The 67,867-nt window shown below is 34.8% G+C and overlaps 1 protein-coding gene across 2 annotated transcripts; it reads right to left on the bottom strand.

Annotated features, from left to right (window-relative positions):
• Positions 1-23,112: 23,112 nt before the first annotated feature.
• Positions 23,113-67,567, bottom strand: NFX1_1 (Transcriptional repressor NF-X1; the record flags this gene model as incomplete). Of its 2 annotated transcripts, XM_035734349.2 has the most annotated exons (14): positions 23,113-25,937; positions 32,379-32,759; positions 34,190-34,752; positions 37,169-37,297; positions 40,372-40,750; positions 42,575-42,928; positions 47,159-47,511; positions 54,401-54,704; positions 56,128-56,210; positions 57,680-57,908; positions 59,487-59,974; positions 63,174-63,397; positions 64,866-65,256; positions 67,075-67,567. In XM_035734349.2, 14 exons carry the CDS (start codon positions 67,565-67,567, stop codon positions 25,575-25,577), a joined length of 4,734 nt encoding a protein of 1,577 aa, XP_035587854.1. In that variant the 3' UTR covers positions 23,113-25,574. The 2 variants fall into 2 exon arrangements, with proteins under 2 accessions (XP_035587854.1, XP_051066877.1); XM_051216301.1 differs by lacking the exons at positions 40,372-40,750; positions 42,575-42,928; positions 47,159-47,511; ... (5 more) ...; positions 64,866-65,256; positions 67,075-67,567 and adding an exon at positions 37,778-37,993.
• Between the last annotated feature and the right edge of the window lie 300 nt (positions 67,568-67,867).

Below are 67,867 nucleotides of genomic sequence, written 5' to 3'. Positions count from 1 at the left end.
TATGCACTGGGTTGAGATGATGTAGTAATGTAGTGGAATACTTTATATTCTCATTAATCAGTTTACGAAATCTTCCTCCTTTACCACATTCGAAATTTGTATACTTAATATAGTCAGGCAGTAGATCCTTGAGAGTTGTATCAGAAAGCGAAATGGATTTTTCCGGTAAAGGCAGAGTTCTTAATAAGCTATATGCTTCTTTTCCGATGAATGTGAGGAACTGTGCTACAATATTAACATCCTCATCATCTTCCTTAGTCATAGTCCAAATTTCGAACCTTTCGAAGTAATCCTCAATAGCATCAAAATCTGAATGTATGTTCAACCGTTCCATCACAGGCTCAATCGCGGCGCCAATATGATTATTAGGAGTATTTGAATTATAGTATGAACTAAGAATCTCAGAAATAACGCAATTCAATCAAGAAGTGGTAGATAAGCACGAACGAATGTGCTGTATTTATAATTCGAAATCAAGGATTTAACAAGTACAGAGGAATCATTAGTCCATTCAACCACCATAAATATTTAAGTAAAAATCAAATAACAGTGATAAATATATATGGCAATATATAATATTGATTTGTGACCAGTAATTAACCATTGTAAAATGTTGAACGTATAATCGACACAGATTGCTTATCATAATTTATTCGTTATCGATGCATTCATTTGTTCCGTCTCATCGTTAACAAAGTCATTGGATTGTTAAAACAGACTAAGGCAAGCGTAGCACTCAGAAAGTTATTACAGAAACACTCATCATTTATACGTGTCTACATATACATAGATGTATATATTCTCTAAGAGATTGTGAGTAACATAAAATAATTAAAATTTAATCTTGCCGACAGACACTCCAAAAAGGATCAGTCTCACTCACATGGTACATGTATTAAGCTACGGACACAGGTTTTAGTCATGAAGTAATCTTAACTTTCTTCAGTGAATAATCACAAAAACATGGAAACCATCTTAAATCTGAATAACAATTGAATGTAGAGTTACTTTTTTCAATTGAGTGGATAATATGCTTTTTCCACGTTGACGTGCACCCGTCCTTTATATGGCTTTAAAGTAGCTCTTAGCACCCTTCAGTGTAGGCTATCTTTATCTTGTCATTAAGTGCATCATTCTTACTTAGTCAAGTATTTTATGACACTGTTAAATTCATCTTAGTAACTCACCTGAGATCTATATGGGTTTAAAGACTACCTTGGCTACTAGGAAACATGTTTTTATTTATCGTGTACAAGTGTTATATAGTTCTACAATAAATAATATTTATTTTAGCGTAAGCTTACATTTAGGGTGTCAGGATAATAACAACAGTCTATCATGAAGTAGTCGAATGTAAAAATGACAAGCACATAATGGAAAAAAACAAAATATACTTTAAGTAATAATCAACAATCCACAGGAAAAGAATAAATAATGATAACTTGCAAGAAAAATCAGTTAGGAAAAAGAACAGCATACTTCCAATTTACTTTACTATCTGTGTAATCATTAGTTATATCATGTACCCTTTTGTTTGTGCTAACATTGAGTCTCTGTCATCCATAAAGTAGTTGTAACCGGCAAATTACATATGTTCAATCACATATAACAATGACTCACCAGTTACTCGTTGAGTAGGCTCATTTTTATTGTTCCCATTCACGTCACTGAACACGTATTTACGTTAATAAATGTGTGCTACCGAAATACTGGAGTGTTTGATTTATTTTATTTCATCATTTTATAACGCGACCGAGCCAGAGAATAGATGATGAATGAAATCAGGAACTAAATCTCACCATCTCTCTTCAGTATAAATCAGATCAATAACCGATATTAAAGCTTTCCATTTACCTGTTATTTTGTGATCTAACAGAAAAGCTAATTATTATTATTAGAAGTATTCAAATTATTGTACTAATTAGGGATTCCCTACACAGTACAATTTAAGCCAGATAGATTTAAATGAGCACAAACGGACGTATCGTATTTGGAATTTTAAAACAAGCAGTCATTGAGTACAAATGCATCATTAGTTTGTACAAATACCACGACCTGTACAGCTTGAATAGAAGTCCGAATTTATATAATCGATTGTACTCCTTAGGTTCATCGTGTCTGTCCAACTGTGTGCTGGATGCAGGCTCTCTATGGTCGAGAATGTATTTATACGTAGTAGAATTAACAATGGAAAGCTGAACAAACTCACCCGGTTCCTGGAATTGAATTTGATTAACTTGTCGGTTGCATGTAATTAGATCACTGACAGCTGGAACTAGAACCATCGATTTACCAATATTGACCTCTCCCACGAAATAATATTGGATCTTCGAATCCCTAAAGATGCCGCAAGTATTCATAGTTTGATAACGCCTTTGCCCTTAACACCTTTAGAATCGGAGTATGCGAACCCAGTGAAATCAGAGGTCAGAAATAAGGGAGTTCGAAGATATATTCGGAAGGATATTGGTATGTCGAGGAACGATTGGCTTAGACTGGTTAACAGTTAAAAAGGATGAGTAGCACGGCGTACCCACTCGTGATCTGGTGCGGATGCGTGACTGAGCACTTTCAATCAGGTATGTTCTGTATATGTTGAAGATTTAAAGAATTATTTGTTTTGGGGATTTATTTAACTCTAAATCTCCAAACTGAAAATAATATAATTTTATTTAAAACATATTTCACAAATTGACTGGAGAGTTCATTAGAAGAGACTTCATGGAGAGGGTAAATAACACTTGATATGGGATCATCCGAAATGTACGTTTGAGTTCACATAGAATTTGTGATTCATAGTGACTAAGTATTCTACCAAAAACAAATATATTATGCAGACAAAAATCATTTGATATGACATTATAAGGATTTGATACTTCTGAAGTACTTTCTTCAACTCCGCCTGGAGTCCCTCTGGGGGCTACTCCCGGTCCCAAGCCCGGATAAAGGAGGAGGGTTGGGCATGGGGTTAGCGTCCCCATCCCGTAGAAAACTAACTCGCTAAAAAAACGCTAACCAGAAAAAATTATTCAAACCTTTTAAACTCTGCCCTGGGAGTCAGAAGGTCTTCATTTAGAAGAATTATGACGCCTCATGATGAAAGCCGAATTCCTTCGGAATTTACGAGGCCGATGCCCCTTCTGACAACCAGAGCGACCATTTATTTAGGTACATGGAATGTTCGTACAATGTGGGACACCGGGAGAGCCTTCCAAATTGCTGCAGAAATGAGGAGATACAACCTAGAGGTACTTGGGATCAGTGAAACACATTGGACACAAGTTGGACAACAACGACTAACTACAGGAGAGCTCCTGTTATACTCCGGCCATGAAGAAGAAAATGCACCACATACACAAGGAGTTGCATTGATGCTGTCCAAACAAGCACAAAATGCGCTTATAGGATGGGAATCTCATGGACCAAGGATCGTCAAAGCCTCGTTCAAAACAAAGAAAGAGGGTATTTCAATGAACATCATCCAATGCTATGCGCCTTCCAACGACTACAATGAAGACGCTAAAGATCAATTCTACAATAGGCTGCAGTCAATCGTCGAGAAGTGCCCAAAAAAGGACCTGACCATTCTGATGGGAGATTTCAACGCCAAGGTTGGAACGGACAACACTGGATATGAAGACATCATGGGACGACACGGACTGGGAGAAAGAAACGAAAATGGTGAGAGATTTGCAAATCTATGTGCCTTCAATAAGCTGGTCATAGGCGGCACCATATTCCCACATACACGCATACATAAAACCACATGGACTTCACCGGATCACTCTACACAAAATCAAATCGACCATATTTGCATCAACAAAACGTTCAGGAGGACTATAGAGGACGTGAGATCCGAAAGAGGAGCTGATATAGCATCAGATCATCACTTGCTGGTCGCCAAGATGAAGTTGAAACTCAAGAAACACTGGACAACGGGGCGGACAATATCACAAAAGTTCAATACGGTCTTTCTTAAGGATACTAACAAACTCAACAAATTCAAGATAGTCCTCAGCATTAAGTTCCAGGCCTTTCATGATCTACTCAATGGAGAAGGAACTACTGTGGAGAGCAACTGGAAGGGGATCAAAGAGGCAATCACTTCAACATGTCATGAGGCCCTGGGCCACAAGAAGCACCATCACAAGGAATGGATCACTGTTGATACACTGGATAAGATTCAAGAAAGGAGGAACAAGAAAGCAGCAATCATTACCAGTCGAACAAGAGCAGAAAAAGCCAAGGCACAAGCTGAATACACAGAAGTAAACAAACAGGTGAAGAGGAGCATCAGAACCGACAAACGTAAATATGTGGAAGATTTAGCAACGACGGCGGAAAAGGCTGCAAGAGAAGGAAACATGAGACAATTGTATGACACGACAAAGAAACTCTCTGGAAATCGCCACAAACCAGAACGACCAGTGAAAAGCAAAGAAGGTAAGGTAATCACCAACATTGAAGAGCAACAAAACAGGTGGGTAGAACATTTCAAAGAACTCTTGAATCGACCAGCCCCACTGAACCCACCCAACATCGAAGCAGCACCCACGGACCTCCCAATCAATGTTAGCCCACCAACAATTGAAGAAATCAGCATGACCATCAGACAAATCAAGGGTGGCAAAGCAGCAGGACCGGACAACATCCCAGCAGAGGCACTAAAAGCAGACGTAGCGGCAACTGCAAGGATACTCCACATTCTCTTCAATAAGATTTGGGATGAGGAACAAGTACCAACAGACTGGAAAGAAGGACTTCTGATCAAAATACCGAAGAAAGGCGATCTCAGCAAGTGTGATAACTACAGGGGCATCACTCTTCTCTCAATACCGGGAAAAGTCTTCAACAGGGTATTGTTAAACAGGATGAAGGACTGCGTAGACGCCCAACTTCGTGACCAACAGGCAGGATTCCGTAAGGATAGATCGTGTACAGACCAAATCGCAACTCTACGGATCATTGTGGAACAATCAATTGAATGGAATTCATCACTCTACATCAACTTCATTGACTACGAAAAGGCATTTGATAGTGTGAACAGAACAACACTATGGAAACTTCTTCGATATTACGGCGTGCCTCAGAAGATAGTCAGTATCATACAGAACTCATATGATGGATTACACTGCAAAATCGTACATGGAGGACAGTTGACAAAGTCGTTCGAAGTGAAGACCGGTGTTAGGCAAGGTTGCCTACTCTCACCCTTCCTCTTTCTCCTGGTGATCGACTGGATCATGAAGACGTCAACGTCTGAAGGAAAGCGCGGGATACAATGGACATCTAAGATGCAGTTGGATGATCTAGACTTCGCAGACGATCTGGCCCTTCTATCCCAAACGCAACAACAGATGCAGGAGAAGACGAACAGTGTGGCAGCAGCCTCAGCAGCAGTAGGTCTCGATATACACAAAGGGAAAAGCAGGATTCTCCGATACAACACAGAATGCACCAATCCAATCACAATTGACGGAGAAGATTTGGAAGATGTAAAAACCTTTACGTATTTGGGCAGCATCATTGACGAACAGGGTGGATCTGATGCAGATGTGAAGGCGCAGATCGGCAAAGCAAGAGCAGCATATTTACAACTGAGGAACATCTGGAACTCAAAGCAACTGTCAACCAACACCAAGGTCAGGATTTTTAATACAAATGTCAAGACAGTTCTACCGTATGGGGCAGAAACCTGGAGAACTACAAAAGCCATCATCCAGAAAATACAGGTGTTTATTAACAATTGTCTACGCGAACTACTTCAGATCCATTGGCCGGACACTATTAGCAACAACGTACTGTGGGAGAGAACAAACCAGATCCCAGCGGAGGAAGAAATCAGGAAGAAGCGCCGGAAGTGGATAGGACACACATTGAGGAAAGCACCCAACTGCGTTACAAGACAAGCCCTCACGTGGAATCCTCAAGGCCAAAGGAAAAGAGGAAGACCAAAGAACACATTACGCCGAGAAATGGAAATAGACATGAGAAAAATGAACAAGAATTGGATGGAACTAGAAAAGAAGGCCCAGGACAGAGTGGGTTGGAGAATGCTGGTCGGCGGCCTATGCTCCATTAGGAGTAACAGGCGTAACTAAGTAAGAAGTACTTTCTTCAGATTTATTAAGAATCTCATTGGAGAACAATGGATCATTAGAAAAGTTGGCATCTATCAAAATTGCATCAGATTTCCGGTTGTGATTTGATACATTCGACATACTTTTCTCATTTTTATAAGAATCTTCATCAAAAATATGTGAATCATCAGGAAAATTCATATTTAGTAAAATAACACGAGAAATCTGATAAGAAGTCGATTCATTAGAAACTTTTATCTTATAATTATTCTGAATTTCATTTGATACACTTGCATTTATTGTGCTGCGCCAATTATTTTCTAAATACGAGTCTCTCCCACTTCCTCAGTGAATATTACGTGAAACAAGCTTGTTTTGACTGGAGTTCAGTTTGAAAGTGATGCGAGTCTATCAAAGCTTCATTTTAATTCTGGACTGCTATGTGAATCCATACTGCTTTTCGAGTTCCTGGATAAAGATAAATAATCATTAGAAACATTCAACTTAGTATTATCAGGATTATAAAGTTTAGCATTAGTTAAAACGAAATGAATAGTAGTATTACAAATTGCTTGTATATGTCCAATTTAGCATTACAAAATACGCATGAATTACATGAGTGAAATTTGCCACAAGACAAACATTTACCAGAATTCGAGACCTGCTTCTCATCTTCTCAATCATTTGTTGTCCGCATAACCTTGAGTACTCAATGGCTTGGTATGTCGTAGTAATATATGTTGATTTTGAGCAGAATAATAACAAGTCATTTTTCCATATATCTATATATATGCTACAAATCTTTCATAATGTTTTCATTCTACTAATTATTCTGTTCGATTAACACTTGTATGTACATGGGTGAGAATATTATGTTTCAGGTTATAAAAAGTAAAACCTTAGTCACAAGTACATATAAAACATAAGAATTTGATATCTAATTAATTACAATTAAGTTTAGTCAAGACACTTTCTCTTCGTTTCCTAACACATTGAGACTTTGATATAATCAAAGATTTCAGGTAGTACAAACAAATGTTTTCATCATATGTATATAACATTTCATTGTGATCAATAGTATACAACGTTTGTTTTAAATAAGAACTTTCGTCTAAATTTGAACGAATAGTTTCACAATATTTGGGCGCCGAGTTAATTTGAGACATTAAAAAAAGAAGAATATATTTGTAAAATCTCAGCGAATGAATTTTAAGTAAATCCAACGTTTCGCTTGGCAATCTGGTCCAAGCTTTTTCAAGGAAAAAATATAATCAAACAACAAAATTATCGAATATAAATAGGTACCATGGTTCTTCGGTTTACTGCATACTGAATAAGTCATTCAATCAACGTGAGGGATTTTTTTTATAAATAGGTATTTGCATTAATGTGTAAGAGACATGTTTATATGAAAATAATATGAAAAATAATAAAGGTCAACCAAGAACTTGCTAAGCATAATGTTAAAGACGTCTTTTAATTTGTTGATACAATTAAAAATATGAATAGAAAGGGAAAAACCATTCTATCACTGGACATAACATCTTTATTCACTAACATACCTCTGACTGAAACTATAGATTACATATGTGAACAACTGATAGAAAAGAAAATAGAGATTCCTATCCCAATAAATAAAATGAAAGAACTTCTCTTGAAATGCACAATGAATATTTCCGACAAGTAGATGGGGTAGCAATGGGATCACCTCTAGGCCCGATCCTTGCTAATATTTTTCTGACCAAACTAGAAAATGGACCGCTTAAAGACATCCTAAATAAGCTTGATTATAACTGTCGATACATAGATGACACATTAATCATATGTGACGAAAATATCGACAAACAGGAGATGTTAGACACTTTCAATAATGTCCACCCAGCCATTAAATTCACCAGCGAGGAGGAGAAGGACAATAGCATAGCTTTTCTAGATGTCCGACTCTCTAGAAGGATAGATGGTTCCATAAAGCGAAATATGTTTAGAAAGTGTACGTGGACGGGTCAGTATACCCATTTCCAAAGCTTCACACCTCTGCAATATAAAATAAATTTGGTTGCGTCTCAACCACAGAATCAAGTTATTATGTTCTGAAGATAGTGTGGAGGAAGAAATAGTTATACTAAAGAACACATTACGTAATAATGGCTATCCTGATAATTTCGTCAAAAAATACCTCGTACAAAGTATTAAAAAGAGAAGACATTGCGACACAGTCAGTAAAAAGACCTTATATCTGAAACTTGACTTTAAAGGCGACATAGCGGGTGGTATTCTAACACGCCGACTCAAAAGATCTGTCGAGAGGACGTTTCATGCCGCCAAGTTACACATAACTTTCTCGACTAAACCAATACTCACACAACTAATCAAGGATAAGTTACCGAAGATGGGCTCCTCCATGTGTGTATACCAATTCAACTGCTCCTGTGCAGCTAGTTACATAGGCCGTACTCAGAGGGCTTTATCCTTGCGTGTTCGTGAACATGTATCAGCATAGTCGGGAAACTTACTTACTTACGCCTGTTACTCCTCGTGAAGGAGCATAGGCCGCTCACCAGCATTCCCCATCCAACCCTGTCCTGGGCAATCCTTTCTAGCTCCGTCCAGTTGTAATTCATCCTTTCCATATCTGCTTCTATTTCCCAACGTAATGTGTTCTTTGGCCTTCCTCTTTTCCACTTCCCTTCAGGATTCCAAGTTAGCGCTTGCCTCGTGATGCAGTTTGACGATTTACGTAATGTATGTCCTATCCATTTCCATCGTCTTTTACTAATTTTTTCTTCAACTGGAAGTTGGTTTGTTCTCTCCCACAGAAGGCTATTGCTGATGGTATCCGGTCAATGGATGTTGAGTATCTTGTGTAGACAACTATTTATAAATACTTGTACCTTCTTGATGATGGTTGTAGTATTTCTCCAAGTTTCAGCTCCATACAGCAGAACTGCCTTGACGTTGGTATTGAAGATTCTCACTTTGATATTGGTTGAAAGTTGTTTTGAGTTCCATATGTTCTTCAATTGTAGGAATGCGATCCTTGATTTGCCAACCCTCGCCTTTACGTCTGCCTCTGAACCTCCTTGTTCATCGATGATGCTTCCTAGGCATGTGAAGGACTCTACATCTTCCAGAGTTTCGCCATCAAGAGTGATTGGATTGCTGTTTTCCGCTTTGAATTTGAGGACCTTGGTTTTCCCTTTGTGTATGCTGAGGCCTACTGATGCAGAGACTGCTGCTACACTGGCTGTCTTCATCTGCATCTGTTCGTGTGTACGTGATAGGAGGGCTAGGTCATCTGCGAAGTCCAAGTCGTCTAATTGATTCTGAGCTGTCCATTGTATGCTGTGTTTTCCTTCAGATGTCGAGGTCTTCATAATCCAGTCGACCACCAGAAGAAAGAGGAAGGGAGAGAGTAAACAGCCTTGTCTGACTCCGGTCCATACTTGCAATGCATCTGTCAGCTGTCCTCCATGCACTACTTTACACTGTAGGCCGTCGTATGAGTTCCGGATAATATTGACAATCTTCTCAGGAACTCCGTAGTGTCGAAGAAGTTTCCATAATGTCCTCCTATCTACACTGTCGAATGCCTTTTCATAATCAATGAAGTTGATGTATAGTGATGAGTTCCACTCAACTGATTGTTCGACGATGATCCGTAGTGTTGCAATTTGGTCTGCGCACGACCGATCCTTACGGAATCCAGCTTGTTGATCTCGAAGTTCGGCGTCTACTGCATCCTTCATCCGGTTCAGCAACACTCTATTGAAGACTTTCCCTGGTATTGACAGTAGTGTAATGCCTCTGTAGTTTTCACATTTGCTCAGATCTCCTTTCTTTGGAATCTTGACGGGGTGTCCTTCTTTCCAGTCCATCGGCACTTGTTCCTCCTCCCAAATCTTTTTGAATAGAAGGTAAAGCATGCTTGTAGTCACTTCGACGTCTGATTTCAGTGCTTCAGCTGGTATGTTGTAGGGTCCTGCTGCTTTCCCGTTCTTGATTTGTCTGACGGCCATTCTAATTTCTTCCGTCGTTGGTGGGTTGACATCTATAGGAAGATCTATGTGTGCTGCTTCGTTGTCCGGTGGATTCATTGGAGCCGGCCTATTCAGGAGTTTGTCGAAGTACTCTACCCATCTGTTACGCTGTTGTTGAATTTCAGTGATTGGCCTGCCTTCTTTGTCCTTGACCAGTCTCTCTGGTTTACTGTATTTCCCTGCTAGTTTCTTCGTTGTATCGTAAAGTTTTTCATATTTTCTTCCCTTGTAGCTTTTTCCGCCGTCGTCGTTAGTTCTCCCACGTATTTCTTCTTGTCGGCTCTAATGCTCCTCTTCACTTGTTTGTTTGCTTCTATGTATTCAGCTTGTGCTTGGACTTTCTCTGCTCGTGTTCGGCTGTTGTTTATTGCTGCCTTCTTGTTCTTCCTTTCTTTGATCTTGTCCAGTGTTTCTGTAGAGATCCATTCCTTATGATGGTATTTCTTTAGACCCAGAACCTCTTGACACGTTGAAGTTAACGCTTCCTTGATGCCTTTCCAGTTGTCCTCCATATTAGTTTCTTCTTCTTTCAGTAGATCTTGTAAGGCTTGGAACCTGTTGTTGAGAGCTATCTTGAATTCATTGAGTTTGTCAGTATCTCGAAGGAAGCTTGTATTGAACCTTTGTAGTGCTGTTTGTCCAGTTGTCCAGTTCTTCTTTAGCTTCAGTTTTAAATTGGCTACAACTAGGTGGTGATCTGAAGCTACGTCAGCACCTCTCCTGGTTCTCACATCTTCCATTGTCCTTCGGAATTTTTTGTTGATGCAAATATGATCTATTTGGTTCTCTGTAGTGTGGTCCGGTGAGATCCATGTAGCCTTGTGTATACGCTTGTGTGGAAATATTGTGCCGCCTATGACTAATTTGTTGAATGCACACAAATTTGCTAATCTTTCTCAATTTTCGTTTCTTTCCCCCAGTCCATGTCGTCCCATAATATCTTCATATCCAGTGTTGTCTATTCCGACTTTGGCATTTAGATCTCCCATCAGAATAGTTAGGTCCTTTCTTGGGCACTTCTCTATGATTGACTGCAGCCGCTCGTAGAACTGATCTTTAATGTCGTCGTTGCTATCATTGGTGGGTGCATAACATTGAATAATATTCATTGTGATCCCCTCCTTCTTTGTTTTGAATGATGCTTTGATGACTCTGGATCCGTGAGATTCCCATCCTACAAGTGCATTTCTTGCTACTTTGGACGGCATTAGAGCGACTCCTTGAGTGTGTGGAGCATTGTCCTCTTCGTGACTGGAGTATAGCAGCATCTCTCCCGTAGCTAGCCTTTTCTGTCCAGCTTGGGTCCAACGGGTTTCGCTGATTCCCAGTACTGCTAAGTTGTATCTTCTCATTTCCATTGCTATTTGACTGGTCTTCCCGGTTTCCCACATTGTTCGAACGTTCCATGTACCTATAAAAGTTTTTGCTCTGGTTGTTAGAAGGGGCATCGGCCTCGTGGCTTCCGAAGGGACTCGGCTTTCACCACGAAGCGTCATAATTCTTCTAAATGAAGACCTTCTTACTCCCAGGGCAGAGTTAAAATGGTTTGGATTATTTTTTCTGGTAAGCGTTTTTTTAGCGAGTTGGTTTTCTACGGGATGGGGACGCTAACCCCATGCCCAACCCTCCTCCTTTACCCGGGATTGGGACCGGCAGTAACCCTATAAGAGCTACAGGAGGAGTTATAGTCGGGAAAAGGAGTTACTAAATCGATTAACAGCACCGTTCTTTCTCACTTGGTAGATAGTGAACATCATATCAAAATAGAGGAAGCTTTCTCTGTTTTATATCAAGTTCCAAAATATCTACCTCAAGGAGCTAGATTACGACTGCTTTACACAGCCGAAGCCATCTGGATCAACTCCAGAAGACCTAATTTATGCATCCAGAAAAAATATATCCAGCCTCTATGTTTACCCTGGCCTACGACTGGGTCACCTAATACCTAGACTGAATATTATAAACCTCTTACCCCTTCCTTTATTTTATTTATTTTCCTTATTATCATTATTTGTCATTATCTATATCTTAATCTTCATATCCATCATTCCCAATTTGTTGACCGTAATTACCTTGATAACACCCCTCTTATTACATATTATATTCACACAACAATATTATTATTATCTCAGTTGACAAAATTATTTTCAATTTTGCAATAGTACTATTAGCTTATTGTGACTGAACAATTTACTGACCTTTATTGAATGACCTTTCTAATTTGTAAATATTACAATTTTTTCTTTTTGAAGTATATATATATATCGTAACAGATGCAAACGTTCACCATTTTTAACACATAACATTGTCAAACTCATTAAAACATGCCTTATTATTTTTGGCCTTTGTAAAATATTATAATTATGGACTTATAACTGTAGAGCCTGATGATGAAGTTATTGAAAATAATTGTTCGCTCAAATATTCTTCATTTTTAAATAAAAGTTCATTTGAAAATAACCAAAGGCAGAGAAAGAATAAGAAATTGTCGTGTTATTCTAGGCCATAGAATAACTTGCGTATAAACACATTCTGATGTCTTAACACGTTTTTGGTTCCATAATCACATAACTTGTCCTGTGGTGGACTAAAAAATATAATAACCAAAAATTAGCGATTAAGTTATTACGTCCAAAAGTTAATGTAACAATAACAATTTATAAATTAGTAACACAAATTAAAAGTTCAGGGACGTTACTTAAATCAGCTAGTTGTTGCGTATTCTGTTGAGTTTTGGTTCCAAAAAATCCACAATTATAAATGAGTAATAATTCCAATGAGGTAAATATGACTCCAGTAAGTTTCTTTGACGTAGGGTGTAATAGAAATGGCACAGCAGTCTAAAATGTGGATAATACTCGATTTAGAATCCGATTAGCTCGATAGCGCGTGAGAATAGAACAAGGAGCGTGTGTGTGTAGTAGTATATTTGCGAACAACCAAAAGTGTGTCACCCTATGTTAGTATCACAACGGGAAAAGTCTTCAAGGTCATTTACTAAAACAACAGGTACAATCATTTAATGATAAATGTACATGTAGTGAGAAATTGACGAAATAAATACCAATAATATTAAAAACTATTTACAAAATAAGCTTGTCAGACCTATCTCCACAGTCCTTATGTGTACAAAAACAATTTGTCATAACCTTGAATTTACCTTGTGATCCTTAAATCATTCTATGGCCTAGGATAACACGACAATTTCTTATTCTTTCTCTCCCCTTGGTTATTTTCAAATGAACTTTTAATTGCTTGACCTTCGTTATTTTTCATATAAACATGTCTCTTACACATTAATGCAAATACCTATTTATAAAAAAAATCCCTCACGTTGATTGAATGACTTATTCAGTATGCAGTAAACCGAAGAACCATGGTACCTATTTATATTCGATAATTTTGTTGTTTGATTATATTTTTTCCTTGAAAAAGCTTGGACCAGATTGCCAAGCGAAACGTTGGATTTACTTAAAATTCATTCGCTGAGATTTTACAAATATATTCTCCTTTTTTTAACGTTTGTTTTATGTTTAACTTGAATGTAAATTGAGCTATCAAATATGATGATTTCCAGAAGAATAACTGTTGTTTATAAGGATAATGAATGAAGTAAAATAGAAAACAAGTGACTCAGTAAGATACATCTTTCTAATAACTAATTTAATGCTCTCTCAGTTGAGCAAACAGATTCAAATGGTGTTATGTATAATTCCATGGATTGTCTTTTTTTTTTAATGAAATTTTCTCGTACATATGAACAACAATAAAATATATTGATGCACTAGTAAGAGTTTGTTTACCACCAAACATTAATTTTACTGATTATTATGTAAACAAAGTTTATTCTGAAATACAAACAAATATTGTGTTCTGGTACGGTTTACAGTTTATCGGCTCGTTAAATTGATTAGTTCACACAAGATAAACAAGTGTAACTATTTAGAAAGCTAATGAATAAACTATAAGAACCTCAAGTGCTATATATCAATCTTATATTAGTATTCATTTACACTGTATAATTTGACCTTATATCACATATGTATATCTCAAACGAGTTTATAACTTATTTTTGTTAAAATGTTCTTTACACAGTACATGTCTACTAAATCGAAAACTGATATATTAGATGGATCACCATTGGAAGCCTGAATACATTGGGTGATTGTTTCGTCTTAGTATGGAACTTGTGGAATTCTAGTGCGAAGTCATGACTAGTGGGGTTCAACAATGTGGAGTATAGAGTAGTTATCCGCCCCAAGTAGTGGACGATGATCGTGCAATATCGTGGATTGATTTACGTTAGACATGTTTTGTATTGGATGTTGGCTAAGTGGTTTGAACATCAAGATCCTGGGTTCGATTTCCTGTTATGGGTGAAATCAATTAAAGTATATTTTATGACCCAATAATTTAAAACGCGTTTATTCAAATTGTACTTTTTTGATTTTTATAATGTACGTCATAGTACTAAATGAATGAGGTAAAAGGAAAGACAACTATCTGTAATTCTTTGGTCTTTAACTTTTCAATCAACTTAGCAGTATCAAAATATTTCTAGCTAAATATTCAAACTAATTCCTTCCATATAACATTTTCTTCAGTTGGTAAATTATGTGAAATTACATGAATTATTTGAAAATGAGTGTCCGAAATCCTTAGAGAACTGATAGTTCTTGTGATATTTGTATGCTTATCAAAAGATTTTGAAATCAGTAATGTTACCACGTAGATATTTGGATGAAAACTGACCTCCAATTTGACATAGATTATTGATAAATAGAATTCAATCAGCACTCAAAATTGAACAAATATGACAGTGGTTACTTTTGGTCTTTGAAAGAACTAATGATTCATCTGTACTTGTTAAATCCTTGATTTCGAATTATAAATACAGCACATTCGTTCGTGCTTATCTACCACTTCTTGATTGAATTGCGTTATTTCTGAGATTCTTAGTTCATACTATAATTCAAATACTCCTAATAATCATATTGGCGCCGCGATTGAGCCTGTGATGGAACGGTTGAACATACATTCAGATTTTGATGCTATTGAGGATTACTTCGAAAGGTTCGAAATTTGGACTATGACTAAGGAAGATGATGAGGATGTTAATATTGTAGCACAGTTCCTCACATTCATCGGAAAAGAAGCATATAGCTTATTAAGAACTCTGCCTTTACCGGAAAAATCCATTTCGCTTTCTGATACAACTCTCAAGGATCTACTGCCTGACTATATTAAGTATACAAATTTCGAATGTGGTAAAGGAGGAAGATTTCGTAAACTGATTAATGAGAATATAAAGTATTCCACTACATTACTACATCATCTCAACCCAGTGCATACCCAATGTTATGCAGATAATTCAATGACGAGTTGCGATGCAGTTCACGAAGCTGGGCACAAGTTTGGTAAATGTTTGTCCTGTGGCATTTTCCACTCTTTTAATTCATGTAAATCTCGTAATTCTAAGTGCTTTAAATGTGGTGATATTGGACATATTCAATCAGTTTGTAATATTAATGTACATTTTGCTGAAACTAATATGAAGTCTTGTAATTCTGATTCTATTAAGTGGAGTATTTATAATGATGATTTATCTTTTCAACTATTTCAAAAGACAGTTTAGTCATATAGCAGTTCAGAGTTAAATGAAACTCAGAATTCTTGCGAGACAACAGTTTCTAATCAATCGACTTATCAGATTTCTCATGTTATTTTACCAGATATGGTTTTTCCTAAAGATTCATTTATTTCCGATGAAATTTCTTCCAAATCTGAGGAAAATATGTTGAATGAACCTAGTCATGATCGAAAACCTGATGTAGTTTTGATAGATGCTGATTTTTCTAATGATCCTTTACTCTGCAATGACATTCCTAATAAATTCGAGGAAACTATTTCAGAAGAATCAAATCCTAGTGTCATATCAAATATTATTTGTCCTCATATTGCATTTGTTTCTTGTGGGAGACTGGTTCAATGCGAAGCACGAGTACTAAATTACAATTCTGATGATTTCATATCAACTGCTGTTTATCCTCATCACAATGTCACTTCTAATGTTTACTCTAACCAATCTGAAAAATATGTTTTAAATGAAGCCACATCATTCATGAATTGGGGATATAAATATCCAACATTATTTCGTGTGGGAGGATAGTCTAAAAGTGTGTGGTTCAAATTCTAGTTAGCATCGGTTTCAGTACTCAACCGACATGGTGATTGTACACAATCCCAGGAAGCAGGTGAGTCTGTTCCGATTTCGGTTGTTAATTTTAATACTAATGAATCCATTCTATGTAATAAAGTATTTATCCAATACATTGTCGGACAGACACAGGATGAACTTGAGAAGAAAACGAACAATCGATTACAGACACCTAGACTCCAATTTAAGCTGTGGCGGATGTGATGTTTGAATGAACTAATGATCCCTTTGTACTTGTTGAATGGTTGATTTCAAATTCTAAATACAGTACATTCGTTCGTGTTTATCTAGTACTTCGTGATTTAATTGCATTTTTTCTGAGATTCTTAGTTCATTTTATAATTCAAATAATTCTAATTATCACACATTTGTAACGCAGTAACTAATCATTATGGGATAATATACATTCAATGAATAGTCATTACATTTAAATCAATTAAATAAGGGATGGTCAATTCAAATCCATATTCTAATAAATTCTCAAAGTTTACTTAGCAACTTAATACATAAAGGGAATTCTTCTTAAGTCTAAAAGAGAGAGAGAAAGAGAGAGTGAGAGATTTCATATGTATGTTCATTTTTACAATGTATAACTTTTGTAATTAGATACTAATGTGTATATTTACACGTAAGACACGTATATTGATCTGTTCGAACAAGCAAACAATAATACAAAAAGAAAATAGTTAAAAACAACCATTTCTTATTGATTATAACAAAAGTTTTTTTTCTATAGTCCATAATGAAAATGAATTCTTCAACATAATATTTCTATTGTCACTAAACTATCTAATAATGATAATAATAATAATGATGTACCGACAAAATTTAATCATCGTTTAGTAGATATGTTGAGCATACCTATTTTATTTATAACTGTATACTAATTAGTTATATAATGAATGGGAACACAAGCGGGGATAACCAAATGTGTCCTAACATTGAATTATTTGGTAAAATGTAAAAAAAAAGTATACATTCAATTCTTTATTCGTAACATATCTATTAATTGTTTTAGACTTTATTGTTCCTTCTGGTTAGCGTTACCTGAGAAGCATCATCGATGAACAAGGAGGATCAAATGCAGACACAAAGGCAAGGATTGGCAAAGTAAGGGCCTCATTCCTACAATTGAAAAAGATGTTGAACACAAAACAACTTTCAATTAATATCAAAGTCAGAATCTTCAATACGAACGTCAAGACAGTTCTACTATATGGAGCTGAAACTTGGAGAAATACTACAACCACCATCAAGAAGGTACAAGTATTTATAAATAGCTGTCTACGCAAGATACTCAACATCCATTGGCCGGATACCATCAGCAACACCATGCTGTGGGAGAGGACAAACCAGCCTCCAGATGAAGAAAAAATTAGTAAAAGACGATGGAAATGGATAGAACATACATTACGCAAATCGTCAAACTGCATCACGAGGCAAGCGCTAACTTGGAATCCTGAAGGGAAGTGGAAAAGAGGAAGGCCAAAGAACACATTACGTTGGGAAATAGCAGATATTAAAAGGATGAATAACAACTGGAAAGGGTTGCCCAGGACAGGATTGGATGGAGAGTGCTGGTGAGTGGCCTATGCTCCTTCACGAGGAGTAACAGGCGCAAGTAAGTAGTTGTTATTACTTCATTTCCATATCAATTACTCCCTCTCACCATTCCTTTTTTATTTGATCTTCCCAACCTTCTGCTGCCAGGTTATCCACTTACGATTGGTTATACGTACTACTTATATCCATCTACATAAATAGCATACGGAAACTCTTATCCTGACATCTTAACGCCAGAACGTTTCTTTGCCTGCCAAATACTTATGATATAAATATATTCCCAAATTAGTTTGGAAATATTCATCTCATTCAGTAACAACAAAGGCGATAACTTTTGCATGGTATCTTACTTTGATATCTCGAAATGTGTGTATAGATGTCAACGGAAGTTTATGTTTGAAGTCTACAAGCCAGTTATGGCAAAATATTTTACAAATGATCGTTCAACTACTTTTATTTACTGAGTAAAATTTGTACAGGAAATACTCCAATGAGAAATTTCAATTAATTAAGCTACTATTCAAATCGTTTGCACGTTTTCTATGACTACTCCTACTAAATACTTGATAGTAGATTCAACGCTGGTAGAATTCGCTTTTGTAAGGTAATAAACACAGACTTAACTTTGTGTAATACCAATCTCTGATAATCATAGACCATTGCAACAGTACAAGAGATTATGGATCTTTTTACTATAACACCTAGTGTATCAAAACTGTCAAGCAAATGGTTGTTTGAACAGCATATCGATCAATCAATTACCAGTTCTTAATATCTGTAAATTTATGAATTAATAAAAACGTGTTTCCAAATAGACATCGAATGATTTTAATATATTCATCTATTCAATATTGATAAACTGCTCTTGGTGTAATATCTTGTTTAACCTTATTATTGATTGATGGTTTTTTGGTTTAAAAGACACAATTTGCTAGAATGTTTTTTTCGATTTTTCATAAAACATTTAAACATAAAAAAGTTCTATGAAGGAAGCCGCATTAGAAAGTATACTATGAATTTAGATTTCCATGATCGTCAGCAACCTTCAGTCGAGTTAAACAAAGGTATAGTCAAGACTGCAAACAACTCGATCTTAGTTTATCTACAAGAAACGAGCCATAAGCAGTTTTATAGTCGAAATGTTTTAATTGTCGATAGCGTTAGCAATAATCTGTCAAATTAGATCAGTCTTAGAATTCTCGAAATGACTCAAATAGCAGTTATAAGGATTAGACATCTAGAGCTTGCAATAAAAAAACATGTTCCGTCTATTTTAATACTTTGGTCAGCTTTAGGCTCGATAAATCAATGATCATCTCAATTGTAATATGGCACAAGTCTTTCATGAAAACCGCATACAAAGTGTCTTACTCAACTATTATAATTATCACGTACAGGTGGTATCTATCTAGGAGTGACCTCAGTTTTGGTACCGACGAATATCAGGGAATACTGAACACCCTTCTTGTTGTCGTATATTATTCCTTAGCAGTGAACAGTCACTACCCCAGCATGGATTAGACCTCTAGACCTTCAGGTATCAAGGGTGACCATTTAACCACTGCGTTGGTGTTCATTTCCCACTCCAATCAATTCAGGACATAGGATAATGATCATTCAGTTCGATTTTTAACACCTATCTTTTCTGACAATATTGAAACCCTCCGTTCACGACTTCCAAACGAAACTTCAGGGACACATCTTGAAGTAAGCCATTTGTGAGTAGACGATTATAGTTTTATGGGACTAATATCTACATAACTCCTCCAAAAGACTAATTATTCCTATTACACTTTATGCATCTGAAAAATTTCTTTATTGCTCACACGAGAACGCTTAAACTCAATACCATTGAGCCAACATCCAACAGTATTAATATCCAACTCAAATCAGTCCACGAAATTACGAGACCACGTTGCGTTATCGTCGGTAGGTAACAGCCTTACACCCGATACGGCTTAGCTCCATTTGACACGGTTCCTCACTAGAACTTCGGAAATTTCCTCTCAAAGCCAGTCACTAGTGATGGATGGGCGTTGCTGAAGAGTTATATACGAGGCCAAAATAGCCGTCCAGTTCTTCCGGGTTATCAGTGATAGTTTAACTCAGGTCGGTTCACAATTATAATGAAATTAAGTATAAAATCAATAACTACTAATGAAATAGTGTTAAGTCAGGTTAACAATGTAATAAACAGTTAGTTAAAAAAACTTTTGTACAATTAAAATAATAACAAAGTTGAAATTTCACAAGTAGTTAATTAGTACAATTGAGATATATAAGAGTAAGACTAAGAATCCAAAATGTGTTTTCTATTATCCGAGAGATTAATAATAAGTGGTTACTAAAATAGGTTTAAATGAAAATCAGATAATTGAACACATAAATTCAAAATAAAAAATTTAACAAAATCTAACAGTTGATGGAGTTTTGTTCTTCGAACTGGATGGTTTGATCGCAGAGCTTTCATCGTTCTAAACGAACAAACCATCCAGCTCAGAGAACAAAACTCCATCAAAATATAGTTCATGTCTTATTATTTATAAACGCTATTTAGTCAAAACTGTACTTAAAAGAATAGAAAGTTGTGTTCAGGCGACGAAATACAGGATTCGATGGCATACCTTGAAGAGTGCCTTATAAAAATTGCATATCCAAAGAAATGCATTACGAGTTACGGAATATCCCGAATAAACAGCCGTTAACCGAAAATTCGTTGACATTCTTCGTGGATTGAAAGGTGAGGAGATTTAAGGTAGGATCGACTAAAAAATGAAAGTAGTGCTAAAGAGAAGCTTCCTAACTATTTCTGGTGTATAACATCAGATATTCTTTAAATAAATTGAGAGTTGATCAGTACCCTTCAAAAGTCACCTCTAAATGTATTTACGAATTTACATTTACTTGTGAAAGCATGGGAAGAAATGAAAGAATGGCATCCAAAAGATTTTACGATCATACTCACTGTAATTTGAGTGTAAATGATAGCAAAGTATTCAGAAGGATGATTACTAAACATTTAATACATAGTGAGCACAACTTGAGTGTCTCAGACGCGTATCATATAATTTTACACCAAACACTTTCGACCTCACGTTAACACAGAAGGAAAGCGTGGTAAACTTTTTATTCTCATTGGTAATATGTATTATTTTAAAGTTTGTTAGTTACATTATTTCTTCATTATGGTTTATAAATCCCACTGACAATCATTCAAAACATTAACTTTAAAGTTATGTTAAACAGATGCCTTGATTATCACTGATTTGTCTTCTTTTTTTTTAAAATTCATTGTCTCTTTATTACCACTTGTAACTTCCTTCACTACTCCCTATTTCATGATTCCATTTACAGCATATATATGTACTAATCAATCTCAACTATGTTAAATATGTACTTTGCTTTAGTTACTTATGTCGTTTCCAACTAAACTTTATTGATTATGGTATAAAATTTTAAAAAAAATTTCTTACAGAATAATCTCACCAACACTATGATTGTTCTTAACTAATCTTTATATACTATAATTTTCAACGATACAGTTGTCATGGAAAAAATCTTTTCTTTTTTTTTATCAGTAAGGCGGAAATTAATGTGTTCACTTAAAGTCGTTCAGCCCAAATAAGATTAAAATTTATATTCATTCATTAAAACATAGGGGAAATAAGGGAGAGAGAAAGAGAGTAATTCATTTATTGATTAAAATTAAAAGTGATTGAAATAGTTTTAAAAAAAAATTATTTTGAACTTATAATCAACTTGATAATGCTTAGTTCGATAGTAAAAGCCATTATCACACAGTCCTCAAGTGCCCTGGTACGGCCGAGAGTGGAGAGAGTCAACTCTCCCTCTCGAAATGCTCTCACATGACCACGTGCATACAATCACTGACAGGGAAGTCCTACTCACTGCCTTCTCGTGGCGGGAGTGTTGTTTACGAAATTGAGAGGACGATAAGCGAATATCCGGTGCTTTAACCGGATCGGTAGATATGGAGGATCCACCTAGGGTAGTTGGAAAACCCTTATTCCAAACCAATGGTGCACATGGACTCCAGTATCCTGAAGAAACAAATGGCGTATGAACCAATTTCTTGGTCACCGGCTGCCATGTGACTGCATCTCCTTACTATGCTCCACTGCTTTGTGAATCAAACCTTTGAGTCAAAGGCTCAGGGCGAGGCCTGCTAATAAAACCACCTGCTTCGGTTTGGTCACCCGGGCAGTATTCCAGTCCTCACACAAATCGAATGATTTATGTGGCGCATATCTTCTTGGTGCTTCCTTGTATCAATGTTTAAGTGTTTGAATAAATAAATAAAATAATAGATACCAAAATTTACAAATACTTCATTACATGTCCAGAGGTTGTAGGTAGAAGACAGAATATCTTGACCCTAGGTTTTATTCTAGTTAGCATTTATTATTAAGATGTACCTGTAATCTTGAGGGAATCAATACCGCATGTACGATTACAAACTTGTATTATCCAGCTTTAGAGTTTGGAATGTCATCAATGAGTTATTCGGAGAGCGAATGACCTCTAGCTGGACTAAGATATTTATCATTGATTAACTACTGAATGGTGACCGATATTATACTTATCTAGTCCTTTATTGTTAAATGAATCTTATCGATTAAATTGTACTACATAAACACAATTTTGAGTTAAGTAATTAACAAGTTAGAATAGAACATTTTCTATAACTAATTATCACAATCATCCAATACATATAAAGTCTACTGAAAATTAAAAGTGGCTACTTTAACATGAAATTTTACACTTCAAAATATGAATGAATAACTTTAATGACCAGTTGTCAAAAAAATTATCTAAGATTTCAAAGTTCATTCTCAGATAAATTGATTAACTATTTCTTAACTTCATTAACCAAGTACAAACTTGTGTATTTGATTTTGAGTAACACTCAAAGTGTATGAGTTACCCAGTGACCCAAACAGAAGTAGGCAAAATGAGATCCAAACTTTCAACTGAAGGTTGAACGCCTTAAACATTAAACCACCACTTCATACATGAATGCATTACTATTTTCCAGAATTTCCATTTCAACAACATTAAACCTAAAAACTATACATTACAAAAGAGATATATGATTGGTATACTTTAACACTCTTGATACTTACTTGGGTTATATATATATATATATATATATATATATATATATATATATATATCTTTTGACATAATAAAATCACTTACTTCGATATTCTTTCTTCATTCAATAAACTGTTGATTATGATCAGATAAGATGGACTTAATCAAACAATGATCCGGAAAACCTGATACTATTGAAATTTGTCATACTGATACGTGTCAATTATTATCATTTTTCTCTTACGTAACAGAATAAACTTTTCATGTTTGTTTCTTTTCTTTCTTACTTTGACCATATGTTTGAAATATGTATGTGTATCACACAATTATTAGTTTAAAATAAGGGACTAAAAGTATAGATTATAATGACGAAATCTATCGTCAAACTAATTATCTAATTAACTAAGAATACAATACTCTTGAATAACTTTCTTTGACATGAATATCACAGATATTGATCGGTTGATAATGTTTGAAACAACTGAATGATTTTTCATCTAACCACCAACAACGTTGAAATCGTAGACTGACTGGGATGGGAATAGAATAAAAGAAGGCTATAAGTATCCAAATCTGTAGCCTGCATCAATCCATGTGGTTACCGATCTGATCTGTTCTGCTAAGCGATCACAACAAAACAGGTTCTATGTGACAACTATGATCATTGACTCGGAACGAATGACGTTGGAGTGTAACGGAAACATTAAATACTTTTTTAACCTACCCCTAATATTCTGTTTCGTGAATATCTCATACTTTTTACTTTAATAATGTGCTGAGGAAACTTGAAAAGGTGTACACATCACTTAAGTCATGTCTTCTAATGAAGATAAGCAAACGTATAATCAAATGAGAATGGGATACGTACTTATAAAGAGCTTCGAAATTGGTCTGACCCATTGAGTTGAGTTCTTAAATAAGAGTTTGTGACACAGGTATACGCTATGTACTACAAATGATATAAGATAAAATCAATTGTAGTGATGTAAAGTATTATCGGTTTATAAGAAATGGCTACTGGATTACTCCTAACGTGTTCTCTTTGTGTTTTTATTCTACATCACTACTGTTGCTGTTACAGTTAATTACATCCACTAAATTTATTGGTTTGAAGTATATATTAGTGAAGGTGTTTGCACAATATCGTGGATTGATTGAAGTTAGACTATCACACTAGTGGTATAGAGATTAAGCTTTCGAACGTGAGATACTGATTTCTATTATTCCTCCTTGAGAAGTTGAAGATGGGCACGACTGAAAACTCTCCTACTGAAACGAAGTGATTGCCCAGTGTTTCCAGCTTTCTAGTGGTTGTTTTACTTAGATCGCGACGTGATCTAAATAAAATTTCCCAGAACTTCATACTAATCATTATAGAAAATATTGAAATGTTTTTAGTCTACCACGGATACATTTGATAGACTTTACCTAGAAATCCCGTCAGTCTAATTATGATATTTTTCTAAATGTTACACAATGATGATCACCAAAAAAAAACGAACAATTTCATCAACAACAAATACATCTACAAGACAACTTCTTATTCAAATATTCATTCATTATCTTAAAATGTAACACAATATAACACCACATTGAAAACAATTTCTTTATGACATAAAATTAGAACAAATAACCAATATCCCATTGGTACCACTTGAAAAAAAATTCTCAATTCATATTTCATGTACAAAAATTAATAAGATGTAGAATATACTAAGAAGTAATTATCATTAATAAAAAACATTAACTGATAAACAAGTGAATTATTATTTAAAAACAAAAGAATGAATAAATAACTCGATAATACCTTACCTAGCAAATATACTCTGTGACGTAAAGGTTGTTAGAATTAACCTAGTCAATAACCTGCATTCTTAACATGTCTCTAATTTGAAAAGTTGTACAGTTTTTCGTTTTTTTTAACCTTTTCTCCCTTTTTTTGTCTTTGTCACGGTTTTTTTTTGCGCAAGTAACTTGTTAAAATACCCTGTGCTGAGAATTTTATATTGTACCAAAATATAATATTGAATAAAGCCATTAATAATAATAATAATAATAATAATAATAATAACTTTTCACCATTTACCTGGGTATTTAGGTAACAAAATCAACTTCAAAAACCATAGCAACAAATCATATTTTGATCACTCAATGAAAAATCAAAACTATCGGAACAAATGTTACGTAATATTTGTTGTGAAAAAAAAAACAAAAAAAAACAAACAAAACATAAAACAAATATCGACATTATTTTTTTAAAAAATAAGTTTGTCATGATCTACAAAAAAAAGGAAAGTGTACTTATGCAACACATAATGAAGCATGAGTAGTGTGTAAGTGGAATAGGGAAATATTAATCTTTCTGAATCAGGCATATACACATATAAACGAGAACATCAATTATACGAGAGAAAGCGATAAAAAAGAACAAGTCAAGGGAGACTTGACTCTTACGAGAAAAAAATTAAAATAATGTGAAAAAAATATGGTTCCTAAGGAAACAAATATCAAAAACAGTAATAATTAGTGTTTGTATTAGAAATTATAGAAAATACTTTCTCATTAAGCACTTAATTGTGATTTATACGATAATGATGAAATAGTATCTAATGTTGATCCATTTGATTCATCGCTAGTTTCTGGCAAATATTTATGCACATAAACCATAGATATTAAACAACATATAGAAAATATGACAAATACTATGGCAGGATTAATTGAATTACCAGTTATTTCAAATAGTTCTGTTATTATAAAAGCAAAGATCCAATTGATAGCGATAGCAGCACTGACAGCATTTCCACGACTACTAACTGGAAATAATTCCATGCTAATAAGTACTGGTAATGGTCCCCAGCCAAATGAATAACCAAACATAAATAAAATAATCCAAAACTGACCAAGTTCATCAATGTATGAATAAGCCTGGAAGAGGACAGTGGAAATGGTAGAATAATTGTTATTACAATTTAAAAGACAAATATTATTAAAGGAATATTAACCTAGTCCTATAGCAGTTAAGGAACTCAATGGGTTTCTATGTTATACTGTCAGACTTGCGAAAGCAAATGCGAAAATCAATTTTATGAAAAGCTGTATAGATAAACACGAATATCTGAAACCATTTTTGAAAGCACTCCGTCGAAATCACACCCATCCTAACTATCGGTCACTCAGTCGCTTAATATTGAACCATATCGATGCGGTAAACTCCAGGTTGCCTGAAGTGAGACGTAATACTGTATTGAGAGCAAATGCATTATACGAATTATAAAGTGACGAATGCGGAAGGTTTAAAGAATATGTCTATGTAGTCGCGAAGCAACACTGAAAACATGAATTAAAAATTAAAAACAAAAGGAGTCAACAAAACCTTTCTAGAATCTGCTGAGAAATATGTTTTCAACTATTCTAATGCATAAGCGTCCACGTTAAAAATACAAGCACTGTCACTCGGTCCAAAACTTTGTGATACTTCTGAGAAAATTGGCGAACACACAAAAATACAATTTGAAATCTGATGGAACAAACATTTGACTTAACCTCAGTTCCTAACAATCATTTTGAGGAACTAAATCAACAATTACTAATTGTTCCCATGAATACACCGATTCGCAAACATCAACGAAACGGTTCCTATCAAAGGAGCATAAATATCAAATGAACATTTAAAGAATAAGGATTTATCATTACTCCGTCTAGATAAAGGAGCTGGGATTGTTCTGATGGCTCGAAAGGACCATATTGAGAAATTATCCACAACACTTAATAATTCGGAAAAATTTTCTAAAGGACCAACTGAAAAAGATGCCACCGATCAATTCGAACTTAAGCTGGCTACAATACTGAAAAAGATATAGAATTAATCAACCATCGGCGACGGCCTATTCAAAGGTTTAAAGCCATCAGGTTCTACAATCCCACAATTGTATGGCCCCCCATATGTACATAAAAAAGTTCTCCTTCCTCGTCCGATAATGGATCAGAAAAATTCCCTATACCACCCAACTGTCAAATGGCTGGTGAAAATCCTACTATCAGTCAGAAATCGGATCTGCAAGTATGGCGTTTCAGACTTTCGATTTGGTGAAACTAGTAACCAACGTCGAAGTATCAGAAAGAAAAACTTCGTAAAAGAGCTATACTGCACTTCAAAATGCAATTTAAGTTAAACGATGACATCTATAAATAAATAAATAGTGTCACAATGGGATCTCTATTGGATCCTCTCCCAGCAGACTATTTTATGCCTAATATAAAGAACATTACCCTTTGATTAACAAGTGGTAAATTTCATTCCAAAAAGATATATATATGGGGAGGATAGTTTTATAATCTGTGACCAAGGCAGCGACCCTAATAGAATATTACAAGGATTCGATAATTGTTAGCACTCAATTACGGTCACAATAGAAGCCGAGTTGAACTCAGAATTCCGCTTTCTTGATTTTCTACTAAAACAAGGATCAGATGAGTCTCTACAACGATCAATATACAAAAAGCCAAACTGTAAGGCGCAGTATACGAATTTCCAGAGTTGGGTGACCTTGAGTAAGAAGAAAATTTAGTCCATTCTCTATCCTCGAGAGCCAGATGAATATGCACTGAAGGCATACTTGATGATGGGCTGAATATAATCCGACAAACACTTGTGGAGAATGGCTCCACATCTAAAATCATTGATAGTAAACTAAATTCGAAAAGTCAAGTTGAAAGCACTCCTACTGTTCAGAAGAAAGTTTTATTCCCGAACATCGAATTTAAGGGAGATACGGCAGCTGATATATTAAAGATTAGACTATCCAGATTACTGAGAAAGAAGTTTTATTCAGTAGAGCTCCGATCTGTTTCATACAGAAAGGAACTCGTTCAGAGGAGTGTCAAGAGCGAACTTTTGCTTTGGGCCACCTCAATGTTCATTTATTAGCTTACTTGCTCCTGTAGAGCAGGTCATATTCGTCATATAATCAGCGCACTTGCCAAACAAATATTTGACCACGAATCTGCATGACCATCTCAAGGGGAATACAAATCGATCAACAGCTCAGACCTTGAACGTATGCTCAACTGTGGTCACATCCCACCACGAAAATCGTCGTTCAAAATCCTTTACAATGTAAGAAGAACATGCTCAAAATAAATTTGGACGAGGAATTTAGGCACAACAGATGCTACGGAAATTCACCATTTGAAACCCGAACTCTTTATACAGAAGAGTCATTTTCAACCCCCCATACTCCCATGACCTTAGCAGCCCTTTAACTCTACAAATTATGGGTGTTAATTGTTATCTTTTTTTTACTTCATTAGGTAGACAATTGTTTTCAGCTATTACTCTATAGATTACTACCTCTTATAACTTCAAAAACAATGTAAGCACTTGATTTTTGATTACTTTTCTAAATGGTGCAACATTTTTTATTCAATAACTTTAATCACATTGAAATAACACCCTTCCATCTATAAATTATTATTCTCAATACTTGAAGAAATCTCCGATAATCTTTACTATATTATGCAACATCACTTCGTTTTCATTGACTTCCATCTGAATAAGTTTGCCTTTCCATCTCTTGAAATAACTCATAGATTATTAAAAAAACCCAACTTCGTCAAGATTTTGTTGAAGTAGTGTCTAAAAGATAACTGAATTTATGCATTAATACAGACACAGCTAACAATTTATCACTGTAATGTTGATACATTTTTATTATATCATTTCCAGATATTTTTCTTAATATTGATAGTATTTGTAATTTGTTATACAACCTTCACTAAGCTAACTATCATATCCACCTTAACATTATCTTTTAACTCATCTGTGATTTTTAATTATCGAATTCTTGAAACTTATGTAGACTCTTTAAATCCTTTAAAATTATCACGTAACAAATCTTGTAAATTCTTGCTGTCTAGATAATTGGTTCTTTTTCTAAATTAAAATTAAACAAGTTTGCATCCACAATTCCAGTCAGAGATCAAGCCCAGGGCCCTCAGGTCTTACCACAAGTACTTACCGCTTAGACTATTTAAACCGTATCCACTAGCTTATATGTGAAATTTAAATCATTCCGCGATAATTTACAATCATATTCCAAAGTCAACGAGGGGTAAATGCCTTACACTAAACATGGTTGAATTTAATTGGTCACGACGCCTCACTAGTACTTCGGGAATTAACTCTCAAAATTAGTCACCAACGAGGAAATGATAATTGTCAGTACTGCAGGTCTGTGGATAGTGTTGAATTTTCCAATTAAAATCACGGAATAATTTTATTTACAAAACTATTTGGTTTGATTTGAACACATAAACATTGGTACAAAGAGGCACCAGATACATATGCGCCACATAAATCCCATTTGACGTGTGTGAGGGCTGTGATAGTGCCCGGGTGACCAAATCGAAGCAGGTGGTTTTATTAGTAGGCCACACCCTGAGCCTTCGACCTAAAGGTCTGATTCACAAGGCAGTGGAGCATAGTAAGGAGATGCAGTCACATGGTAGCCAGTGACCAAAGATTGGTTCATACGCCATTTGTTCCTTCAGGATACTGGAGTCCATGTGCATCATTGGTTTGGAATAAGGGTTTTCCAACTACCCTAGGTGGATTCTCCGTGTCCACCAATCCGGTTAAAGCGCCGGACATTCGCTTTTCTTCCTCTCAATTTCGTAAACAACACTCCCGCCACGAGAAGGCAGTGAGTAGGACTTCCCTGTCAGTGATTGTATGCACGTGGTCATGTGAGAGCATTTCGAGAGGGAGAGTTGACTCTCTCCACTCTCGGCCGTACCAAGGCATTTGGGGGCAGCTGTCTTGTCCTGGTAAGGGACTCCTTAGCACTCCCCTTATATGACCATGCTGAGGATAGGGTCGAGGTATTTCAAGTCTCACAACGAGCATTCATAAAACTGAAACAGCTTTAAATTCCATTAATTGTTTACTGCTTCACTGTTGTTTGACTAAGGTAAGTTCGTGATGTAACAGTCAGCAATCTCCACTAACCCACTACATTATAAATGCAACACAAGAATTATGTGTAAGATCGCAGAAATCACAATTGATTGACCACTGGTGACCAATGTCATGTGTGTCAAGTTCTTATTAGTGCAGATCGAATACTATCGACCATGATGCAATGCGGCCACCAGTCTAGGTGACTCGACACTGAGTGCACTATTGGGTTTCCTGTCGACTACCTCCAACCACCATCTAATCTCAACATAGTGCACGCAGTGTCGAGTCACCTAGACTGGTAGCCACATTGCATCATGGTCGATAGCATTCGATTTGCACTAATAAGGACTTGACACATATGACATTGGTCACCACCCAGTGATCAACCAACTGTGATTATATCTCAGCCCTACAGGAGGTTGGTCGCGGCCCTGATAGCTCAGTGGTAACGTCTCTGACTGTGAAGCTGGGCCACACGGGATCGAATCCGTCAAGGATAACCAGTTTCCTCAAGATTACAGGTACACCTTGCTGACGAGTGCCAAGTAGCACGAAACCCGGGTCCAGGGTTTCCTGTCAACTACCTCCAGCCACCATCTAAGATCGCAAAAATCCTGCTAATTGTCCTTCTGTTAATAAGAATATTTCATGCTTGACGATGTGGCATTATGAACAAACTTTCTTGAGAACAAATTTCCATTTAGAAACAGGAGGGTTAAGCAAGATTACGTGCACTTCAAGAATTTTTTTGAGTTTCACTATACAAAAAAATATACTGATTGTACAATGAAGGTTCTCATTGCTTTTGATAAATAAGGCGCAACTGTAGTAATATTAATATCATAGTTTGCAAGGTGGCTGATTCAAGGTAAATAACTTGTTAATATATTTCATAATGCATTTGGTAGACATTATCGGCGCATTGTTAGTGAACATGCAATGTTTTGAGGATAGAAAGTCATCAGTTATTCAGTCACAACGTAGAAACTGGTTCGTATGTACATCGATAAATTTATCATACCCAATTAGCACTGAGAGAAACTGTCAGGCTAAATACCAGAATAGTAGAGGTAGCAACACTATCAGTAGTAAGAAGATAGATTAGGTATCAAAGATACGATTCGAAAAAAAACAAATTCGTGAAACAAAAACAAAGAAAGTAATGAAGAACATAAAATCTCAGAATTCGGGGAAAGACAAAAAGTGGATGCACCTGAGCGGGGTTATGAGCCATATCATTCAAAGTCTATAAGTATTGGTTACGATAATCACACGGACCCCAACCAGGTAGTCTACACCTATTAACATGGCTGAGTTAAATTGTCAGTGACTTCATGGACAGGTGACATGTTTCCGTCTGGACGCCCCTAGCTTTCTTCCAACCTACTCTTATACTAGAAAACATTGTTCGTCGAAGTAGGCGGTGGTCGTACATACGTAACACATGTCCCAACCACCTCAGTTAATGAAGATTTACTACCTCATCAATCGATTTACCATCTTTACCAAGTACTCTATTACTAGATAATTTCATATAAAACGAAAAGAAATAGGCCTTATGAATTTAAACCTTTAAGTAATTTATACTGTTCGCAAAAATCATTAAATTCTTCATTTACATAGTTAAGATCATCATTAAAAGAGTCGTAGCACAAAATACTCCATGATTAACCTGGAATTTTTCAAACCAAACAATTAAATCCGCTAAGCAGTCTAATTTCAAGCTTAAATGTCTAATGTTATGTTCATCCGGAAATATTTTGATTTTAGGCTCACATCGTGACCATCTGAACATGTATATATCCCATCTACAGAAATTAAAGAAATTACCGGTGATATACATGACACAACCCATAGTTTAATGGGCAGATATACAAGGACTTCTCTTTACTTAAATTTTGCATACAATATCATGACTATAAATTTTGTTAGCATTCTCAACTATGGTAAGAGAATGCTATTTGTGCATTCAAAACATATGAGTCTCTTTTTAAGAGATCCATCGCTAAAATTGGTACTGAAGGTTTTCAAGACCACTACTGGTTGGTTTTAATTCAAATAAACACTCAACAAAAGAACTCAAAAATTTACGACGGTTTTAATGATATAGAAAACTACTTGTTTACCTGCTTTACATTTGAAGAATGCGAAAGTTAACCTTTTCACTATGTACTTTATAGTTTCATTTAAACACATTTGAGCTTCCCTTTAATAAACAATATTCTTAGACACGTAGAGAATGTATCTATAGAATATCTTTGTTTATTCGTTTAGAAACATGCAAAAAACAATTTGATAGTGAAGATGGATGAAACATATCATGAGAATATCCTTAACATATTTATATTAATAATAAAGTGATGTTATTGGATAAAAAGAAAACATAAATTATTTCACAGTCAACTTACAGAAATTGTAATGCTGTAGGCTAGTAAAGCTATAACCATGATAAAGGCACTAAACTGAAGCAACGTTTTTCGACGCACGTGATTGATAACAAAAGCTGCTAAAATAGTGAATATCATTTGAAAAAAGCCTATAGAAAAGGCACAAATAGGAGGTGATTTTGCATTTCCAATGAGACAAACTGATTCAGCAAAAAAGAGGATAGCATTTACACCAGTTAACTGTTGAAATATCATGAGGGCTGTAGCCATTCGTAATTGAGGTTGTTGACTTGACGGAACAAGTGAACATGGAAAGATATAATGCCATAATGAGTGCTGTTTTGTTTCACTATTGGTTATACTTTCGTTTAAATCGATCGTATCCGCAGAATGTCCACTGACCTTACAAAATAAAACACAAGATTGACATGGGCAGCATTGCGAGAGATTTAAAAAGTAACTTAATCCCAATACACATTATTGGGCTATTCCTATAAAACTTATAAAATTGTTAGCATTTCAACACAGGCTATAAAATGGAAGTGAAATCAAATTTCTATATGCAATCAAATATATTTTCTACTTAAATTTAAGAAAAAGCAGAAAGTTTTTTACAGACTATAAATTGAATCAAAATCATTGTCAACAAGCACTACCTGTTTCAAGTTATAAAATTAATAACTTGAATAGTAGATTAATAAATTTTATAAGAACTATCAGCTTCATGGGACATTTGAAAATACAATCCCTCTATAATTCCTTAGTGAACGGCTGACATTACTTTTCTCTACAGTCAAATACTTTGTCAACTATAAAATATCAATTTGTGCAGACAGTGTATTCACAAATATTTGGGCTTTAATGTTATAATAACTGTAATATTGTGATCTATTGCCTCATCACACAACGATAGTAGATATGTAAATTACAGTTTGACATTAATTAATTCACTAGGATTATCAAAATGCTACCAACAAGTTTTTCATGACATGTAAATCCGCAAATCAGGTTTCTTTTAGATGCTTTTTAAAAGCCTGATGTTAAATTTATTTGAAGATGTTTCTTTTAAGAAAATTTCGAGAATACAAAACATAACAAAGTTAAATCTTAAGCAGTTCACGGAATTCTCAGTTCACATTAACAAATCTTATTTTCCGTTTAATTCCGATTGTTCTTCATCAGTAATATCACTTAGAACGTTTTGACACATAATTACAACAAAAGCAATGTTATCCCAGTGTCTTTATTGGAATCTCATCATGTGATAAAATATTTGAATAGATTGCATTTGATAAACTTTGAATAACTAATTGTATATATAATAATTTGATTGAAAATGGATACGAATTTTCCACAGATACTTTGGACAGTCTTATTAGGCAATTAGCAGTGAACTGGAATACGTATGAAAACAAATTCTTCCTATATCCCGTCTCGAAATATAAAAACTGCATCACAAAGTAATATGTTATAATTTTTTTTCACTTATGAAATTCTAATTTGGAAAAAGAAGCTTTCATCTTCAGCTAATTAACTGTTAGCTTTTAAATGAATTGGAACGCGCTTCCCAAGATCAAAATTTACGAGTAAATAGAAATTAATGTAGGAAATGATTCCATAAATTTCCAGTAATGTTTGGATGAAAATACGTACGAAGATAAATCAGGCCATCATAAACAAAACCCGATGAAGTACACTAAATTAAATAATAGTTCAAAACAACGTTGTATTGCGTAATCTGGATGATCAGAATAAATGTGAGTTGATATTGATTCAACTCGTAGGTATAAAAATGTAAATTTACTAGGTAATACGATTTACATAAGACTTACTACCCCAAACAACTGTATGCTAACACTGTTAGCCTCGTGAATACGGCCAGCTTTTCGAAGCCATTTCGGAGATTCCGGGAGAAGCCATACGAGAACTAGTATGACGCTGGAGAAAATGGAATTTACTAGGGCGATTTGTTCCCAGAGCGTAAACATAGCCATGAAAAAAGATATACAAATCCCTGTGACTATTCCAACTTGAGGTAATGAACCAACTATACCACGAATTTTAGTTGGAGATATTTCTAACATATATGTGGCAGAAGATGGAATACATAATCCCGCCCCCAATCCAGTTAAAAGACGACCAAAAACAAATAAATTCGTTGGGAAGGCAGTTTGATATATTACGTCAGAACATAGATACATCCATAACCAGCCTAACACAGTAGGAATACAAGATACCAAAAGAGTAAAACGTCTTCCAGCAGTTGACAACATATGCGCTGATAGCAACCCGCCTAAAAGACCACCAATGTTCAATGAACTGGCGAAAATCGCAGATTTCGAGATCGTAAAGTACACTTGGAGAGTGCATGCCGAAGAAAAACCGAACGCTAAACCTAAAATTTAAAGGATTACAAGTTTGTAACTGTCAAATCTTAAATGCGAGACGTAAAATTACATCTAATTACACATAAGAACATAATATATCATATCTTCATGTATCTGTGGATAGACGATAATTCAAAGTCAATCAGCTAAATTATGCTAGGTTGTCTTAAATCTGCATCACATATAGGAAAATGATGACTCAGTATCTAATAGATTCGTCATATTCACATAAAATTAGTCGACTAAGTAGTTTGCATAAATGATGACTTAAATCAGGTTTCAAGAATAAATACATAATTTATCAAACTCATGGTAAGAAATTGAGGATAGCTGATGAAATTTACGGGAATTCGTTTGGTTTTGAAAGTGACAAACTGAATAGATATTCAGTAACCTGATATAAAGACGTATTGAACTTCAGCTTATGTAAATGACAATGGTTTACTGTACTTAAAATAGCTGACGGAATGAAGATATTTAGAGCTTTGTTCAAATAAGGTAAACAATTTTCTTTCATCTTGTATGAACTTCACATGAAGAAAACACATGCTGGAACTATAACACGTTTTACGTAAATTATTCTTTTCAAGTATCCACAAAACTACCCGGAATACTTTGTAGAATAGTATCAACAATCAGTCAGCACTTTCTCCCTAACTAAATCCACATATATGTACTTCCGTTCGGGTCTCCGTTTTGATATAGTAATTACTTTGCAGTTTTAACTATCCAAAGTGAAGCAACTTCAAAAGATTTCGACCAGTAAACTTCGTATAGCTTCCCAGTAAATTTCAATTAATTATGAGGGTCATTTAGTAGTACGGTGTACTCAAGCTTGATATGAAAAAAAGCTTTAAAAATCCCGTGTTTGAGGAGAAAATGTATGGAAAAAACAACACTGCATTTGACAACTGAGAGTCGGTTGTCAAATTTGTACATTCAGTAACAATAGAATTAGTGTTAGTAAGGTTTTTGATAAGTATGACATGTCGGTCATAGACTTCAAAAACAATAGAATATAAACTTCAAAACATTCTGTGACACCATCTCAAGAGGAACTCATACACAAAGGTCTTATGATTTATGTTCAATTACCACGAACAATTACCTTGTCCACAATCGAGATTGATATATGAGTGTTAAAAAACTAAGGCGTCATCTTTATACTACATATATTTAGCTTTTTAATGTGGATGTAACAGATTTATGTGGTGTGTTCAAAAATTATTAGGTTACAAACCCGATAACAGATGCCTATAATGGGAATGGTGTGAGAAACAAATTGAAATTCCATCAGAAGACATGAATTTGTTCAGATTTTTATTGCACTTAAAACGTTGTTACTATTTCAGGTTGAAAGCGGCTTATGATTTTGATATTAGAAACGACTCATATTTGCAAAAATGTACTTTGTCCCACTAATTTTTGGTTGATAAGGAGTCATGCTTCCTGGTTTCAACATAACTAATAGAAATCCATAAAACTTAGTACTCTATACCGCACAATTTTTAATATGCATTATAAAGGCCTTACGACAGTTTGAGGAGCTACGACGATGCCCTGGTACGGCAGAGGGTTGGAAGAATCAGCCCTCCTCAAAATTCTCTTGCATAGCCATGCGTATATGGTCTCTGCCAAGAAGTCCTACTTACTGCCTTTTCGTGGCGGAGGTACTGTTTATGAAATTGAGAAAAGCGAACGTCCGGAGCTTTAATCGGATTGGTGGACTCGGAAAGTCCATCTAAGGGGTTTGAAAAACCCTGATTCCAAATTAATGGTGTACATGGGCTAGAGTATCCTGAAGGAAAAATGGCGTATGAACCGATTATTGGTCACCGGCTACCATGAGAATGGATCTCATAACGTTGCTCCACAGAATCGTGGATTAGACCTTTAGGTCGAAGGCTCTGTTTGTGACCCCCTGAGAAAACCACCTGCTTAGGTTTGGGCACCCGGACACTATCAAAACTCACGAACAAACAAAGTGGCTTATGTGGCGCATATGTATCTGGTGCCCCTTTATACAAATATTTGTTCAAATAAATAACAACACTACGAGTATGCTTGTATATCTTGAATATGTTTGTTGTTTGAGATATAGTTATTTTTACATAAGATATTTTGTCTGATTAACATAACTGGTAACAATTATGTGTAGAATTTACGGAATCGTACAAATATCCCGTTAAGAACAAGACCTGACATTTTGTTGATACGTATAACTTGAGAAAATACATTTATCTCCCCTCTTCTATTTACAAAATGGTAATTGGTATTCGGAATTGTAATAATCGATATATAAAATGGAACTTTGAAAGTACGAATACCAGCACATTAAATAACCGCAGTAAATAATTTAGATTTAAAAGGTAGATTATATGGGCTTGAAAATGACAGTTGTGATACGTCAAAATAAATTCTTACCGGGCGTTATAGAACTTAACGTTGAAGCAATAATAACGAATGAGCTAGTTAAACGACAATTCACAATCGACGGCATGGACGCAACGTTTGATTTGAAGATTGTGAGCCACGATGACAGAGCACAAATATCTAAAGAAGAAAACAATGGAAAAAAAATACCGCAAGCGAATATGAAATAACGTTATTCAGAATATTAAGGTGAAAAGCGATTCAAAGTTAACTTTGAAGTAAACATTTCTCAACACAGTACTAAATTTCACACCGTCTGACATCACAGAACGGTGTGAAGTTCATCAACATAGGTTATATTTTGAGACCCTCTGACATAATTGATTCCTGTAGACAGCTAGTTAATAGGGTACCGTAACTTTTAAAGAAAGAGGTACACTGTACATCACACTTAGTAAACGGAATATGGCAGTTTAGATCATAGAACTTTTGTACAGTTCAGAATTTACTATATCGTAAACGGTGAGACTATAATTCATGAACGACCGTTGAGCGACGCTCAAAAGAAAGACCTTGAGAATGTTCATGTAAAAACTACGGCCAAACCAGAGTTATAAACCAGTGTGAAGGACGGTGCAAATATACAAGTTAATTACTTACCAATAATTCACTTTCAGATTACTGCTAGTGATTTATAGATAACGATTTTATCGCGAGTGTTAACTTTTAGACATGCGTTGAATTGACTATCAGTTGCTCCAAAAATTGGCTGTGCTCTTCTGGTCGTATTCGAACTAACACTTAACCAAAATATTTCGGAACACAAAAACCTGATAAGCGAAGAAATGTCGCGGCATTACATAGGTCACCTGAATCATCAATAGTGTAAAAAAACAAATTCTGAAAGTGAATCTGATATGCCTCTGTAGTTTTGTAAACTAAGGATAACCATAGCATGTTTAAAGCACGAATAGCATTTTAAAGTCTACACTATGTCGAAAATACTCAAAAATGTATTTGTTCAACTGACATCTACCAAGAATAGACTTGCCAGGTTGTACTTATGATCAAATTATAGTTTGGTCACAACTCAAGCTCGGTCTTCTAATGCCTGAGAAGTTCGCGCAACATTTCCACGTCACTCGCATAAATAGCTGGTAAAATGGTGTGACTATCACAATGCTTACGATGATAATAAAAACTATGAATTTATATAATATAGTCCATTTAAAAAAATTGTCCAACTGTTATCTAGTCTAATGTGACTTAGAGAACTTACAAAAAGCTGTATAATCATCCTTTATACGTATGTCAGTGAAGTCCGTACTGGTAAACAGATTCATATTGAAGATAATTCTGTAATTCTTTGACATCGCTGCTGAACTCATTGGTTTTATTGAAAACACTCTAATTGAAATCGCCTGGTCACTCGTCGTACTAAAAAATGAACTGATACGCCATGTAACGCATTCATGTAACTGTAATCCGGCTTAGACCGAACGCCTTTCAACATATCGGTAGCTTTCGAAATATATCTTCGAGCTCAATAACACATGACTTCTGATTTAACTAGGTTGGTGTTTTTTGAACATAATGTTATTCCAGACGAACGCATTATCGAATACTGAATAACATGTCCTGGAAGTACTGGGTCATTTGTAAATTAAGTTACCAAGAAAGCATCATCGCTACTTCTTTGAATACATTGTCAGTGACCAGGATAAGTTTTGCTAAGAAGGTAACGATGACCAAACATAGAGTATCCCAATATTCTTTCCTTCAAGATTCCAAATTACAGGAACATAGAACCAAAATGTTTCCAGCAATGCACTGTTCACTCGACATTTTACTGGAAAGCGTCGGGTAATCCGAGGTACGTATAAGCTTTTCCGAGTATCACTAAGACGTGATTTCTGACACACTGAATTCTGTGTTATGAGTCTATCCTTCTTTGTGACGCCTTATAGATAAGTTTGTCTATTGTGATACTTGTAAGGAGTAGTGTAACTTCATGTGCTATGTTACGTCCGCATAGTTTATTCTAGCTTCCGGACAAGTCAATCAATTCATTATTCTTAAACCACATTCTAGCTGTTTTGAGATAAACGTATGTGCGCTCATTGCCAAACTTACTCATCACATGTCTAACTTATTTTTACCTGAAAGTAAATATCGATCTACGCTTGATTAAGTCGAGTTGGCTCATTTGCTTCATTTATTGCACGTCATTTCCTATTGCTTCGCTTTCCGATCAGCGACAGAATGAAATGCACGTACTCGAAATTCATTACCGTATTTGACATATTAAATTCAGCTATACACTAATGCGAGTTAGGTCGATGATTATATACGAGAGTAGCCAGGATTTGTATTGCGAAAGTTATCATTCAAACGATATGAATCAGAACATGGGCCACGATATACTTTTATGCTCTCTGAATATTGTATACTCAGTATATTTTCTAGACATGCTCCACAGTATGGAAAAAGGCCCTCCTTAGACGTAAATACCAAACCACTTGCACCCTAGTCTTTAAGTAGTATTGGACTAAATAACAGGCAGCCGACTGGCACCATAGAGCCTATGACAACCGCGTTTGTCCTCGTTTTTTTCAGAATTGAACCATTGCTGGAAATAACAGCATTCATATCCATTGTTCATTATTAAGTTGTTGCGTTTATTGCGCAGTGGTAAAGTATTCTCCTTATATATTCTAAGAGTTAAATATTGTGCATAGTTACTTCCACTGTAGGAAGTCGTATACATTAATCGACGTGTCACATTGATTGAATTACAATGCGAGCTTTTTATCAGATCGTAGGAGCTAAATCAAAAACTCGAAAAACCACCAACCAATCGAAAGGCGTTCAAGTGACGAATACATAAAGTTTATGTTTTTTATAAAACTCCTTAAAAGTAAATAATACTGTGAATTCGCGCTTCCAACATGTACTGCCCTCTCCTTTAGATCTTTTGGTCAATTGATTTTCATATAACAGCAACATTACGAGGTGGATTACGATAGTGTGGCATTTACTTACTGTACAGAACGGACTGTTTGCAGGGAAATATTACCAGTGACTCAAGCAATTTACAAATATTCATTTTTAAAAATAACCTCATGTAAATACAACAAGGTAAACAGATTAAACCGAATGAAAATCGAATGAATCTGGAAGACTGTGCGTCACAAAAAGGTAAATCTTATTTCATTTATAAAATGAAAGTCTGTTTTATTAAGTAATTTTTCCACGTAGTATTTGAGCATAAGACAAAGTCGAAATATTTGAAACAGGTGATACATTGCAGTCAGTCTTAGGATCTTTTACCATTTTCGGTTGTTCGTTGGAAAGCTTCACGGCTCCAGGATATTCTCGTTTGAGTACACTGGTAAGGCTTCCACGATTACTCATTGATCCTGCAGGTAGTTTGGAATAACCACGTCTCGCAATAACCATTACATGACAGTTAGGTCCCGGATCATATGTACAAGCTTCCATACCATAGTATTCTACAATATCATGAATGAATCGACGTTTTCTTTTATTCATAGGCGGAAAATGATGAACCAGAACTTTGGGGTATTCTTTAGGATTATTTGGATCAGTAGGTTCAATATTGGATTTCCAGAACTAAAATAAAGGAAATACTCGATTTTCAGCAGACATCATGACTTCAAAATAAATGATATTTGTAAAGCAAGTACATGAAGTGTTTTGAATGTATCCAGTAAATGTGGAAACTATTGAAAATGTTTTTCAGAAGTTTCCTCTACACAATCTATACTAAAAATCACTTTCCTAAACATTCATACCACAAACTATTGGAGTTTTGTTTGTTTTTTCTCGGTGTAATTCTTCAGCCTTTTTCCTCAATAGAAGGAAACCATGTTCGTTACATATTACCATATCTTTATACTTAATAAGACGTCAAAAACAATTTACGAAGCCACTAATTATTTTTATGAACACTATAAAGACAACAATATCTGGAGTTTAAGACCTATTTCATAAATCTTTTTCTCAAGAAAAACTATTCCAGTAAAACTTTCATTGTTCTGAAATCAAATCTTTCAAACGGTTTATATTTACCTCACAAACTATCTAAAACTATTATGTTGTAGTAACCATCATACAACTTTCCCCTGGTATAAAAGAATGGTTAAAAAGAATGGGAAATTCATCACTGTGAGAATATTATGTATCAAATAAGAAACATATTCGATCTACTGCAAAGCGTGATCAAGACATGTGAGGTATACATGAAGAATAACCAAAGGTCAACAAGATATAACTCTCACGAATTTTCGGAAGAATACTTTACTTATGATGCTATAATGATACACCTACGTATTCCCTTTTAAATATTACCGACGTACAACATCAATTTCTATTGTTCTTCTCTATTAAAAAACATCTTGTTATTTTCACCGGTAATTATGCCTACAGAATTAGCTGGGAACATAAAGACAACTACGATGAAATGCCTCCGATAGTATTATGGGAGTAGTTTTAAAGAAGCTTCATGCTATAACAAGTTCAAGTTTTCGTATAAATTTTATTTTATTTCTTTGATCAACACCAGATTGTTAACACACTTTGATAGTGAATTCTTTTTCTTTAAATATGTGACTTTATGTTGTTTTTTAAAAACTCTGTTAGTCAGTTTATTAAAGTTCAATGAACCATGAAATTATGAAGATCAGTAAATTTCAATGAAATGACAAAAGCACAAAATAAATGTATTATGTTACAGATTATAATCAAGTTGTCCTTAAATAACCAGCAAAGTTAATAATTCCTCTAATGACTAGCATATATCATTTCTACTACGTAGGAAAAAAAAGCCAGCGGAAAACTGTCATGACGTGTTATAAACTTGCAAAGTTTATGTGTATTACAGCTGCATTATTAATAACTAGTTTTTATTCCTCTTTCTGTATATTTTTCATTAATCGTATTGGTTGATGTAAGCTTTATTTGTCTGACTGCGTTGAACAATCTATGAGCCTATACACGTTGCTACGTTCGTTACTTTGTATGTAAATTTAACAAAAACGAACTATTATTGATTATGGAACCACTCCTTATTCATATATTTTCGTATGTAAATACTCTGGGAAGATAAAACAATCTACTTACTTCAGTTGATCTCATGTACATAGTTTCAGTAAATCTAAGAAAACATATTATTTGACAAAATCACTGTGATAGTGACTATGTGTTAAGATCATCATACTGTTGTTTAGTGACAAACTGAAGACAGTAAATAATATTATTGCCGTTGATTGTCATTGTGAGAAAACTGAACTTTAAACAACTTTCTCAAGACTGAAACAAATTTTAGTATTGTGGACTAACTTTTAGTAAATATCAAACTTAGCGGTAGACAGGAAGACTGAAATAAAATATCCGTAGAATAATATTCACAAAGTGGTTTTTTTAAAATAAACTTACCTGCATAATCATACTTTTCAATTGTTCTTCAATATTTTCAACAAAAGTAAAATTTCTTAGTGCAAACTGCTTTAAATGATCAGGATACTCCGGAGGATCAAATGGGCATTCATCTTCATCTAAGTTAGGCAACATAGCATCAGAACTGTTTGTTAAACCTCTCTTCCAAGTGCTTGTATTAGCATATTGACTGGTTGTATGTGATTCTGTAGAACTAGTACAAGAATTATCACAAGCTAATAGAGGTATTGGCTTTTGAGAATCATGTTCCGTAAAAAGTGAATGACTACCTGTCAATGGTGCACTGCTCATATTGCGTTCATGCTCCAAAAGTAGATATTGCTTTGTATACACCTAGGATAAAGTTGTTAGTATATATAGTTGTATTAACAGTTGTCTATTTAAAGTATCCCATAAAAAACTTTTTTATCATGGTACCTTTCACCACTGTAAAAATCTATCAAAAACAGAATGAATAGTTTCGTATTCGTACACAACTCAACCAGTAATATATCCATTGCGAAATTCTGAAATGTGATTTTATTACAAAAATTAATTCTAATAACAATCTAATGTACAAGATTAATTAAAAGTTTTCATTTTTAAAACGTAGAATGGCGATACTATAATTTATGGATGAACCAATCAGATATAAGATAACAGGTCTTGGATTTTGGCGTGAAATTCATCCATCCATTTGGCTAAATGGCATTTTGGCATTATAGCTGGTGTCCCTTCGTAATGAAAACCCTAACTATCAATTGTAAATCATAATCTTTATTCTTCCTACAGGTTTATAACCCTCACTTAGTCCTAAACAGTAGGTGGACATCCTCAAGGCTACTTTAGTGTCGCTCAAAGGTTGTCCATATATTATAGTCTCACCCACTGATTTTATAAGTAGAATCCTTTATAAATGTGAGGTTGCCTCAGTCAGTCATCAGTCAGTAACAAAGTAGAACTTCGGACGTACGTACATCAGTTCGAGTTGCCACACCACATTAGCACAGAGATGCAGTTGTCGACTCAAATCCCGTAGTGGTAGAGGTAGTAAGAGTATATGCGGTAATCGGAAACATTAGGGTTTGAAGATGTTATTCAAGGAGTATAATCCAGTGAAATAAATTTGGAAAGAGAAGAAAAGAACATGAAGAATTCAGAAGATTAGAATTTGGGAGAACACAGAGAGTGGATGCACCTGCGCCATTGCAAACGGTTTTGAGCCATGTCATTCAGGGTCTCTAACCACCGGTTGCTATCGTCTCGCGGTCCCCTAAATCACCAATAAAGTTTACTTAGTTCATAATAAGGATTTTTAATTGATGAACAGTTTATTTCAAGGATGTTTCATACAAAATTCCATTTAAAAAGTATTCTGTTTATAAAATTAGTGCTTATATTTTAGATGATTTATATGTTCAGTTAGTGATCTGCGATTAGTTGAAAATTAAAGAGACATATTCGGCGATAAAAATAAGAATAAACTACGTTATACTGGGAAAATCATTCGACTTTAATTCAACTTACTTACTGATCTATACTTGTTGATGTGAACAGAGAAACAAGAAACCTTGACAAACTACGGAAGCTATTTTTCGGAACATTATTTCATTTTATTCAAAGCTTGTAAAACATTAACATTTATTTTTGCCCCTAGTCTATTCTGCAGAACATAAGCTTTCGTTTGGTGTATGATTCACTGCCATACTTCTTTTTGTTCCAAAGCTATTGTAATTTAAACATATTATTTTGTTTTTGATTGAGATTATGAACTGATTGATGTTAGGCCACCATTGATCTCAATCAAAAACTTAACAATCTCCACAACCCCTAAACTGACATTATTTTGTACTCTATTTTATACTCTAATTCCCAGCTTTGGACATAATTGTATCTTCCTAATTATTGACGTTGTGGTCAAGTTAGTCATCTATTTATTTATTTATTCTGTTACACTAATCGAAAATCGGGAACCAGATCGGAATTGAGAACAAATTGAGTAGTGTTCCAGTTGGCTTGTCTTCTCTCACTCACGTATTTGTCAGCCAATCAGGTGATAGAATAGTTTTTCTTCTCTCTACCCCACTTCGAACTCATGCGTACTAGCCTCAAGGTTAAGCCGGACAGCCTATCGCGTCAAGGTCTTAATCTAGATTAGACAAGTTATCCTCAGCACCAAAAGCGGGTAGACAGACCAAGGACATAACACTTGGTATACATAAAGTTTTGTTGTGATTTGTATTTGGTTCTCAATAGAACGATCAAATAATTGAGTTGGATGTATTACATAATCAAGCATTACGTCCATCTAATTTGTAGTACAAATAACAGTAACAATGTAATTGTCTTCAATCTTATTAAAGATGTATTGCACAATAAAATAAGTCGATTCATTTCAATTCTCCACGCAATATTTCTTTCGGCTTTATAAAAAATTACTTGAGTAACTAATGGTAAGAAATTCTGAAAATAATCTACAATCAAGGGTATTGTGACACTTTGTTATTCAACTGTTGAGGTTCATTGTTACTTACGCCTGTTACTCCTCATGAAGGAGCATAGGCCGCTCACCAGCATTTTCCATCCAACCCTGTCCTGGTTAGCGTCTTTTGAGCGAGTTAGTTTTCTACGGGATGGGGTCGCTAACCCCATACCCAACCCTCCTCCTTTACCCGGGCTTGGGACTGGCAGTAACTCTAGAACAGCTACACGCGGCGTTTGAGGTTCATTGTAGAACAATCAAAATTATCTATACAAAATGCATACACATTACATTTATATGGGGGGTGTAAATAAACAATTCTGGTAACAATATTGTCATTATATCATGAAAGGTTAAGAAGTTTGAAAATGACAAAAGACTGCTTCTGAATTAAAAAATATAATAGTGTCATAAACTTGAACAAAACTCATCAGCCCATTTTGGTACTAAAACTTTTTTCAAGACGATGTTTTGAGTTTTATATTGAATGGATGAGGCCATGGTATACACAGTTACCAGTAGTCACAATTTACAATGAAACTGATTTTTACTGTTAGGAGAATAGAATTTTGATTGTTACATACTCTGATCAGGCTCAAATCGGGATGCGTTGATTGATCAGTTTTCAACCAACTAGTACTAGTAAACAAATCGAGAAGATACTAGAAGACTCTTCGACTAATTTTATTGCTTTGACTATTGTTTCTTTGTTTTTTGGTTTGCCGGAATTTATATGGTACGTTCTCGATGGTAATGTAAGCGACTGTATATGACAATGACTTGTTTTCACTTAAGCTTTTGCTAGTAAAACTGCTCTCATCTGATATGTGGTTTAACAGTCATAACTTTACATCTTGATCAAATACTGTTAACTTTTGTTGATTGTTTAGAACTAAGGGAGGTTTGCCAGTCTACTTCAAATATTTAAAAATAAACTGGTACAAAATATGAGAAAGAGGTCAATAGATTTACTGGTAGTAACTTTCACTGACCAGACTTATCCGTATAATGTAAACTGGGTATAAAACTCAAGAACTAACTCAGGTGACTTGTTCATTGATGTCTAGCAAACCTGATTAAAAAAGACTTTAAAGTTTCAATGTAAACGTAACAACATATTAGATAAGACAAACGCTAACTTGGAATCCTGCAGAAAAACAGAAAAGAGAAAGACGAAAGAACACAATGCGTCGGGAATCGGGAGCAGGCACCAAAAGGACGAATAGAAACTGGGAAACAATTACCCAGGACAGAGTTGGATGGAGAATGCTGGTGGGTGGCCTATGCTCTTCCATGAGGGGTAACAGATGTAAGTAAATATTATCAATGAGTAACCTTTCTTTATTACTATATAATTTCTCTTATGTCTCAATGGTCGTTTCATTAATCGTAAACTAACATTTCTCTTAGTTAAGAAACTTTATATCTGTCGAGCCATATTGAACTAGTCATTTCTGTACTTGTCCATGGTGAGAGTTAACCGTTGTTACTGGATTCCCCATTTTGAATGTGAATTTTTGGTGGACTAAGCTATTTATTACTGATTGTGGAATCTTTTATTATTTATATGTAATCATATATTAATAGTCTAAGTAGCCAAAACAGTCTACTGATTCTGATCGACCTCAGGATCATTATTCCGGTGAATCTAACGTAGGACCTGGCAGAAACGTGCATTGACCCTACATGAGACATCACGTCAGCACTGCAGAATTAAATTACAAAGGTGAACACCAAAGTAGTAGCAGTGATAGTAAACAAGAAGAATTAAATATGGCGAGCATAATTCAAGAAAAACGAACCAACCACGTTTAAATTATTTTCGAACTTAGGATCTAGCGGTAGACAAAGGGTTAATGTACTTGTAATATTATAACCAATTGTGAGCTAATTAATTCAATATCCTCAACAGTTGGCCACAACAATCGTGACGACTCTCATCAGGTAGTTCGCACTTGCAAACGTGGCTCAAACCAATAGTCAACGACATCATTAACCGATGTGATGTCTCGACCAAACCTTCCCCAACTTATTCTCTTGCCAACCAACTCTGATAAAAGAAATTATTTGGTTTTACGTCATTGAAAATTTATTAGGATTACCTGATGACACTGTTGTTTTTGCTTGATATTTCCACAGCGACAGACGACATCTACTAATGCAGTACAAATCAACTGGCTTTCTGAACCGTGATTAGAAAAAGCCTCCAAGCATGATTGATTTCGAACTTCGTGACAGGGTAAACCACATGGATGTCCGCAACCAGGACGAGGTTTCTGACAGGGTTGGATGCATACAGTATCACATTCTTCGTCGGATGTAGTGAGATCCAAACAAGGACCGGCGTGACATTTACGCTGACAAAGATGTGAGCAACCTGAAAGTGGTTTATTGCAAATTCGCCCACAACTTCGAACTTCTTGAAAACAAGGCACTTTAAACTGTACTCCGTGTCCTGATATGGTATGTGAAAAAGAATAAACGGTTAACGTAGAGGAACAGAAAGAATACTTCAGAAATCAAGAAATGAAAATCGGTCAAAAGTAAAACAGAAATAGATAATGAATGACTTGACAAGAATATGTAACGGTCCCGGTCACTAATTCAGTAAAACGAAAAAAGTAATACAAAAGATGAGAAACACAGCTGGAAAAGTGATATTAAATACTGTGAAAACTAAACAATAAAAAATACATTTCAAACAATACGAATGAGACCAAACAATAAAATGCATAAGTTGACACCAAGTGAAAATTAAGAGGAAAATCAAGTGTAAATTTATCTGTGCCGCTTCAACTGATTTCGAACTGTATAACATAACGATTATTTTATGGACCGCTCCCGAATGTCCTGGTACGGCCGAGAGTGGGGAGAGTCAGCTTCCCCTCTCGAAACTCTCTCAAGTGGCCACGTGCATACAACCGCTGCCATGGAAATCCTACTCAATACCTTCTCGTGGCGGGCTTGCTGCTCACGAAGTTGAGAGAACGAAAAACGAATGTTCGGTGCTCTAAACCCGTTGGTGAATACGGAGGATCCATCTAGGGGAATTGGAAAACCCTGATTCCAAATCAATGGTGTATGTGGGCTCCAGGATCCTAAAGAAATAAATGGCGCATGAACCAATTGTTGGTCACCGTCTACCATGAGGCTACATCTCCTTACGTTGTCCACTGCCTTGTGGGTCAGACCTTTAGGTCAAACGCCCAGGGCTGTGGCCTCCTAAGGAAACCAACTGCTTTAATTTGGGCACCCAGGCAGTATCCTAGCCCTCATACCAATCGAATGATTTATGTGGCGTATACGTATTCGGTGCCTCTTTGTACCAATATTTATGTGTTCAAATAAATAAATTTTATGAGCCTCAAAACAGTGACTAATTCCATAAACTAGTGCCATGTTTAATCTCATTCTTCTTACCCTCCCTTCAGTTTATTCCAACGAAAACATGTCTCAACTGCCTGTACTTTGATGAAAATTTACAGATTTATCATTGAACTAATCATGTCTATTTAAAATCATACATGTCACCTCAGCATTAATCACTTGGTACTTTCACAGCATGTGAACAATGCTTCACAGATATCGATAATCAAATATTTAAAACTTTTATCTATTCTGTGTTTTTCATAGCCCATGATTATTTTGGCAGTTGTAAAACCAGTATAGAACAAACTGATGCAGAATATATTCACTCTCTGATATCCATAAAAATCAATAGCTGTTAAAAAAACACTTGGTATTTTAACGCAATCAGCTTAACGTTAATCAACATATACAAAATAATTTAAGGGCTGAATTCATGAATCAGTTGAAGCTAGACCACTATGGAAAACTTAGAAACACTAGACGGCCGTTTTGTTCCAGTGTGGAACTCCTCGACGATCCCACCTCGCGAGATTCGAACTCAGAACCTATCTGTTTCGTGTACGACCGCTTAACTACTAGACCATTGAGCCGGCACCCAACGGTATTAATGCCTAACTTCAACCAATCCACGAAGTTGTGCCACCATCCAGGTTTTCCATGGTAGTCTAGTTTCAATTGACTCATGAATTCAACTATTAAATTACTAAAATTAAAATACGAATTTCAGCGAAGGGATCTCTTTTCAACGAATTTATTATCAAGCTGTACAATCGTTGAAAAGAGATCCCTTTGCTGAAATTCGTGTTTTAATTTTAATGTTTAAATGGGAACTATCTGTCAATTGAAGAAATGTAAGGACCATAAGACGATGAAAGGGCTCAATGGGTTCTTACGTTACACCGTCAAGCTTGCGTTAGTGAAATGTGAGATCAATTTTCTCGAAAGCTGTATCGAAAATAATGATTATCCTAAACGTTTCTGGAAGGCACTAAGGCGAAACCATATTCATCCCAATGCAAAAACACTCAAACGTCATGCACTCAATTATATCGATGCTATCAAATCTCGAAAAGTCGAACTAGATCGCAACATATCTCTTAGAAGTCACGCCTTGTTTGAATTGTCGTTAGATGAACGTAAACAATTTGAGGACTATGTTACTAATGTTACGGAAAAACAGTTACAAAAAGCTAAACGTAAACACTTGGAAACATTGCAGCACGTAGACGTGATTAAGAAATTTCCAGAACATCCAGAAAAGTATGTATTTAATCATTCTTCTATTAAACTTTCACCAGTCCAAATACAGGCCTTATCATTGGGTCCGAAGTTCTGTAACAGCACCTCCAAAACGAGTAGACTTCATACACAAATACAATTCGAAAACCTATCAAATCAAATTCATGATCTTGTGCCAACATCCCCAGAAAATTTTCAGAACTTTAAATCCACATTAGTGGACTGCAGTCATGGATACGTTAATGCACAATGTAGTAAGAATAACCTATTAACTAAGAACCACTTGGATCAGCTAATACTGAAAAGAAATAAGGATTTAATCCTAAGTAAACCTGACAAAGGAGCTGGTGTAGTACTACTTGACCGCCAAGAATATTTGGATAAAATGAAATTAATTCTAGAGGATGGTACTAAATTCTCCAAACTTAAAGAAGTTGATAAAACATTGCAAATCGAAAAACAGCTAACAGATGTTAAAATTCTTAAGAATAAGGGGATAATAACCCAAGATTTATATAATCACATACGTCCCATGGGTTCAATCATCCCGCGCTTATATGGACTACCGAAAGTACATAAGCCGGGTTTACCGTTACGACCTATTTTGGATATGTCGGATTCACCATACCACAGAATCGCCAAATGGCTAGCGGAAATATTGGAACCGGTTAGAAGGCAAGTATCTAAATTTTCTATTCATGATACTTTTCAATTTATTGATCGTATTAAGGACGTTAATACTTCCGGAAAACACATGTTATCGCTTGACGTTAACTCCTTGTTCACTAGCGTACCTTTAACCGAAACGATATGTTATATATGCGAGAATATTGATTCCAACAACATAGATCTAAGTTTGCCGACTGAACACTTGAAAGAACTATTGTTACGCTGTACTTTTAATGTCCAGTTTAGTTTCAATAATGAAATATATAGACAGAGGGATGGGATCGCAATTGGGTCTCCATTGGGTCCGATTTCAGCAGATTGTTTCATGGCAAAACTAGAAAACGACCAACTAAGCTCAATGATCAGTCAATTTCACCTATACGTCAGATATATGGACGACACGTTTATCGTTTGTGACAATAATATTGATTTAGATGATATTCTACACACCTTTAACTCATGCCACCCTTCTATAGACTTCACGTTGAAAAAGGGAACGGGACCAATCAATTCCTTTTCTCGAGGTACGTCTGACGAGAAGGAGTAATGGTTCTTTAAAAAGATCCATCTTTAGAAAACAAACATGGAATGGACAGCTAACCAACTTCTATAGCTGGGTTCCGTTAAGTAGAAAGAGAAACCTCATCCACTCTTTATGTTATCGAATACGTCAGATATGCAGTAAGGAATGCATTAACGAAGAACTTGAATTCCTCAAGAAAACCCTGACGGAAAATGGCTACCCAGAACGGTTCATGGAAAAGAATATGAATAAAAGTAGTTGTGACAAGAAACCTAGTTGTTCCGTTACGAAGGAAAACTTTATATAAGTCTGAAATTTAAAGGTGATCGAACATCAGACGTAATCAAAAACCGTCTAACAACAACTATTAGAAGAACATTTAATGCAGCGAAATTGCGAATAACCTTCACGAGTAGGAACTTATTTTCTGTGTCCATAAAAGACAAGCTTCCGCGTCTGGTCGCCTCCATGTGCATCTATCAGTTCACCTGCTCTTGTGGAGCAAGATACATTGGCCGTAGCCAGCGCTCGCTTTCAACTCGGATACGGGAACATATTCCAGCTTGGTTCTATAAGGGGGAAAGGAAAGCAGTTAGGAGTTCTATACTTGAACACCTAATCGACTATAACCATTCTACAGATCCACAATCTGATTTAAAGGTTGTTTGCATGATTCGTTCAAATCTACCCAGATTTCTTCGTATCCAACTCTTAAAAATAGCCAAAGCTCTTACAATCCAGGAGCTTAAACCAGAACTATGCGTACAAAAGAAGTACGTCTTATCGTTATCATTACCTTGGCCTTAAGTATTTTGATTATCCAATTATTATTATTATTATTATTATTATTATTATTATTATTATTATTATTATTATTATTATTATTATTACTGCATTCCCCCCTTTACTTATGTCTTATATTCTCATTATTTTATTCGTAAATGCTCATTATATCACCTTATTTATTTTTTACACCTCTATGACCTTTAATTATTATAACAAAAACATTTTAATCGTCTTATTATATTCACTAAATCTATTGTTATTGTTATTATTCGTATTACGTAATCTAGTATTACAACTTTTTTATTAACTGTGTTCACATTTCCTCACGGAATTAGTAGTTTTACAAAAAACGAAAAATTTCCATATATATATGATTGTACAGCTTCATAATAAATTCGTTGAAAAGAGATCCCTTTGCTGAACTTTGTGTTTTAATATTAAATTACTAATAATATCCACAAAACCCCTCTGTGAGTATACAAAATACTTAAATTTAGTATGTAAATTAGAAAGTACTAATTAAGTTATAATTAGTATATAAAATGTAGTTATACTGCACTCATATTGGAAAAATTAAAACAAAAAAACAACATAGAGATTAAATCTTTAGAACACAAAAGTTAACACATTATCACTTTTAATTTACTTATGTAAGTTTACATAACTAATGGGTACAAAAACCAATGAGATATTGATTTAAGACATTTTTTCGGTAAATTAATTGTATATGTTTTGGATTTACAAGAGTGATTTAATACACATGATTAATTTAATCAATTTTACAGATGACTTTACTACAATGAAAAGTAATTAAAAGGTGAGACCTTTGAGCAATACTAAAGTGACCTTGAGAATATCCACCTATTAACTATGACTAAATGAAGGTTATAAAACAGTTTGAGGAATTACAATTACGATTTACGGTTAATCGTTAAAGTTCTGAATTAGATTTAGGGTTTTCATCACGAATGGATATCAGGTATAATGTCAAAATGCTATTTAGACAAATGAATGAATGAATTTCTCACCAAAATCTAAGATCTGTTTTCTTTATATCTGATTGGTTCGTCCATAAATTATAGTCTCGCCTACTCAAACAACACAATCCATAAGTGTAGCAGAAATGGATGATGTGCTTAGTCCTAAACTGACTCTGCAAAGGCTTCAGATAAGTGATTACGAAACACATTTTAAAATGACAAGTTGACAGATTTTTATTAGTAATCCTTCGCTGAAATCTTCAATAACAGTATCTTCGATGTAGCATGAGTCAAATTAACGCGTGGCTTCAAGAGAATAATCAATAAATACTTCAAAACAGCTTACAGATGACAAAATTCTTGAACAGTGAAAAGCTCTTTATGAAAATAAACACTTTAATAAAATGAGGAAAAGTATAAGCCAAATAGAAATTGATGTGTCGAAGAAAATAATATGTGGATGCCTAATAAACGAAGATATATATCTCCAGCTATGCTAAATATAGAAGACTGCTTTACATGTAAAACTGATTCCAGTCTGATTTTATTGTTGAATAAACTACTGTTCTGGTTTAATTTTAATTTTGATAGTTGTTAAGACTTTAATTGTCTGAGTTCATGTAATCCAGCCTAGTGTTTGGTTTATCAATCCAATCGGCAAATTATCAGTGGTAAGATCAATTCAAATCAAATTGCTTTTGTTACATAAGAAATAAAACAAATATCTAGGCCAGCATCAATTGAACATATTTATAATTAATTTCTTTTTAGCTCTTTGAGCTTAAATTTAAAGAGCGAGATATTATTATCTTCAATTCTATGAAATGATGGCATCGAGCCTCTTGATAAGTATATATGAAGTGAAAAAAGTTGTTTTTCTAAAAGCAGTTGTATGTTACTTATCGGCCCTTTGTGGTACAACACAAAGGAGAAAGGTGCCAGTTGTTTAGAAAGCGCAGAAAAGCACTTAGGTTGAAGGCCATAAGGTTAAACAACACATGCAGTTTCAGTGTAGCTAGATATTAGGGAGCAGTAGGAAAATAACTAGTTAAAATTTTAAAAGAACTAAGATAATATAAAATTTCGCACAACGAAAACCAACTCAGATCAAGGGAGACTCATTTTGTTCATGACTAATCTTAGTAAGAGAGATGGTAACTTGTATTATTCTCACTCAAAGTGCTTCTACAGAACTAGGCGATAAAGCGTGGGTTAACACTTGAGGATGGAAGTCACTACAGTGTTTATGTATTTGATTAGTTTTATAAAAGGTAGTGGAAATCGCATAGGTGGGGTCAATAGTCAAATATTAAAAGGTATAAAGGTATACGTAAATTCAAAACACTTGTGGTACAGATATGAAATCTGCTGATAATGAAATATAAAACATACAATGTTTCAATAAATATATATTTTCGGTGCTTTTACAAATTACGAGATTAATCTTCAGTCAGTAATAAAGAAACAAATATGTTCCAATTCAGGCTACCTTTGCCACCTTATATATTGTCCATTGATATATCGACAGCTTATGTAATAACACAATGTTCGCCAACTCAATGAATTACTAAACGAAACTATCAACTGATGACGTGTCGACTTGAAATAAAGGATATATAAAACTAAAACAAAACTTTCAACATCAGTAAAAATCATGCATAATTCAACGTACTTTTAAGTTTATGAAAAAGATTTAATCTATTTACTCAGTAGTCAATGTGATGAGTTAACAGTTGAAAATATTAATACCAATCAAAGGCAACAGTAATTAGGCTCACCTCCTGGACAAACTTTATTCATTATGACTGTACAAGGTGGACACTTAGGTTCCATATGACACGCATGTTTAACTGGATGATCACAATTATGTATGAGACTGCAAGGTTGATTACATTCAGGTGCACTAGATCCACAGGGCTGTGGGGGATGCAGTATGGTGTGACCACAACGGCATACTAGTTCTGAATAAATCACACCACGCCAACAAGAATTGCATGGGCCTGAATGGCACTGTTCTTCACAATAATGTAGTTGGCAAGATAATCGACGACCACAGATTTCAGGGCATGAGTGTATAGTATCCTAAAATTCATAAACGATGGAAATGGATGACAACAACTGAAATGAAAACAGTATTTTGAGATTAGTTAACGTGCAGATATACCGTAAGTCGATGTCCAAGCAATGGAGATATCCGTAAGAATGTGCCTACCGAACAATTGTACTTGAGTATTTGCCAGCTGCTACTCACCATTTTTAATTTCCCCATTCAGTCGGATGCTCTAACAATGTAAAGATGGTTTCATCAGTTTAAGTCCCACATTCGCAGATACCTGTTTATATTTCTACAGCTAGAAGAAATCCATAGGGATGGCAAGAAAAGGTTTGACCTATTATTTTGGAAACAACTATTCACTTCTTCACAGATATAACAGGCAAAATGATCACGAATACACTACGTGTATTAACTGTCATATAAAGGCATAAAGCTAACCGCGTAGAGGAACCCTTACTATTTAACCAACTGTCAATAATCAGATGACATCATTGTGCAAAACTTTACAGAGTTATGATATAAACGACGGTGAGGACAGAAACCGTATGCTTTTTATCAGTATTACTACCTTTTAAAAATAACATACATTGGTATATGTCCACAAAAAAATTAAGTTAAAGTCACAAATGATTGATATGCTAAAATCTCTTAATTCACGGTGGAGAATTCACAGTTTATACTAATGAAGTGGAAAATCTGTTAATTCGTGCTTTGCATTAGGAAACAACCTAAAAATATACAGTTATTTAGGAAACTATCTAGTCCGGAGAAAAAGATGCTTTGTTTTACTAGATTTCAAATAGCTTTTAAGCAGATGACAGGAAACCCTAGAACTAGGTTTCATGCTATTCGACACTCGTCAATACGGTGTTCCTGAAATCTTGAGGGAACTAATACCGAGTCATCCAAGCTGTCAAACATTGCTACTGAACTTTTCAAGTTCCGATTGCCCTCAGCTATATCCAACCATCTAATATCAATACACAAAGCATGCAAAAACGAGTTACTGATACAACAATATGACGAAAGGTAGAACTCGATCAATGCTAAAACACAAAATGATCATTACCCAGTGATCAATTAGTGCAGATATTTCAGTTCTATGGGCAGTCAGTCGTGATCTGAATAGCTCAGTGATGACGTTATAGGCTGCGAAACTGGGTGACCAGGGGCTTAGGCCTACCATTGCTGATGTATACCAACTAGCAGGACATCGAGATCCAGGTTTTTCTGACAAATACATCCAACCAGTTAACCTTAGAACGTAGTGTATGCAATATCAAGACTGGTGGCTACATTGCAAATTGATCAATGGAATTCGATAAACACGAAAGACTATACAAACATGACATTAAGTATTACTTAGTGATCACTAAAAAAATATCTATTGAGTTATCAATAAAACATGAGAAAATGTTAAATAACGAACCTATTTCATTTAAAACTTACATTACAACATAATGTTTTGCATTTATGTCGACCACAAATTAATTTCTTCTTACATACACGTTGACAACAGAGTTCAGGAGCGCCTATAAAATTTCAGTGATATATCTTGAAATAACTTACAAATGAATACAATATACAAACGATTTTTGTATAATTTTTCGTATATAAAAGGCAACTATCGATCTATTCACAACTCTAGTCACCTTGTACCACTGAATTTATATAATTGTTTTTTTTTCTTCTTAAATAACATATGACTGTAAAAACCGACTGACAATAATAAACAATAACCGTATGTATTGGAACAATCGTTAAGTAAAAAGTGCAACACATTAAGTACAGTTGATTTGATTATTTCTTAAGTAGCTTATCTGCATAGATCATTACACACTATATATATATATATATAAGTACGGAAACCCTAAGTGAAATATTTTCAGTGATTTATATGAATGTTTAATTTTAAAAAAAACTATAAAATAAATCTTTCGTTATTAGTTATTACAGAAGATCGGCAAAAGATGAAGTAAGATAATTAGATAGATGATTAGAAGTTGAAAAAGTTTACACAATAACAATGACATTACAGATGATCTCTCGATTATTATTTATTTATTTTAACACATAGATATTGGTACAAGGAGGCACCAGATACATATGCGCCACACAAATCTCATTCGATATGTGTGAGGGCTGTGATACTGACCGGGTGCCCAAACCGAAGCAGGTGGTTCCCTTGTGGGGCCACTCCCTGAGCCTTCGACCTGAAGGTCTGATCCACAAGGCAGTGGAGCATAGTAAGGAGATGCAGTCACATGGAAGCCGGTGACCAAGAAATTGGTTCATACGCCATTTGTTCCCGCAGGATACTGGAGCCCATGTGCACCATTGGTTTGGAATCCTGTTAAAGCGCCGGATATTCGCTTTTCGTCCTCTCATTTTCGTAAACAACACTCCCGCCACGAGAAGGCAGTGAGTAGGACTTCCGTGGCAGAGGCTATATAGGCGTGGCCATGTGAGAGCATTTCGAGAGGGAGAGCGGATTCTCCCCACTCTCGGCCGTACCAAAGCATTTGGGGACAAAACCCGTGAGAATATTTGTTTAATAATATCAAGAATAAGATGACATAAAATAAACAATGTATCACATTACCAATTGGTCGAAGTGAGAAATATGAACCAGTATGAGATTCAATGATTCACAGATGTTATGTTTGAGGTAAGACTTACATGTTCTCGGTTCGACCACACATTGGAACGTAGATGTGCACTATTAAGAAGTTCAAAACTATGGCAAAACAACTGACCAGTGGATTTCACTCGTTTACAACGGTTTACCGACTAGTGTTAATTCATGGACAGAACAGTTTCCATATTGAATTAAGATATGTTCACTTAAAAGTACATTTGAATGATAGACCAAAATGAACATGACTGATTAAATACAATAAAAATATCTGCATAAATTTCACTTTTATAATTTATCATAAGATACTAAAAGGTCATTTAATAAAATGTATGATTGCTTAAAGTAGAAAATAGAAATAATTACCTTCTTTATCTGATAATTTAGAGAACTCTTGACATGTCATTACTTTTGAACTTTGTCCACAACGACATTTTAATGAAATAGATAATTCACATGGAGGACAAGGGCCAGTATGACAATATTCTGAACATGTATGACCACATAGTGATCTAGGACGCCCACAGATATTAGGACAAGTAGGTAGAGGATCCGTACAAGATTGTCGATTGCCGTATAAACAACTTGTTGATACCTATAGTGAAGAATTAATGTAAAAAAAAATGACCTAATTTTTCTGTAACCAAATAAATATTAGTATGAATATGTTACCACAGTAAGAAAGGTACAACAAAAATTCAAATATATTTCCAAAGGATTTATTGTAGATATAAAGTACATTTTACAAAAACAAGACCACCACTCAAACATGTTAGAAATATTGATTCAAGCCAAATTCAACGATTCAGTCAGTCAGCCAGTAACTACATAGAACTTCGTACGTACGTACATGAGTTCGAGTTGCCACACCACATTAGCACAGAGATGCAGTTTTCGACTCAAATTCCGTAGTGGTAGAGTTAATAAGAGTATAAGCAGTAATCCGAAAGATAATGGTTTGAAGATGTTATTCTAGGCGTATAATCCAGTGAAATAAATTTCAACGATTCCCGATTACCGCCTAATAACAGAACTACTACTACTGTTGTGCATGCTACTTGTGCTGAGAGATATAAGTAGTATGTAGCAGGAGTCGGAAGTAGAATGCCTGTCAACAGGAGAATGAAATGAAGAGAAGAGAAAGGAAAACGAAGAGCACTTGGAATAACAAAAGAATTGGAACAATCAGGAAGTATGTAAAGGACAAATGAAGGAAGATGCCTAAACAATGTATTTAATGTGTGATTTTCACATTTTGCATAAAATAATAAATCGGTTAATCCCACCTGTGTCTTCGTCAACTACACTACTGTGATACTATAAAAGCGAGCAAATAGAAAACTTGGATAATAGCGTACACTAGTTGATGCAGTTACATATAGTAAAAGGACAACGAAAGATTATCAGAAGAAACGAGAAAAATAATAAAATGAATTAAAAATGAACATAATTAAGCGGAGGAATAAATAAGTGGAGATTAGTAAAATTTGCAAAGATTAAAGGAGTAAGGTATCTTTCCCATTATTATCTATGTTGATCTACATTACTTGGGGCCGTCATTCATACACTGAAGGAAATCGCATACGACTCGTATTAACAGTAATTGATTACTTAAGATAATGTCATTTGCTTCGCTTATTCTTAAGTATATTACGATCTAATCCTCTTCTAGATAATATCAAGTAAACGTTCTATAGCTGAGTTTATATTTAATTGGTGGCCCACGTATTAAGGCTGACACAACTCTAAAAACGGATAAGTAAGACAAGTAATCAGCATTGTAAATAATAAACTCATTTCAATAACAAATATATTATATAACTATGGATGAGGATAAGTTATTCAATGCTTTATGAACTCATAACGAATCAATAATTGAACTTTACTCGGATTAGATTAACATATTTTCCAGGTATTTAAGTATGAGCTACACCGTAAGTGTGAGAGCTAATGATATCGATCGATTATCCAGATTGAAGTAGGTGGAGCGGGTTTCGAACATGGGGCTTAATTGCTGAAATTTAAACGCCTAAACTACAGAGAGCCATCACCCTACTAACCAACTAGTCAAATTTTATTGATCAGACTGACGAGTGAATCATATTTTTTAAACTAAGAAAATAATAACTACACATCGTAAATATCAAGCATTCAAACTACAATATAAACTAACCAATTTAGTGAGAGGTGTTTTTCCACAAGGACAGGTTAAACACCATGCCGGATCAAGCGCACAAGGTGGACATTCTCCAGAATGACAGTAATTTGAGCACTTATGATTGTTGCAACTTAATTGACGACCACACACACGATCACATGAGAAAGTAGGACCAATTTTAACCAATAGTAAATCAGATGAAATAATTTGTTTATTATTATCATTAACTATTCTAGTTGAATCAGTATTGTGGAAATCAGGTTTGGATAATTGAGAGGATAAACTATTGTTTAAATCATCATTAGCATGTAATGATAAGTCATCAGCAATTGATATTTGCTGGAGTTTTAAAATATCAGAATGATCGTTACTGATTATTTTACTTTGAAATTCCACAAAAGCTGTACGTAAAGTTTGTAAATCTTTCTGAGAAAAAGTGCATTTCCGTATTTCATTACTGCCACAAATCAACTTTACATTATTATCCTGACCACAAAAACAAGCTATAAAAAAACAAAAAATAAATCATTATGAGCAAAAATGGATAGTGGCTAGCAATGGAATCCAGGACACATATTTCGTCCCAGTTGGGACTCATCAGCTGAATGTACCTGCATCTTAGAGTTCATTCCGGGACTTGATTCAAACAATCAACACAAAAATGAATTGTATGTAAAGAAAAAAAGCATTGAAATTCAATTCAAATGTAGAAATTTGTTTATGACCAGTAATACATTGAATGATAATACCAGCTGAAAATCTTATTGTTTACAATTATTTATTAACGTTATTATCTTGTTTGATAATAGATTTCAATAAAATAAAGTGTTTTATAACAATTTCAATGGTTGGAATCATGAGTCAATTGAAGCTAGAGCACCATGGAAAACCTGGAAGCACTAGACGGCAGTTTCGTCCTATTCTGGGACTCCCCAGCAGTGCGCATCCACGATCCAACCTCACGAGATTCCAACCCAAGACCTATCAGTTTCGCGCACAAGCGCCTAACCACCAGACAACTGAGTCGGCATCCAACGGTGTTAATTACTATAATATCCACAAAAGCCCTACTGATATTAATCAACATATGCTCACTAGTGACTGGCTTCAAGAGGTATTTCCTGGAGTTCTAGTTAAAAGCAGTGACCAGTGGAGTTCAACCGGGTCGTTTGTGAGATGGTAACTCACTGAAGACAATGGTGGATGTGTCGCTCAATTTCGTGGATTGGTTGAAGTTAGACATTAACACCGTTGAATGCCGGCTCAGTGTTTTATAACAGTTAAGAAATTGTATTAGAATTCAATAGTATACTGATCATTAGTCAAGCTGTTTTTCAATAACATTATACCCTTATATAATGGACTATAGTACTATACAAGTATATTAAGAATTTCTCAAACTAGATGTTTGATTTTAATATCCTTCATATAGAATTGATCGCTTCTCTTTCCTTCAATTCTTTACTATATCTGTAATCTGGAAGGTTTTGATAACTTCCATGGTAAATGGATTAAGAAAGGAACCATAGTTTCACTGTGCACACTGAAGAGAAGTAGTAATAGTATTAGGAGTCGATTTTCAGATTTTCATTCAATGTCTTATTATTGCTCAAGTGAACGGGTTACTTGAAGATAGAAATCAGCGGATTATAGAGACCGTCAATGTAACTAGTTCACTTAGTGAATATCGGACTAATCACCTTTTGACCAATAGCTTAATGACTACGAAAAACGACGAGATGACCGTAAGCCCTATTGGCCCACAAGCTCATTCTAGCTCACAGAGCAATCAGAAGACAAATATAGTAAGAGGATTTAAATGTCTGTTATTCTTTATTCATCCTGACTCAGAAGTTCCTCAGTTCATTACATAATACTATTAAATACAATATATACATATCTAAAAAGTAAAATAAAACATGTTACGATTTTACTAAAACTTTCCTATAAGTTACATGAATGTATTTTTCTAGAATAATCTCAATGCTAGTTCTTTTTTATATTCGTAAATGTGTGTGTGTCTTTTTAATGAATTTTCGCGTATACAGAATTCATTTTGTTGCTCAGTAAATATCGTCATTTCACTGTAGTGTCCATAGCTATGGTATGTACTTTGCACCTTCGAAGTGCAAAGTACTTCTACAAGACTAGCAGGATTCTAATCCTGTACTCACCATAGATGGTGAGCAGATAGAAGTAGTCGGGAAGTTCGTGTATCTAGGTAGCTACATAAGTGCTGGTGGTGGCATGAGTGATGAGATCGATTCACACATAATGAAAGCCAGAGAGGCTTATGCCAATCTGGACCACCTTTGGCGCCTTCGTGATGTCAGTCTGGCTGTAAACATTGATTATCTGACTTACGGTATCACAAATAAGAAATCAAAATATGCACATGACCAAGACATAAGTGATACGAAATTGAGTAATAGACCCATAATTAGTAAACAACAGTTTAGGGACGGTATATATATATATATATATATATATATATATATATATATATATAACGGTATTCCGTAAAATAGTTCCGAATGTTCCAGCTCTCCTAATTACTAACCATAATCTACCAAAATTAGTTCTTTACAACCTTTTTCGGTAAATTGTGCTCAACTATTCGTTTTTTTCATTTTGTTCCTCAAAAAATAGTACGAAAGAAAGTGGGATATACATTAAATCTGTATGGAAATGATTAAACTTTCATTATCGATTATCTAAGAAAATACGAATGGCTTCCTCAGTTGAGTCGAATTTTTATAAACTCTTTAAAAAAACACTGAATCACATAATATGCATTTTAAGTAAGAACATAAATGCCAAGCACAAATGTGGAACTAAATAAATGAAGGGAATATAAAGTATTGGTATATTTCTAATTTTAGTTAAATTGCAACATGATATGATCTTCACTCCATCCTATTAGTAAATAACTATTTGAATTTTGACTTGGTTGATGAAAATTCGCTGCAAGCAATTGGTGTCATGAACTTTCATTGAATAATGGCTGAAAGCTGGGAGTATTTTGTTGGATGTTTCGTTTCAGATTAAGATTTCGTAAAATTTCCAAAAATCGATAAAGTAAAAATGGGAATACTAAAGTAACATGGGTTGGTGAGGCTACAATTTATGGACGACCTTTGAACGACGCTAAAGTGACTTTGAGAATGTTCGCCTACTGACTAGAGTTAAATGAGGGTTATAAAGCTGTGTGAAGGATAAGGATTATGACTTACATTTGATGGTTAGGAATTAGATCAAGTTTTCATCACGAACTGACATCAGCTAAAATGCCAAAACGTTATTAAGTCAAATGGATGAATGAATTTCGCGTCAAAATCAAAAACATGTTATCCTAAATCTAATTGGCTCGTCCATAAATTATAGTCTCACCACATGGGCTTATTGCTCAATTTATTATTTGATATAAGATTCAATAATATTAAATCCTTAAAAGTAAAATGTGTACAATCGACAAAGTAAACGACTATAACTAGTATAAGGGTTGTGGAGATTATTAAGTTTTTGATTGAGATCATGAACCGATTGATGTTAGACCACCTTTGGAAACCTGGAAGGACAGTAATTTAGAACTTAGACACTATTACAAATAATTAAAATGTGAGATAAAACAATTGTTTTTTGTATGTAGATAATTCATAGGATTAAAACTGTCAATACAAAAATATAATATATATATTGTACCTGTTTCAATCATCCACTGACAAGGATTACAAGAACCATAATGACAAGTTAATAAACATGTATGAAAACCAGTTGCACAATTAGATGAAAGCTGACGTTCACATATTTGACCACAAGGTTGAAGATTAGGATCACCACAAGTAGCAGGACGTTGAGATTTTCCACATGGGCAACTCAAAGTGATAGTTGCTAAACATGGAGGGCATGGACCTGGATGACAAAGTCTATAAGAACAAAAATAGACTATAATGAAATTTTATTGTTGACAATAATTCATTGATAAAAAATGTTTAGTTTATATCTGCAAGCAATTAAAAACAATTAGCCGATGAATTGATGAAAAACTCTCGATATACAAAATGGAGATAAATAATTAAATGCATATTTCACATCATAGGAAGGAAAGTAATGTATAATTGAGAATATAGTTAAAATGTGACAGTCATTTAATCAAGGTAACATCTGAACTGTGATAATGTCTGCTTTCTTGTACACTACACTAAATAAAAATTAGAGAGTCGATAGAGGTGAATATAATCTATTTACAAATTTGATTCCATGTGAACTAATTTTGCTTAATTGTGAATATTTATTTTGCTAAGTGAAATGGGAAAAAATACACTGCTACTAAAATGCAACAGAAATATGAGGTTCTAACTATGACTGTTGGAAAATCATGTATATTGCGTAACTTATATCTGGTTCCAAGTTTCTGTCTATTATTACCATACTTCGACAGCTATAACACAGTGGTATCAGTAATAAATATTTTCTGCTTGATTTTTAACTGAACCTTTTACCAAATAAAGAATATCGAACTATCAACGGAGATCCAAAACTAAAAAAAATAATCAACATTCTTTCGAAAAAAGTCCGGTGTCAGTAATAGTTTGTGTACGTCGGTAAGAGCTCGTGTGTTGGTGTTTATGAAATGTTCAAGATCAGTGACTGAAAACTATTTTAATGTTGCTCAACGTCGATCAAAATGTTGCGTGTGAAATACATAGGCGTATAATTTATTATTCTTGGCCGTATAACAAACCATAAACCCATTATCCCCCCCAAACACACACGCACACACGAGCGATAGACCACACAAACCCCAACGTTCCCAAACTTCATTCAAAACGCATAAAAACAAGATGTGGTCAAAACTACTTTTTGCTCCTAAATTAAGTAGGTATACAATTTAAATCCATGACCACAAATAATATATAACAAAGTGTACATAACCGGAAAATTTTAAATATAAAGCCAAGCGACAGATTTAAGATTAATTGTCTGTAATTTATGAACAGTAAAATGTGACAAAAATTATTAAGTCAGACGATAGCTTACAGTGATATTATATATATATATATACTATAAAACGACAACTGTTTGGTAAAAGCTCGTCAAAAAGATACACACTAACTCACCAGTTAATAACTACTCAAGTTTCTTATTCTTCCTTTGTCACCTCTCAAGACTAATGTTTTACGACTGTTTCTTTTCTATCTTAATCCACTTTATCTTACTACAACACATTTGTTTTGGGATTTTTCCCCTATAACTTCAAAAATCTAACTATTCATATTTTTAGCCAAATCGAAGTTAAAAAGAAATACGCTTACAAAGCAATGCTGTTTATTTAACCAAAATTACTTGATCTTGAATGTTACAATACATAAGTTTGAACATCTTTGAACTCACTCTGTGCAAAGATGGGTGCACTGATAATCAGACAAATTGGATGCAAAAGTTATACGTTTCACTTTACTGCAAACCTGGTCACAACCATGTGGTATTGTAAAACGAGCAGGGTGAAATTCAGGATTTTCAGTGCGTCCACAAAAGCATCGGTAAGAAATTAGTTGGGGAGACATATCATAATTTGTTTGACAAGATGGACAGCGCCAAACGGAAGATGAACCAGACTCGATGTTAGGTTCCTGGAATGATTTTTTGGCCCAAGACCTGATACATGATAGGTGGTAAATGTGATAACACGTAGCACATGACCAAATTCGGTCAGTAACACGAATTTCTGAAATGCATATCATACACTGATATGTGCTATTGCGCAATTCATCGATAAGGTTACCTGACGAATAGATATAAATATCGCCATAAAATGTAAACACTCAAAAGTAAAAGGAAACAACGTAAGTGATAACTACGTAAAACATATGTCTAGTTAACTTCCAATGACTGAAAACAAGATCAATCAACAAAATAAACACGAGAAATTTGCAGGAAACACTTCGTTCATATCAATTTTTTAAGTGAACACATCACAAAATGTTGAAATCCTACCAAAATAAGAGGTATGCTTTAGCCAGTTATGAATATACAAGAGGTACTTTTTTCAAACTGTACGGTTATGAGTAAAAGACAGCATCGTTTATTATCATTCAACGTACGCACACTGGAGCTTACTAAATTGATGTATGCAACGTCAGTGAGTCGATCTATTATTAACAATCACAATTAGGGATGGACGTATACGTATAATAAGGGGTCATTATTTATATATACGCGACTGCTAATAGTTGTTAAATTATGAAGGATGGAATAGCGTATAAATCAATAGTGCTTAAATAAAGGTATTCATAGGGTGGTTTAAAAAGTTGACTTTTAAGTCTAACCTTGAATTAGGAATATGTCTTGATTTCTACATAAAAAAAGATAGAAATTACTATCCTGGAGCAGGAATAATTAGAAAGACTAACTACTATAATAATTCCTAGTCCTAAAATTTAGTCTGATGCTGTTCTTGAAACACTTTATTCAATAACGTTTTATTTTTTGTTAACGTAAAAAGACCGAGGGAGGAAAGTTACATTTGTGAATGTATGAAATTTATAAGTATCTGATTAAATCATATTAAGGCACCTTGAAGAGTATGTGACCATATAGCTTTCCTTGTACTAGAAAGAATTCTGTCACTATCACTGTTAGGAAACTCGGTAGCACTGTGGTGCGCGCTACTTATGCCGACAGACATAAGTAGTATGTAGCACCAAAAGTAGGTTGAGAATACTGAATTGAAGAAAACAGAAAGGGAAATAGAAAGAAATTGAAAATTAGAAGAATCATGGATGTAAAAAAACAGTTGATGGGAGATTTATAAATAAAGTATTTTATGTATGACTTTCACATTTTAGGAAAGAACTCTGTAATTTTGCGTTAAATAATAAATTGATCTCCCCACCAAGTCTTCGTTCAATACAGCATGACTGGAAAATTAAGCTGGTATCCACACTCCAACATAGGTAACAGTATGGTCACAATTTTAAGTTAGTCAGTTATACACAGCATTAAACCTGGTGAAAGTGTTTATCGGTTCAAGTTACCACAACTAATATGAGAATATTTCTACAGAAATCAAAAAGACAAAACGCAAAGAAATCGGAATGACGCTGGTATAAAACTAAACACTGAAAATATCGCGCAAAAAAAGAGAATAAAATAGAGGGATGAGTAGAATATAACACCAGTGTTCAACACCTAAATGAAGATAGAGTGAATAAATCTGCTACACTAAAACGCCCTTTGAGCTATATAATATAGTGATAAACTAATAAGCAGTGTTCGTTTCCCAACCCGTTTTACTCAAGTCGACGATTTCATATACTGATATTACATTTTGGTTTTAAATCCAGATGTAATTTAAAACCGAAACAGATAAATAACCCGCAACATTTTTCCGTCCTGTAAATTAACAATTATAAAAAGGAATAAAAAAGGCGATCCCTAAATATATATTTTGACTGTTTCTGATTTAATTATTCCGTTGTTTATTATTTGTTTCGTGGGTTATTTCCTCGGAATCGGTTTTATTACTTTTTATGATATATCTCTTGATGCCAATAATGTATCATATTTATATTTATAAAGAAGCTGCAAAACATTGACTCACTTCTCAAATTATCATGATTATTAGGTTTACAATCTACTTTTAAGTTAGCTGTTGGTCGTTGCCGAACAGACAAGGAAGTATCACTTTCTGAAGAACCAGCTTGAACTAAGTAGGTGGACTCAACCGAATAGTTTGGATTGGTTGAAGACTCAGAGGTTGATAGCGTCCGAATAATTTGATGGCCACCAAATACATGTCCGGGATATGGAAAACCTCTTCTGTGGCCAGAGTTTCTTGAAGGATGGCATGAAAAGTCACTGACAGTCATCCAGGGATTATTTCCCCTATACGGGTAGCAAAGGCTGTCACATGGTCTATAATGGTTATGATGTCCAGATCCACTGTTAAAATTATCTGTTACTGAACTTGGACACCAGTAGGTATGTGCTGATGTTACTGGACGAGAAGAGGCACGATGAGTGGTTCCCTTTGCTTGACGTATATTTCTATTGCCTCTACATAAACGTGGGTTATTTCTGGCATCGGGATACATTCTGACAACCGATGTTGAGAGATCCAAGCAAGAGTTTGTCACTTAATGAGGATTAATGAAACTTTATGAGAAGCATTTCAAAACAGAAAATGTATGTTTTAAACACGCAAAATCTGTACCCAACTTTACCTATTTCAAATTTGATAGACATGTGACTCGCATAAGCAACTACTTAAAGTTTTAGCGACGCTATGGGTGCATGGTAATATCAGAAATATAACATTAATTTTCAAACGTTACTCTGCAACTCCTGCTCAGTACGAGCACAATAGAATAGTAGTGAACAAGGTGAAGAGTAAA

This window comes from Schistosoma haematobium, chromosome 4 (genome assembly GCF_000699445.3).
Source record: "Schistosoma haematobium chromosome 4, whole genome shotgun sequence".
Taxonomy (NCBI): domain Eukaryota; kingdom Metazoa; phylum Platyhelminthes; class Trematoda; order Strigeidida; family Schistosomatidae; genus Schistosoma; species Schistosoma haematobium.
Note: the sequence above shows the minus strand (reverse complement) of the source record. Positions and strands in the feature narration are given on the sequence as shown.